The sequence below is a fragment of the Pseudochaenichthys georgianus genome, chromosome 17 (assembly GCF_902827115.2).
Source record: "Pseudochaenichthys georgianus chromosome 17, fPseGeo1.2, whole genome shotgun sequence".
In the NCBI taxonomy this organism is placed as follows: domain Eukaryota; kingdom Metazoa; phylum Chordata; class Actinopteri; order Perciformes; family Channichthyidae; genus Pseudochaenichthys; species Pseudochaenichthys georgianus.
The window spans coordinates 9,669,140-9,741,228 of NC_047519.1; positions in this window are offsets into that span (position 1 = coordinate 9,669,140).

A 72,089-nucleotide genomic window follows, 5' to 3' on the forward strand; every position below is an offset into this window, starting at 1 on the left:
TGATCTCCAGTTATAACGTCGGGCTCCGCCGCTGGCCGAAGCTAACGGAGCCGCAAAGGGCTAGCTACGGCTCCGGTTAGCATCGGCGGCCACCACTGGGATAATTGGGTCCCCTTTTAACATTTGCCCGGCGTCATGGGCGGGCACGGCCCCATGGGGCCCGCCCATGACGCCGGGTCTGCAGCCAGACAGGATTTGGGCCCGCTGTTTTAATCAGGGCTGAATACAACATTTTAATTGTTTTATTATTATGTTTATGGTTGTTATTTGTAGGGCTTTTTCCTAATATTTATTTTTGTTTTAAACTATGTTGAAAGATTAGTTTAATATCATTTTTTATTTTGCTATGAAATTCTGAATGAAAGGCTGCGCGCAAGACTGGTTTTTCGCTGGGTTGAGTCGTGTGGGTTTTTGAGTGAGATGCGGCACAGCAGCCTGTCAGTTTACTCTTGCTAGGTTAGTTTGGTAATTATCATTTATCTCTCTCTCTCTCTCTCTCTCTCTTCTCTCTCTCTCTCTCTCTCTTCTCTTTCTCTTCTCTCTCTCTCTCTCTCCTCTGGCTGGGTGTATAATTCCCAGTCCGGCCCTGTTTGTGACCGTTAGAATAAATAGAATGGTTTGAATAATAGATGAGAGTAAAATCGTCACTTTACAGCCCCGCCCACTTTTGGGGAAACCAACGCTGTCATTGAACGGCGATCAAGCCTGAAGCCATCAAGATCTTCTGTTACTGTCCTTTCTTTCTTAGAGGAAGTACAGAAACACGTAACTCTGGATTTGTTTTAATGTTTGAGGTGCAATAAACAACACAGCAGCTTTTTGGCATGTTAAAAACTATTATTTTCTGCCTCACTCATGAGAGTAACAGCTGGCGAAATTACAGCCTCGCCTACTGATTTCAAATGTGTATTTAATGATATTTATAAATGGACTATTATCATTATTATAAGCAAGACAATAAATGGCAAAGATATGTAGAAAATAAACGTATTTAAGATACGTTCATAAGAAACGTAACGTGGGAGAAAATATGCATTCTAGAAGATATGTAGAAAATAAACGTATTTGAGATACGTTCATAACGAACGTAAAGTAGGAGAAAATACGTTTCTTGCTAAACGTAATTGAGAATGCAGTTTAGTTATGTGGGAACGTAATGTTTAGGAGACAGGGTTGCATTAGCAATAAGCATAGGAAAATGATAAATGTCGACATTTAAGATTGTGCTTTTACTCTTTATTTAATCAGATCTATTTCACATTGAAAATGTGATAAATACACAAGCCACATTGAAAGTTACATCTTGCATTTTTTGACTTAAGTACACTAGAACATAAATTAAAGATGTGCAACAACTGTATCTAATTAAAATGATATAACGTATGTACAGGGTTGGGGGGGCTACTTGCCAAAAACAAAAAGTATCAAGATATAAAAGTAATGTAACCTGATACATTATTTTTCTTTTGGATTACCTCAATATCAAATGCAATGCAAATAAACACAGGAGAGAAGAAATATTAATATGATTTTTTTACTTAAATGTATAATATAATACCATAAAGCAGATTCAGGCAGTAGGTGTATAAATTCACAATTCAAGTATTAGCCTACAGAACAGTACCGCCTCCAGAGAAGAGATACCATTGATTATTTTACAACAAACACTATATGCTCTTTTTAGGTTTTGAATAAGATTGTAATCCTCAGTTTCCCTATTATTAAAAAAAGCTAAACTAATCTGATTACATCTTTTCCTATGTAACTAAGGATTACACTTTCCTTTTTTCTATACGATCTTGATTCGTGTTAGATGTAATCCATTACTACCTAAGCCAATACAAGTCATAACTTTTGGAAAATTGTCTCAAGTTATAAGTTATGCCTTCAATCTCTTTCACGTGGAGAAGACATCACATTGGCCGAGGCGTTGCAACTTCCCTCAAGCGTCCTACATGAAAGAAAGATCACATGTTAAAAATGTGTGCACAAACTATTCAGTATGACCCGTCTTAGTTTAAAGCCCAAGTGTAAGAGTGAACAGAGGCGGAGTCTGCCTGTTCTCATTCATAACACTCCGTTCGATGTCTCACTATGGGATGCGCCTCATCGCGGAGCAAACAGAAGCATCAATCTCATTACGCCAATCCTGATTGGCTGGTGATCTTGACGTCAACGGAAATCACCCCCTATAAGTAGCCTGCGCCACGACGCATGCGTCATTCAAACACCTCTTCTCGCTTCAGAGCACATCTCTAATGGTAGCCGGGCTACAGTCCACAGACTGAACCAAAAGCTAATTTCGGTCGACGGGCGTTAGCCGGCTACCCTATTCTGCCTCGCAGAAGAGTATAGTACTAACACACCAGTTAGTATTATAATCAACCTCGCCATTCTTCCTCAGAAATTAAGGTAAGGTTTTGATTGTTCAAGCTAGCAACACACCTGATGCTAGCTTGTTTTTTCCCTCACTGCCGACACCACGGTAGCGAGGACGGATTTTTTACTTTTCTTTTCCACGAAGGAGAACCACACCATCCTTTTTCTACGGATTAAAGACAGGTTGGGAACAACTTTTTCTCTCGACGTACCTGTTACGAGCAGGTCCTCTTCACGCCACGCAGTGTATAAGATGGACGCCTCTCTCCCTCACACCAGAGGAGTCAGGAACTCGGAGGCGCGGCTCTGCGGCTGCGGGTTGAAAGTGTCAGGCATAGACTCACACCAGATCTGTTCGTCCTGCCTCGGGCTGGAACACGCCCAGGAGGCCATTGACAACCCCGGCTCGTGCGGGCATTGTGCCCGCTTCACTATGAAGAGCCTCCGCCGAAGGTTAGCACAACAAGCTAGCCTGTCGGGACAGGACCCCCTCATGTCCACTGGTTTGCCGGCTGGCAATCAAGACACGGGGGCGTCCGCCGCAGAGATGGAGTCCCCTCTGGGGCTCATCGACAGCGGCAGCCGCAGAACCGGAATCCCGCGCCATATCAGGCCGAGACCCGGTGGCGGCAAGAGACGCGGGAACGGGGCCCTCACCATGGTTTCACCCGCGGAGGATGTCCTGGAATTTGATTATATGGAGGACGAAGAGGATGCCTCTGAGTTCCTCCTGTCTGATTCGGATGAGCAGGAAGATGACATCTTCATGCCATCGGCTCAGGCTGCAAAGCCGGGAGCGATGGCTGCTCTCCCGGGCGATAGCACACCAGCTTCGCCCTGTCTAAGCATGGACCTGCAGGCCGTGTGTCAGCGCGCTGCGTCCAGGCTAGACATCCCGTGGCCCGAAATGGCCAAGGAGACCTCCAGGTCCCGTTACGAGGGGAAACATTTTCCCCAAACAACGAGGACGAAGAGGCAACTCCTTCCGGTCTTCCCGGAGATGTTGGATGAGGTGTCGGTCTCGTGGAGAGACCGGCCCTTTAGCAACAAGGCCCCAATCCAGGGTGCCTCCTCCCTTGACTGTGACGGTATGGAGAGGCTCGGCCTGCTCCGCATACCGCCTATGGAACCGCTGGTAGCAGCCCACCTCCTACCGAGGATGGGCCCGTCACCAAGCAGGAACCTCATGCTGCCAGCAAAAACGGACCGATTCCAGTCGACCATGACTGAACGGTCCTACAGAGCCGCAGCATTGTCCGCCAGGGCTCTGAACGTTTCCTCGATGCTAACCGCGTACCAAGCGGAGCTCTGTGAGGATCTGTCGAGCAATCCTGGACCGGCCACTCTGGACGAGATAGCCGCGGTCACAGACATTTGTCTCTGTGTCCAACGCTGCGCCGTCCAGGCCACGGGCAAGGTGATGGGGATCATGGTGGTACAGGAAAGAGATAGATGGCTCAACCTCACCAACCTCCCAGACCGGGAAAAGGAAGATGTGCTTGACATGCCCATCGTTCCCGAGGGGATTTTCGGCTCCGCTCTCGCTTCCATGCAGAGGAAGTGCGAGTCGAAAAAGAAGGAAGATGATAAACAGTCCGTTAACTATAAATCCCCTTCTGAGAGCAGCTACGGCCTCTCTCAAAAGGCGGATAATAAACGGGTCTGTGAAGGCACCACCGCCACGCGCAGTGCCGGTTGGGGCTTTAAGGGCACTACCGTCACGCGCATGCGCAGTGCCGGCTGGGGCCGTGAAGGCTCCACCGTCACGCGCATGCACAGTGCCGGCTAGAGCTGTAAAGGACAGCCCGCCAATTCTTCCCCTTTTGAGAGCAGCTACGGCATCTCTCAAGAGGCGGATTATTGACGGGTCCGTGAAGCCACCGCCACGCGCATGCGCAGTGCCGGCTGGGGCTTTAAGGGCACCACCGCCACGCACATGCGCAGTGCCGGCTGGGGTCGTGAAGGCTCCACCGTCACGCGCATGCGCAGTGCCGGCTAGAGCTGTAAGGGCACCACCGGCACGCGCAGGCACAGTGCCGACTGGAGCTGTGAAGGCACCACCGTCACACGCATGCGCAGTGCCGGCTGGAGCTGTAAGGGCACCTCCGTCACACGCTGTTACTGGCCCTGGCATCCGCCAAGCGGGTCAGCGATATTCATGCACTGTCTGTACATCCTTTATGCACTCAGTTCGCCCCAGGGCAAACGAGAGTGTTGTTGAAACCCAACCCTGCCTTTACACCAAAGGTGGTTGGTTCGTGTACCCCAATTGACATTGAGGCATTTCCTCCGCAGCTGGTTTCCTCCGGAAAGCAGCAGCAGGATCTGTTGTGTCCAGTCCGGGCTTTACACACATATATGGACAGATCAAAAGAGCTTCGTCTTAATGACCAACTCTTCGTGTCCTGGGCTAATCCTCACAAGGGTAAACCTGTTACTAAGCAACGGCTCTCCCACTGGATCGTGGCGGCAATTGCTTTGGCCTGTACGAGTCAGAATCTGCAAGCACCTTCGGGTCTGCGGGCTCACTCGACTCGGGGCCTGGCTACATCCTGGGCTTTGTTCAAGGGTGTTTCCATCCAAGACATCTGTGCAGCGGCAAGCTGGTCTTTGCCGCTCACTTTTGTCCGCTTTTACAGGCTAGACGTCTCCGCTCCAAGCGTGGCCCGAGCAGTGCTGGGCACCTTGTTGAGTCGGGACTCCACCTGTTAAATTGTGGTTGATCGGTGATCTTCGAGATAAGCTCGTCTGGCAATACGGGAGCTACAATATCCCATAGTGAGACATCGAATGGAGTGTTATGAATGAGAACTATAGGTTACTTACGTAACCCCAGTGGTCAGAGTAACATGAAGTGAGATGTCTCACCAGACGGCCCTTCTTGCTATGGTGAAGGGAGAAGAGGTGCTTATTTTGAATGACGCATGCGTCGTGGCACAGGCTACTTATAGGGGGTGATTTCCCCTGATGTTGAGGCGCATCCCATAGTGAGACATCTCACTTCATGTTACTCTGAGCTCTGGGGTTACGTAAGTAACCTATAGTTTTCCAATTTGTTTTATTTGTTGGCTGCTGCCACCCAAACCAACATACTCACAAGCATTGACTGTTGGAATGTCATTATGCTCCACATGTGGAACAACAAAGGCTTCTTCAGGCGTGCCTTGTATCATAATGATATTGCTCTGATCAGCAGCAAGACTGTTTTCACCACTACCATGGTCTACATCTGCAACCTCCTCCTCATTGCTATTAACAGTCGAACTAGGACTGTCACTTACCTCGTCATTGTTACTCACCCTGCTTTTCCTTCTAGGCTGTTGTTCTTTGCCATTGGTGAAATAGAAAATGGTGGGCACTGAAGTGTTTTTCAGGCATCTCCTTCCCTAATAAAAATAATAAACAAAAACACATAAAATAACTTTTTGAGGTCTGTAGATATTCAACTTTATTTTGAATAATGTTGTTTTCAATTTAAGAGTGCATTATAAAAGACAATAGAGGGCCAACATGTTAACTATTAACTAATCCATTCAACAATTACGTGTTTCCAAGATTCAGATTCAAAGGATTTATGTAATATGCACATAGGCTACAGTGTAGGAATGGCAATGCAAATCTTCTGTCCCGAGCTCCTCCAACAATGCAACATAGTTATATAAGACATAAAACAATAAAAGAAATTCTAAATTAAATTAAGAATAATAAATTAGTGCAAGCAGAAATCTATATACACGTACATATAATAAGACATATGCAAGAACAGAATGTAAAGATAAATATAGTAAGATGAAATTAAATCCTTTTTTTTTTTTACAGTGATAGCTGTTAAGATAAATAAGTTATAAGATGACAACAGATGAATGAATGTTGCGATTAAAATAATGTAAAAAAAGGCAATATAATTCATCTGTTTTTAACATAGAGTATGTGGGGAAAATGGCAATCTATGATAAAGAGTCTTTGCATAAATTGAAGAGAAATGTGATGGTTTGCAAAAAAATTCTATTTCTATGTTTCTATACTTAACTGGCAAAATCTTAATTTGGCCTTTAATCTAAAAACATTACTCATCACTGATGTGCAAGCTGTGCCATAACAATTATTTAGCATTGTATGATGTATAACATGTATTTAATTAGTAACAACAATTTACACTCACAAATGGAACCATGTTTTTTTTTATTTTAAAGGATCTGTACCCATGAGTCCGTGCTGATGTGATGACTCTCAAAGTGTTCACTGCACAGGCGAGATGAAACGTTGGGGGTCCATTTATTCCTCTGGATGTTCAGCACCCACTGGTCCAGCCTGTCTGGATCACCTAAAGGAAACCTTTATTCAAAAATACATGAAAACCGACCCAAAGACAACAGGAGGGTTAATGCCATATTCACTTAATAACGCATGAACAACTTTTACAAATATTTCTATATAGTCTGTGTTGGTAAATGTAATCTAGGTTGCACATTTCCTGCTGAAATACATGCATGGGCCTACCAAGTTACTGCGTGCCACTATATAAACGTTACATTCATAATCAAACGAGACAATATGCAAGATAAATAGCTATTTGTTGTAATTCTTAATGCTTGTCATTCACACGTTAAGAAAATAAAATAAGTACCGATACATAGCACAACAATTGTGGCGATGTTCAGCTTAATAAGCCTTGTTCAACATCATTTATTTAGCTAATACTATAGAAGGCTGCAGGCGAACTAAGTCCGCGTTTCGCTGCATTCCTTGATCTCCAGTTATAACGTCGGGCTCCGCCGCTGGCCGAAGCTAACGGAGCCGCAAAGGGCTAGCTACGGCTCCGGTTAGCATCGGCGGCCACCACTGGGATAATTGGGTCCCCTTTTAACATTTGCCCGGCGTCATGGGCGGGCACGGCCCCATGGGGCCCGCCCATGACGCCGGGTCTGCAGCCAGACAGGATTTGGGCCCGCTGTTTTAATCAGGGCTGAATACAACATTTTAATTGTTTTATTATTATGTTTATGGTTGTTATTTGTAGGGCTTTTTCCTAATATTTATTTTTGTTTTAAACTATGTTGAAAGATTAGTTTAATATCATTTTTTATTTTGCTATGAAATTCTGAATGAAAGGCTGCGCGCAAGACTGGTTTTTCGCTGGGTTGAGTCGTGTGGGTTTTTGAGTGAGATGCGGCACAGCAGCCTGTCAGTTTACTCTTGCTAGGTTAGTTTGGTAATTATCATTTATCTCTCTCTCTCTCTCTCTCTCTCTCTCTCTCTCTCTCTCTCTCTCTCTCTCTCTCTCTCTCTCTCTCTCTCTCTCTCTCCTGGCTGGGTGTATAATTCCCAGTCCGGCCCTGTTTGTGACCAAAAAACTGAGACTAACATGCACTAATAAGTAGGGCTGCTCGATTATGGCAAAAATCATAATCTCGATTATTTGGGTCAATAATTGATATCACGATTAATAAAAACGATTATCCATTTACTTTGAAATCATCCATTTATTGAAAAAAAAACAACGTTTGAACAGTATGTTTTTAACAGTTGATTACCCTGAACGTTAAGTATAATTCAACTGAAAAAACAATTTTAAAAAAAATCATTTTATTTCGATTATGTTGTTTTCATAATCGTTGCAAGCCAAAATCGTAATTGCGATTGAAATACGATTAATTGAGCAGCCCTACTAACAAGCAAGCACAGCAGAACCCGGCTTCCAAATCAAAGTGCACTAAAGCCATGACACACAGAGCGAGAGTGACTTCATACTTTAATCTCGAGGAAATTGCTCTACTATTTTAAACTACATCCTCCCCCTGTGAACTTTACAATTTGTTCCAGGTAGAAGTGCACATCCTACACAAATACTACATGAAAATGATCACTTACAGTATGTGTACTATTTTTATTACACACGATGACTGACTGACTGACTATCATGATTACCCTGCAAATTGTATGCAAAGCATGGTAAAACGAAAGATCTCTTGTCCATTTATCACTTTCATAAAATGTGATTCCAAATTGACTCTTGTCTCTCTAACGGTGTTATCCTCCATTAGCTAGATGTTACACTCATAGCAGGCACTCACTGGTGATTCTTAATTAAACATGATTGGCGCAGACTTAAAGCCGTGAGAGCTCTCCTGGGTAAAGAACTAACATGCAGTGTTGGGGGATTACGATTAGCTTTAAGCTCTGCTTCCTTTCTGCTGCCCTTGTACGTCCTCAGCAGTCTGAGACGCCCCAGTGAGTTGAAGGAACATATTTCTATCACCGATGTGGCTGTAAAAGCTCTCAAGAGTTTTCATCTCACTCCAGCGTGGGAAACTGACATTTTAAGCTGCGTCGCAATTAGCCAGCTCACACTCGGGCTGGGCCTCCAAGAGGACCATTAGCATATGCCAATTTTGCTACAGAAGGCTTGGTGAATTATATGTAGGTTTTATTACTGCTATGGCAGATGCTTAATGACCCTCAACAATGATAAAATATGTTATAATGACCAAACCCCGAAAAATGGAGGCAGGGGTTCTGCAAGATGGGTGGAATGAGACAAATAATTTAGCAGCCCTCTGTCTGTATAGCTCTCAGAAACATTTTAATTACATAATGAAGACAAATTCACATAGTCCACAAGGGCCTTCATGTCACATATTTTACTGCGACCTAAAAGTCCTACAAGCATCCTGGCTGACAGTTGGAATGTGTGACGGGGTTCAATTGTCCGTCCGAAACATGGCTTAGTCGGTTGTTTAAGCTCCAAAAACACTTTATTTATATCAGCAACAAAAAAAGAAAAGCGTACCAGCACAAGTTAGACAACAAAATAAAATCCACAAACAGGCCGTCCCTCACTCATTCAGAGTAAACGTTTTCTGGCTGTTGCCTTCTCTGTTGGAAAGTAGTACTTTTTTTTTTTTTTTAATATTAAGAGCTGTTCCCATGTTTCTTAAAATATTCAATGTTTCTAAATGAAATGATCCATTAGGTATGCTGAAGACACAGAACAATATTAATGTAATATAACAAAGTATACATGCAAGCATTGCAGCTTATGGCTTGCATTTTACAGTATGTGAGCGATGAGCAGACAAAGCCTTTTTATGTTTATGTTGTATTTCAATATATATCAGTAGCACTGCACTCAGGACTTGAATTCATTCATTATCGCAACGTAATTAGGATAAGTTTAGTAATATTCTTGGTCTGGCCTGCTGAAAAATACCTATTTGTTCAAGCTAATGGCCCTGTAAGAGTACTTTGCTCCAAGTAGCTCCCTCTTACAGAAAAGACCATCAGAATCTCTTTGGAAGGTAGACAAATCACTTCAATGGTTTTCATCTCCATTTATGAAATTACCCTTTTAATTTAAGTGCTCTGACGAATCTGCTGAAAACTGACGACGCTAAAGCTGTATTTTTCTTTTTCTTTTTTCCACTGTATAACTGTAATTATCTTATAATGTCCAGAATAGTACTTGGACTTGTGCTTTGAATAGTAGTTTACAAGAGTTCATATACAGTTGATGGGCAGTACTTTTAGCATATTGTACATTTAAATGCCACACACTGCAGAGAAAATAAAAACATTAAATACATGTCATGTTCTTATAACAGCTTTGGTCTCCATCATTTTCTTTTTCAATTAAGTTTTTGAGTATTTCAACCATTACTTGATAAATTGCCATGACATTTTGAACATACATTCGTGGTTAAAACAATAGAGCCTGAGTGATTTTTCGCGCCCAACGTTTTTTCTTATGATATTTTCTGCAGAAATGATCATAACAAAAAACGTTGCACGCGAAAAATCACGGTTGAGGAGGTTGAATTGACCAGCAGTAATAGTAGTCTTCTACTTATTAATGATATTTTCTATATATCAACCATTTAAAAAACAACCATGTTTTATAGACTGCTTACACTAAAATGCTAACTCAAAACAAAACTTTGTTGATTTGTTTAGTGAACTTTTTGGCATTGCAGTTAACTCTCCCCCAACAGATGGGGGTGCTGCAGCCCCCTCAGCACCCCCCCCCTTCCCGCATCCCTGTGTATTATTAGTGTTTAATATTACTGCTACAACAATCACACATTGAGTTCATTGTTATGGAATGTTAAAATCAGACCGTTGTTTTTTTAAATAGTCTGAGGTGCTGTTTACACGAGAACGCAAACGGTTGTATCCACTACTTTTCTCTTTCGTATAGCCCGATCGTTCACACGAGGCCGTAACGGAAACGCGAAAACGGACCCCGCAAACGATAACGGGTCCCAAGGTAACGGAACGCTCTGGGGGGCCAAACGGCTCCGTGTGTACGCCTCTATACGATCATTTCCTGATAACAATGAAGCCATAGCCCCACCTCTCCCCACCTCAGTAGCTACTGTCAGTAGCTAATGACAGTAGCTACTGACCATGCTACAGATGTTAGTCTACAGCTCCTCTACCACAACCATCAGCAACAAGTGGAAATGGAGAATGATATGAACTGCATGTTGCTAAATCCACCGCGGGGCATAAACAGAAGGGCAACCATGCTCGGGGGTCTTCTTTACTGCTTTTGGTTTATTTTGTGGCAGAAGTACAGTGCCACTTACAGGCCCGGCATATGTACTACAGCGTCTCCAGTGCTTTCTAGCGGTCTCGTGTGAACGGAAGACTTTTTTGATATCGTATTCGGTTCGTTTGCGTTTGTAAGCGTTTGCCTGTAAATGGGGTCTCAATGAAACGGCAGCTCTCAGGTGATCAGCTATGTGTGTGACTCTCTTTTTTTACACACCTAGCCCATCAGCCACAGCTCTCCCCCCCTGATCTCTCTTCTCCAGCAGTAAAGTTTAACTGTAGGTTTGGGTTTCATATGTATGCAGTGATCTGTCTCTAATAATAATTGTGGAGGAAACTTCTATGCAGCAATGCAGTGGGAGTCACCGATTCATGAAGGAGACACAGGACGAGCAGGAGTTCTGATGTCAAACACTGAGATTTAATATAAGCATCGGCCGGAGAAATTCACATCACAAGTCACACAGTCAACTATTCCACTTACAACTATTCCATTATGTTAAAGACACCCAACTATTTTATGTCAAAGAAACATGAAATTGTTATGTTCATTTGAATAGTTCCTTTAATATTAGGTATATTCATTTACCCTATGTTTAACCAACATGACTTTATGTTCATTTTAGGCTTTTAATATGCTCAGTATATTTAACTTGTACCTGTTAAAGCAACATGATTTCTTTATGTAAGCTTCACTGTCAAAAGTCTGTTGGACTTACATAATAAAAAACATGGACATCGGTTATACATATTAAATCATGTGTACCCAAAACTATTCCATTATGTTAAAGACACACAACTATGTTATGTCAAAGACACATTCAATTGTTATGTTCATTTGAATAGTTCCTTTAATATTAGGTATATTCATTTACCCTATGTTTAACCAACATGACTTTTTAATGTTCATTTTAGGCTTTTCATATACTCAGTATATTTCATGTGTACCTGTTAAAGCCACATTAATGTTTTGTTGAAACTACATGCAATAGTTTTCTGTTTAATCTAACTAGCCTGCTCAAGGGGTACATAAGATTATTTATTTCATGTGAATAGGCATTTTGTACATTCTTCTACAGGATCCATCCTAATCTCTTATCTACAGCATTTATCATAACATTTTAAAACAAATAGTCAATAAAGACAAACACATTTCTTTGAACAACATTCATGTATGTTTCTCAAAAAATAAAACAATATCAACATCCAACGACACTGTCACAGTCTTAAGGAGAACCCAAATGCAGCACTCGAGAAACCAAGGAGAATTGGTAATATCCTTTATTGGAGATTCCACTGGATCGGAGGAATACCAACCGGGCAGTATAACGCACCGGAGGACAGCGGGCAGAAGGTGAGTCAGGGACAGGCAGAGGGTCAGGGAGTAAGCGAGGCGGTCAGCGTGGATAAAGGCAGGGTCGGATAACAGGCCAGGCAGGATAGTCGAGGGACAGGCAGGATCAGGAAACAGGCAGAGCAGGCAGGTCGGGGACAGGCAGGGTCGGAACCGGGTAGGCAATCTAGTGTTGAACGCGGGAGAGACAAGCATGAGGCAAAGTACAATCTGGCAAAGAGTGTGTATAAGGTGCGAGTTTAAATACTGGCAGAAGCTAATGGGTGCAGAAGAGAAAGAGAGTGAGTTAACGAGTGGGTGTGGAAAACAGGTGAGACAGGTGAATGGAAAACTACTGGTGAATGATGGAGCAGACTATGACAGAACCCCCCCCCCCTTAATGGACGGCTCCTGACGTCCCTAAATGCTAATCTACAGATGAAGGTGGGAGGTGGGATTAGTACTCATCTGAAAAAGTTCTTTCCGCCTCCCTCTCCTGCCCGCTGTGGGAATCTGCATCTTCATCAGAAGCCTGCCCCTCGCTGTCCTCCTCTGACGAGCTGACGGTAAGAGGAGAGACTCTCCCTGTGTCTCTGCCCGTCAACGTGACGGTCTTAGACGGTTGCTCGGGATTACGCCGATGGAACTCCCTGATGAGCCGGGGGTCCAACACATGACGAGCTGGAACCCAACACCTCTCCTCAGGGCCGTAACCCTTCCAGTCCACCAGGTACTGGACTCCTCTTCCTCTGCGACGGGAACGAAGAAGTCGTCGGAGAGTGTACGTAGGCCCGCCGTCAATCATCCGGGGGGGTGGTGGGGGAGGGATCGCAGGAACCAAGGCACTCTCTCGGACAGGTTTGATCCTGGAAACGTGGAAGGTGGGATGGATCCGCAGAGTCCGAGGCAGTCTTAGCCTTACTGCTGCGGGATTGATTATTCTGACAATCTCAAACGGTCCAATGAATTTAGGTGCAAGTTTCTTTGAATCCACCCGTAAAGGAATATCCCGGGAGGAAAGCCATACCTTTTGGCCCACCCGGTAGACAGGTGCTTCAGAACGTCGGCGGTTGGCAGAGGAGGCGTACCGGTTGGCCGAACAGACGAGAGTTCTCCGGGCTTGATTCCAGGTCTGTCGACAACGACGGATGAAAGCCTGGACGGACGGACAGGTAACCTCCCTCTCCAGGGCCGGAAACAGAGGGGGTTGAAGCCCGTAAGCACACTGAAATGGGGACAGCTTGGTGGCCGAACTGACCAGAGTGTTGTGGGCGTACTCGACCCAGAGCAGCTGTTTAGCCCAGGCCGCTGGGTTCTTGGAGACTATACATCGTAAGGTTGTCTCCATCTCCTGGTTCTTTCTTTCTGTCTGACCGTTGGACTGCGGATGGAAACCGGATGACAGACTGACCGTGGCCCCAAGGAGCGTGCAGAATTCCCTCCAGAACACCGAGGTAAATTGAGGACCACGATCGGAAACCACATCAGTTGGCAGCCCATGGAGCCGGAACACATGGAGCAGGACCAGCTCTGCCGTCTCTTTAGCTGAGGGGAGCTTGGGTATCGGCACAAAATGAGCCATCTTACTGAATCGGTCTACCACCGTCAAGATGGCAGTGTGTCCGTTGGACGGTGGCAGACCAGTAACAAAGTCCAAAGAAATGTGAGACCAGGGGCGATGAGGGATAGGCAGAGGTCGTAGGAGACCAGCAGGAGCTTGGTGAGAAGACTTGTTCTGATTGCAAACGGGGCAGGCATTAACAAATTCCCTGGTGTCCTCCTTAAGTGTTGCCCACCAGAACCTTTGCTGGACTACCTCCCATGTGCGTTGGATCCCAGGATGGCAGGTGAGTCTGGAGTTATGAGCCAACTGGAGAACATCAGACCTCAACGTCTGCAGAACGAACAGGCGGTTCGGAGGACAGGCACTGGGTCCCGGCTGGTCCTGCTGGGCAGCCTTGACCCTCTCCTCCACCTCCCAGATGAGGGCGGCGACGAGCTGAGAAGTCGGAAGGATGGTGTCCAAGCCCCTGGGAATGTTACCTCCCTCTCCAAACTGACGAGAAAGAGCGTCAGCCTTAATGTTCCGAGAACCAGGGCGGTAGGAGAGGGAGAAATTGAACCTAGTGAAGAAAAGGGCCCATCTAGCCTGTCGGGAATTCAGTCTGCGGGCCGACCGGATGTACTCCAAATTCTTGTGGTCGGTCCACACCAGGAAAGGTTGACTGGTCCCCTCGAGCCAGTGACGCCACTCCTCCAGAGCCAACTTCACTGCTAGCAGCTCCCGGTTTCCCACATCATAATTCCTTTCCGCTGGAGTCAAACGCTTTGAAAAGAAAGCACAGGGATGGAGTTTTTGGCTGTCCATTGCTCGCTGAGACAGGATGGCTCCCACCCCCATATCAGAAGCATCCACCTCCAAAACAAACTGTCTTACAGGATCGGGTACTCGGAGGATGGGGCCGGAGGTGAACCTCGCCTTAAGGTTCTGGAATGCCTCCTCAGCCGAGGAGGACCACTGGAACATGACCTTAGAGGAGGTCAGGGCTGTGAGAGGAGCGGCCAAGGTACTGTATCCACGAATGAACCTCCGGTAGAAGTTGGCGAACCCGAGGAACTGTTGTAGCCGCTTCCGGGAATCTGGAACCGGCCAGGAAGTGACTGCATCAACCTTGGAAGGACCCATCTCGATGCTCCCTTGTCCCACGATGTATCCCAGAAAAGAGACAGAGGATGTATGAAACTCGCACTTCTCCGTTTTAATAAACAGCGAGTTCTCGAGTAATCTCCTGAGAACGGCCTGGACGTGGTGCACGTGTTCTTTCAGTGTCTTGGAAAAGATCAGGATGTCATCCAAGTAAACAAACACGTGTCGGTCCAACATGTCTCGGAGCACATCATTTACCAACGCCTGGAATACTGCAGGGGCGTTGGTAAGCCCAAAAGGCATGACTAGGTACTCGTAGTGCCCCGAGGTGGTGTTGAAGGCGGTCTTCCACTCATCCCCCTCGCGAATACGTACCAAGTGGTACGCGTTACGCAAGTCCAGCTTCGTGAATATGGTTGCTCCCTGCAACAACTCAAATGCAGAAGAGATAAGAGGCAGTGGGTATCGATTCTTGATTGTAATGTTATTAAGACCCCGAAAGTCGATACAGGGCCTTAGGGTCTTGTCTTTCTTCTCTACAAAGAAGAACCCTGCGCCAGCAGGTGATGAGGACGGGCGAATAATCCCAGCCGCCAGAGCGTCATTGATATAAGTCTCCATGGAAACTCTTTCCGGAGCAGACAGGGAGTACAATCGACCCCTGGGAGGGCTGGTGCCGGGATGCAGGTCGATGGCACAGTCGTAGGGCCGGTGTGGTGGTAGGGAAGTAGCCCTCGACTTGCTGAATACTTCCTTGAAGTCCAGATATTCCGGTGGAACTCCTGTAACATCCAGAACTTGGCTGGGGTTCCCCGAGCGTTGAGGCGCGGCAGCCTGTTTCAGACAGATCTGATGACAAGAGGGGCTCCATCCCAAAATGGCTCCCGTCTCCCAGTCAATGTTAGGGTTGTGGCAGCGGAGCCATGGGTAACCCAGGATAAGCGGGATATGTGGAGACCGGAGAACATGAAACTGAATAGTCTCGTGATGGTTCCCAGACAGGAGCATGTGAACGGGTACAGTCTGATGAGTCACTGTCCCCAGCAGGTGACCGTCTAAGGCGTTGGCTGGAACTGGGCGAGATAAGGGAACCCGGTCTATACCCAACTGCAGCATAAGCTCTTCATCCATAATACTCGCGTCCGAGTCAATAAAAACTGCAAGAGCCTGAGAGCTATCCGGCAATAGCAACCTGGCGTGGCTCAATGGTCTCTGAGTGGGAACAAATCCAGGGGTTTGGCTCACCAGTATGTTCCCCATTACTGCTGAGCCTTGCCTTTTACCGGGCAGTGAGAAACGAAATGGCCGGCCCGGCCGCAGTAGAGACACAGGTTACGACGTCTGCGATGCTCACGTTCCTCCAAAGTGAGGTTGGTGCGACCCACCTGCATGGGCTCATCCCCCCCTGGTTGCGGCTCTGGAGTGAGGTGAGGAGTCGCAGCCAAACTCGGACGTCGGGGCGCCCAGGCATGTTGAACTTCCGCCGATCGTCGCTCCCGTCTCCGTGTCTGGATGCGCCGATCCATGCGGGAAGTCAGTTCAATCAACCCATCCAGTGAATTGGGCAAATCAAACGACACAAGCTCATCTTTGATGTAATCCGCCAACCCACGCAGATAGGCGTCACACTGGGCTGCAGAATTCCAGTTGCTGAGGCGGCTCCGGGTGCGAAACTCAATGGCATAATCCACTATAGATCCATTACCCTGGCTCAGGTTCAATAGTCCTCCTGCAGCGTCTGGACCCACAGACACGGGTCCAAACACCTTGCGCAGCTCCGCAGAAAAAGCGGGGAACAAAGAGCAGGCGGGTGTTTGTTGTTCCCATTCCGCTGTGCCCCACAGTCGGGCTTTCCCAGTCAAATGATTGACCGTGAACGCCACACGAGCAGCTTCAGAAGCGAAAGTGTGTGGCTGCAGTGCAAACAGGATAGAACAGTTCGTAAGAAACGGGCTGCAGCCCTCCGGTTCCCCGGCGTAGCGCTCCGGAGTTCCCACCCGAGGCTCCGGGGTAAATCCCATCAGAGGTGATGCAGAAGTGGGTGTCGACGGCATAGGAAGAGGCACTGGAGTGGCCACTCCTGCCACTAGCTGCTGCACAGTAGCCGTTAGCTGCTGTAGCTGCGAAGCTAAATAGGTTAGCGTCTGGTCATGTGAAGATGTAGCATGATGAGCCTCGGTGGCCAGGGCGGCTATCGAGGCTTCCTGCCTCTGGAGAGCGTCCTCAACTCTCTCGAAACGGTCTCTTGGTGAAGAGGAGTGCGCTGGGTCCATGTTCTGGCCAGATTGTTCTGTCACAGTCTTAAGGAGAACCCAAATGCAGCACTCGAGAAACCAAGGAGAATTGGAGTTGGAGATTCCACTGGATCGGAGGAATACCAACCGGGCAGTATAACGCACCGGAGGACAGCGGGCAGAAGGTGAGTCAGGGACAGGCAGAGGGTCAGGGAGTAAGCGAGGCGGTCAGCGTGGATACAGGCAGGGTCGGATAACAGGCCAGGCAGGATAGTCGAGGGACAGGCAGGATCAGGAAACAGGCAGAGCAGGCAGGTCGGGGACAGGCAGGGTCGGAACCGGGTAGGCAATCTAGTGTTGAACGCGGGAGAGACAAGCATGAGGCAAAGTACAATCTGGCAAAGAGTGTGTGTAAGGTGCGAGTTTAAATACTGGCAGAAGCTAATGGGTGCAGAAGAGAAAGAGAGTGAGTTAACGAGTGGGTGTGGAAAACAGGTGAGACAGGTGAATGGAAAACTACTGGTGAATGATGGAGCAGACTATGACAGACACATCCAGATGAGCTTTTGGTTTTTCCATCATGCAAGGCAAGGCAAGTTTATTTATATAGCACCTTTCAACACAAGGCAATTCAAGGTGCTTTACAAAAATGAAAGACATTCAGACAACGAAATCCTGACTGGAACACATCCAAACAGTTATTTAAATGCAAGAAATTACTCAACTGTTGAAAAACTACTTTTTCAATGATTTTACCTAGAAATGGCAGGTTTGATATTGGCCTGTAATGCAGCCTAAACTTTAAGGAAGCTTAAAGTGGACCTATCATGCTATATTTGAATAATATAGTGTAGGACCATACCTAAGGCATATTTATACTTCTTTTTTTTCAAAATACCAAACAGATCATGCATTTTAGCCATTCCTCATTTCGCTCAAATATTTGTTGCATGATAGGTCCCCTTTAAAGGAAAGAATTCTCCCGACTAAAATAAAGGTTTATTGTGCCAAATGGCAAAAAAAGCTTATTTTTGTAACTCATTAATAAAAAATGCCAAAGCCTAGTCGAAAAAGAAAAAAAAATGTCAGGCTTCTTACCTAACTCCTACCAGAAAAACAGGAGGAAAAGGGGTTCAAACAAAAAGGGTTTCTCACTCCAACAAAACAAAGCGTGTCCTCAAGACAGGTTACATTAGCTTAGCTTTACAATAATGAAAAAAAATGTACAACACAGAATAACAGATCAGATCTTCTACCACAGACACAGAGTTTGGAGTAGGAGAGGTCGATGAGAGGGCAGATGGACTGCATGGCTGCAGCTGAAATACTGCTGTATCTTCAGGTGGACCAATCAGCAATGGTCCATGGCAACAGCTCACTCAAATAGTTTGTTTTTTAACGATTGGGCTTTCTTGGAGAGCATGTTGCCTTCTAGCTCCATACACATTTTCTGGAGCACTTCGAACGTGTACTTCAGTTTAGGGGGCTAGTTTAGGTTCATCACATACATGAGTCCGAACAGCATGGTAGCAGCTAATGCAATGTTGTCCACATCGGTTAGTACCTGTTGGCCTTCCAGGACAATCCCAATATCCTCTGCTCTCATGGTGGAATTGGGTTTGACAACATAAAGTCCCACTGTAATCCCCTCAATGGACCGCAGAAGGACTTCTTCATCTTCTGCCTGCAGAGTGCACAGTCACAAAAGGAACAGAGTGAAATCTAACATATCAATAAATATATATACACATTACTAAATCCCTGTGTTTAACAAGTACATTTGGTCAGATTTCAGTACTTTTAAGCCTCCTTGTTATCTGATATACTCCTGTCTGACCTGATACAAAAATGTTCACTTCCTGTATCCGTTTTAAATTAAAAGCCCTCTAGCTTTTCAGTGTAGTCTGGCTATTAAACAAAAAACAGGGATGTTCACATACTTTTAAAGCCCAACAAAAACATCAAAAGGTCAGATATTACTTCTACTGACCACAAACTCTCTCAGCAGATCTTCTGGGTCCTCATTGAGGTGCACACACAGCCCCTTCAGAAGACATTCCCGCCCTAAATCGACATCATCAACCTAAGTGAAGGGGAATAACAAAATAAAGAATCTGTTTTGCTCAATGAAATGTGTACACTATTGACTCGATGTATAACATTTAAAATAAAATTCATTCTTACTTGAGTCATGTTTGACATGATACCGTTCAGACGCGGGCCCATCGGTCCTCCTCTCTTCTCAAAGATCTTCTGAAGTTTGTCAGAAAACACATCCAGCTGAGAGAGAAATCTCGATTGGAGGGGCAGGGTTGTTATGCGCTTAAACTCCGCATTTATCTAAGAAAACAAAATGTCACAGTCATAAAAATCATTTCATGTCTACCCTAGCCTTGCTGCTATAGGCTCAAACTGTCTGTGGACACCTTATATCTTTATTTTCTTTCTCTGTACCTGTATACTCGTGTCCCAAATATGTACTGTACTAATCTAGCTTCCCCGGAGATGTTTGTGTCTGTCACCTGGCAGGTTACCATGGTATCAGGTTGTTAGGTATTCATATATTGTACAAACTTAAAAATCCCCTGAGACATAGGTTGAACTTGTGATATTGGGGGCTTTATAAATAAACTTTGATTGATTGATTGACATACCTAATTTATATCAAAGAGAGCTGGCCATCTTGCATGAAAGTCTTGTACCTTGGGTGCATCACGTACCACTTCATATCTCCTGTATGCAAACGTCATTTCCATTTTCCTCTTAACCACCTCCCTGTTGTTCCTCTTCTTAACATCTGATAGAAGCTCCACTCTCAGACTCTCAAGGCTCACGTCAGATTCTCCAATAGGATAAAGGGGCAGTAGTTTACTTCTGAACGCTTTGGTTGTTTTATTCCAAAAGCAGGACTTGATTTGCCCTCTGGTCTTTGCTTAACAGAATTAACCATCACCTCAGGACACCCAAGCTTTCTCAACTGAGTGCGGTAGATGGCCAGTGTATTCTTTAAGCTAGCTTTCCAACCAGCATATCCAGTAAGGGAGCCTTTCTCAGTCAGGCAGGGATGTTTTGAGATGAGGGCCATTCCAACCATGTTAAACTGCCCATCACTGACATAAACTTTGTACCGGACTATTTCTTGCACCAGTCCTTGAAGAATGTTCGACCTCAGTTTGAAATCTGGAAGAAGTGAGGTACCATTTTTGATATAGGTTGCATTACCCCGCTCAAGTTTCAACTCTGCATCATAGCAAAAGTGAGGAACAGGGAAGAGGCTGGGCCAAACTGACCTTGATCCAGGGGATTCTGTTGAGGAGAGTACTTCAGTGTCAACACACTCACTAGTCAAGGATGAGGATTCTCTAGCATCATAAGCAGTAGCTGAAGTGGAAAGGCTACTTTTCATCCTTCCACTTCTTGCTCTGTGAAGAGGATAACAAAAGGGGACATTTTAAACAGGTTGTTGCAAATTGTTAAATGATTCCCTGTTTCTGATCAGACATTTCGTATGAAAATAAATACTGGTTTTACTTTAAACTTGAATACTTTATTCAATTCTCCGATTAACTCCTCCACTAAAACGTTTAAGTTCAACAAGCAAACTTGGGTTGTGTCTTAACATTAGGAGGGAAGATGTAACCAACATTTGTGTGATATGCAGTACAGTAAAGTGGAACATATGTGCTAAAATAAAATCCACACTCAATATGGCACAACCAAAACAACCAGAGAGTGAAGAGAAAAGAGGCAGGAAAGCAGCGGAGGCCAACACAAATGGAATTCAGCATTCACAGTGTCGAGATCTACTAACCTTTTATGACGATATGCCTTTTTAAAGTCACCATGCGACTTGATCCAACCATATAATCAGCTAGAGGATAGGGGTCAGTGAGTTCACCGAGTGCCACAACTTTGATCTCTCTTGACGGTGACAAACTTAGTTCAAAGGCTCTGTAGTGTGCACTGTACCACCCACTCCTCATTTCTAACAAACATATGAATGATTTCAGCAAACTCTGGCATTCCACTAACTGATCCATGTGCCACTATCATACCTTTGCTGTAGGCTCTGCCACCACTTGATGCATTATTGGCAAGATGCACTTCAGACGTGTTTTGACCTAACAGCTTGAACCACTTCCTCTTTAAGTACATCAACTGCTACTGTGGATACACTTGATACATCAAGGCTACATTGACCATAGGATGGTGAGTTTAGTTGGAAAGCAATCATAAATTGATGTTTTGAAGCCAAAGTGAGAGGTATATTCTTAAAGCAACTTGTATGCTTTACAATCGTCTTGAAGAAACTAGGTTTGGCTTCAAATCGCATTGTCCAGAGTGTGACTCGAGGGTCATCATCTGAGGGTGGGGTCGAGATAGTGGTGCTTGGGTAGAAGTCTGACACCAGGAAATAGCTCTTGGTACCTCTGTCTATGCTCAACTATTTTGCTTTCGAGGTACGATATTGAGTCATCTTTATGCACGGGAGCAACAACTAGCTCAACAATATCTTTTAATTCCATCAATATGTGCCATGCTGGCTCATTTTCTGGCACTAGGTGTCCAATTGAAAATGGGAGAAACCTCAGTAGACTCCGATTTTCATGGGCATTACCTCCAATAGTTGTACGACCCGAAAGACTCTGTGGTACAACATGTGGTTTATTTCTTTTGTCTGACCATTTATAGGGAAAAGCCAATATAGCTTTATGCAGGCCCTCTAGTGTAAATAACTTATTTGATGTCATCAATGAGAAGCATAGGCCAGCTCGACCGGGACAATACCCTCAAATAAATCATGAGCCATGTCCGGGGGAAAACGAGTGACAACATGAACATGAGACAGATGTTTGGTTAGAACACACTCTCTTTTAACTCCAAAGCAATGCGCATTATTCTCAAGAGCAGTTTTTAAATGAGCTGCATAAACCTCTTTAGTTCTCAAGCTAAAAGCACCAGATGCAACACAGTCAGATCTAGTATCACAACTTTTTGCAGTGCAAAACCGACAGAAGAAGTCATCTGAAAAACTTTCAGTGAAGCCTGCAATACTGTGCGCCCTCAAGTTATCTGCAATAACACTCTGCACTGTACCTCTAAGAGACTTGCCTAACAAAGGGACATACACACCATGGTCCTCCAGAGTTGTAAGATCTTGCAGAAAAGGTTCTAATACTTTGTGAAAACCATATGTTTTTACATCAACACTTTTGCAAAGTAATGCAAGAAAAATGGATGATAAAGATGAGTGAGAGCCAGGTGGAAGGTTACCTAATACCCAGTAAACACCAAAAAGCGTATGTTTCTTTCGAGAGGTGCCTAAGGGATTGCAAGTTTCAAAATCATCCACATACAGACGCAGTGATATACGTAATTCCTCAGCATTCAAAAAGCTGTTCTCTTTCAAATGCAAACCATTTTCGGGGGACCTGAATTCAAACGATGGGTCAATTTCTATGTCCTGATGTCCACAATGACTTTCAATAATCTGTTCAAGAATGACTTTGCAATTCAATATTTGCTGCAAGCATTTTAACAATGGGACATACTGAAAAGTGTGTTTGTTTTTACGATCAAGTATGTAGGGGATTGGTTCCACAACATTGCATTTCTTTTTGTAAAATTGTTTACGTTGATACGAAGTGCTAAGTGGGCCACCTTTTTCAATTGCTTTATGAACTGGGTTAGATGATTTCAGTCACTACAGAGTCATCCACTTGGACGTTATGACGCTCAAGGATCCCACTTACTAAACCTCTGGAAAGTGGGACTGATGCTGAGCTTAGTAAGTAGTAGAGTTCTTGCAGAAATGCATCAATTGCTGTACCTTGCACATGCAGTAAATACTCCAACTTCAACAACGCTGCTGCAAGCTGCTGCTCAACAATTCTTCGGAGTGCGTTGTCCTGGCTTTTATGATCTAAGGATGTCACAGAAATGTCCTCTTCCTCATCCTGACAATGATCAAAAGAATCATGTAATGAGGATGATGATGACGACGACGACGACGACGACGACGACGACGACGACGACGACGACGACGACGACGACGATGATGATGATGTAGTTGTTTTCACAATACCAGGTGCAAAATCAGTTAAGGTGTGAGGTGTGTGTCGACGACTCTTATGGGACATAAATGTCCATAAATACTAGTTTGAAAACTACAGCCAAAAAACATGCAAGGGACATTTTCACTTTTTCTCAGATGTGTGTTGATATGAACAAAGTACTCCCTTTCATTAGATACATTATTGCACTTACATATGTGACAACTGAAAGTAGATAACTCTTTTTGGGTCTGACTAACTTGTGTGGAATGCACTTTACTCTGGTGTACAATTAAAGCATTCCATGTCTTAAATGTGCATGGGCATTTCAAATATGTACATGGATAGCGAATGGTGCGTCCAAAATGTGGATGCTCAAGTTTATAATGTGTAAGTAGTGCAGACCTACTTGCTACAGCAACTGGACACCCCTTACACTTCCACATTCACTGTAGAGAGAAAGATAAGGCAAGGCAAGTTACTATATATTATATTTAAATGTGCAAACTCATCTGTCAGTTTATTAGGTTAATCTACAGTAGCTAAATCAAATGCAGTCGAATACACAAGTCCTGCAATAAATCCTTCCTGCGTGGAGGTGATCTTACTTTTTGTTAAAACTCTGTGAGAGGTTTTTTCACAAAAGCTCTTTCTGGAGGATGGAATCTGTGGTGCTGTTGAATGGTGTTGTGATATAGTGAGAATTACTTTGTATATCAAGTACACCCATGAAGAACAACCAGGTTAGACTACATTACATTTCATTTAGTTGATGTTGTTTTCTAAAGCGACTTAAAATAAGTATTATTGTAATGTAAGACTACATATAAGAAACACCCTTATAGCCATTTCAACAAACAAAACATGATCCCTTTTGTGAAGGAGGCTTTATCGCAGAATGTTTGGCTTTTGCCTCTCGCTTTCTGAATAACTGTTGCCTAACAAATCAGAACATGTGTATATCCCTGTAATGTTTGCAGTATGTAAATGTTATGAATACATATTCAGAAATTGTCAGACTAATACCAGTTTTCAATTAGTCAAGTAAATCACACAAAACATTTGAATACTCACCATTTACTACAGAGCATTTTGAACAATGTTCAAAGAAAGGCTGAGGTCGATCTTCTCCACACTAATTACCTATCACAGAAAAACATATTTGCAATTATTTCATTATTCACACACAAATAAGTACAACTTTGTACAGAGCCATACACATCAGCGTTGCGAGCTCATTTCCATTGGTTTCATCAATGGAGACGTGCACTGGCTTCCAATGTCTTTTTTTCAGGCCACGGCCTTCAACTGAGGGACCGCAGCAACGCGCACGGCTCGTGCATGACGAGGAACAACTAATCACAAGTGTCGCTTTCCGGGAAACACCCCCACACACAACATTGTGTCTCAGTTTTGATCCACTGTATTTACGGTATTTACATGAACACAGAGCGGATCAAAGCAGAGTCCTTTTGCAAAAAAATGGTTTACATCATTTTTTTTTTACACCAAAACATTTTATACACAATTTTTTTGGGAAAACACTGCGGTCCCACAGACAATATTGTAATATATCTTTAACAATCAACACCTTAAATGGGTAAAGATGGTCGCTTAACGTAAGGTAGGCCTACAACCTGCCTCAGCGCCCTTAAAAGTCGGCACAAGAGTAGCCTAGACATGCAGAGCCTGAGCTCGGTTTAATGTGCATAACTTTGGACAAGGTTCAAGCAACTGCCGGACTTACGCTCTACAAATACTCACACTAAAAACACGCTGTCAATCAATATAAACTCACCTTATGATGTTCATGGCTTTATCCTAGCTAACACCAGTGAATGACAATGTTTACAAATGTACAGCTGTATTTACGTTGCTCGTTGTAACGGCAAATGTGAACGATCTGCTTTTTGCAAACAATGCGTCTTGTGATAACCTATAACGATGATGAACAATTGATGACATTTAATAACTTTTAATAACTTTTACCTTGTAGAGATCTTCTCGAGAGAGAACCAGCTTACTCCTCCGATACGGGAAGAAAATATGGTAGAACCCCTCCCCCCATAAAATAAATAAAAAAGATTCACATTGTTAAAATAAAGACATTTTGCGATGTTTTTCCTGCTTTACATCTTGTCCCTTAAAGTGCCATATTGTTCAGGTTCCATTTTGATTTGTGAATAACATATTTGTAAATAATAATTAGAAGCTGAGTAATCAGCTGCAGAGCAAGCTGCTGAGTATGTGCTCAGTGGGCGGAGTTACAGAAACATAACTTTTTTCTTATTTCTTAACATGATTGAGACTTATAGAACGTACACCCCTCACGATTAAAAGAGTTCTACATGATTGATTGATGTTTCGATGAGAAACATGAATACATTCGGTCTCATATATTAACTGCATATTTGCAAATTGAACAACCCCACCTTCCCCTTTTTTTCAGTGTGGGGGGCACTGAATAACTTTATCTGACTCTATGGCTCCTATGACCGAGAGTTGACCGGTCATAAAACTGGTAAGGTCAGCCACAGCTGACCGTTCCCACTCCTTATGCCAGATAACAGACTTCGGCTTGGTCGTAAAACGTCAACAGGCCGAAAGGTCAAATATCTTAGGAGTAAGGAGAATTATTCTTTGACACTTAGGAGTAAAGACAAAATTAATCCCTCACAATAATAATAATAATAATAATAATAATACGTATTGGGATCATTTGTATTAATGTGGACCAGAGGGAGAGGGTGACAAGCATAAGTTTCACTTTCCTTTTTTATTTCAATTCCAACTTTGGTCATGAAGAATATGTTTCTCTGTTGTCCACGTTCACAAAGCATAAAACAACACCATCAGAGTGCGGTGCCGAGTCTCTAGATGAGTTTACAATAGTTGTTGTTCTCATTATCAATGTAGTCCGCTGTATAGAAAACTGTAGATTCCCCACAGCAGCAGACGCACATTCATGACGTCCGCTGGCGCATCATAAATACGTCGATAGTGTAAGTGCAGTCGGATTCTCAAAGCACCGCAGTCTCTTCTCCTAAATCCTTTTGAATTATCCTATCCACTATTCCTTAACCCTGAAACGGTCTGTGGGCAATTGGTGTGACAAAGCTCTCCCATCCCCCCTCAGTTAACAAGAGGTAGTGAGACTCTTTGCTTCAAATAATGGGCGAGCGATCGGAGTGTGACAACTCTCCCCCCTCTTCTCCATTGCCGTGTGACGGGGTCCAAGTAAATGTCCTGCATTCAAAATGGTCAATTGCCCAAGTGAAAAGTATTATCATCTGAAAGTCAAATGAATGAATAAGTATTTTTACAGCTTATATTTAGAAATACTCCTATATATTCAATGTGGCATCTTCTATAATGGGGTTAATGTATGCTATTACTTAATAATACAATACATTATATAATATATGATAATTTAATTTATATTTAAATTGTATTCATTTCTTATTTAATAGTTTCTCATTATTTTTATTTTTATCGCTGATCTTATTTTTGATTTTATTAATCTGTGTGAATCTGTGCTATCCTGTTTTTCACTCTCACCCTGTTGCTGATTGAACAACTGAATTTCCCCACGGGATTAATAAAGGTCCATCTTATCTTATCTTATCTTAATGTATAAGTTGATTTACTTCGATCTACTGTACTGTGTAAAAACACCACAACAACATTACAACAAATATATTGCATATTAAAGGGGACCTATCATGCAAAATGCACTTTTTGATGTCTTTTATACATAAATATGTGTCCCCGGTGCGTCGGAGAACTCACGCAGCGTCAGAAAATAAAACCCTCTCTCTTTTCCTCCGTACCAAAATCTTTTAAAAACAGGGGTACAACGAGCGGATACAGATTTGCTGCCGATCTGACGTCCAATCGGCAGCGGACCCACAGAAAATTGCTATCAGAAACAATGCCTGACGTGTTTTGGATGTAATCTCGTCTTTGTTTACATTAGCAAGCCTCGCTAACACTCAGAGCTAACCTGTACTGTAGGGCACATGTGTTTAAAAAGCAGGAAATAAAAAGGAACTCACCTTGTGATAAACCCACAAGAGAAAAATAATTTGAGCTGTTTCAGAAATAATCCTTGTGTTATCACAGCAGAATTTAACTTTATCTCTGGTAGAATTCTGATCAGACATTGGCTCCGCCTCCTCTTTTTTTTTGTTCAAGCTAAGGTCCCAAAATCCGCATTTGTCTAACAGGGCTGCAAAAGAGGGGTATGAGCAGTATGAGGCATGGCTACAATGGGTGATCCGTTTGGTATTTTAAGCAAAAAACTTCACTGACATGTTTTGTATAGGTATGGCCCTACAATATATTTTTCTAATATAGCATGATAGGTCCACTTTAAAGCAAACTATTGTAAAGGTAAAAGTATGAGCATAAAAAAGAAAGAAGTGTAAACATTTACATTATTATTATGATTATTTAATATATAAAGACTATATATTATTGAATTACAATTAAGATAATAAGATTAGATGTACTTTATTTGAGCTAAAATATTGATGTTTTCTAAATCTGACTTTAATGCCCTACCTCACAGTGACATGTCAGATTATTCTTCCACCTCACCCTACCGGCCAGCCACTGCCCCCTCATCAGCTCACCTGGATTCCCAGCTGCAAGCCAGAATATAAACCTGTCATGCCCAGTTAGTCATTGCCAAATTGTTCTTCGCCTCGAATGCAAGTCATTCCAGCACTTCGTTCCAGACTAATTTCCTGTTGTCGACCCTGCTTTCCTCTTCCAACTCCTGTTGAACCTGCCAGCGTTCTGTCCCCTACCTTGAGATCTGCTTCCGCGTCCTTAGCTCCTATCACATGGTTACTTTGTCTTTTCCATCAGGCGGAGTTGACCTACCTTCTGGCTTCCAGTCCTTCTGACTCATTTGCCTCAGTATTTACCTGCAGGGTGGTTGCCGGATATGCCACTATTGGACTCCTTTGTTTTCTTTTGTAACATAATGACATCACTATATAACACTTACACTTCATAGGCTGAGAGGAGGGACATTTCCGACACATTTTTAAGCGGTTAACCAATCACAAGAGAGCCGGCCAGCTAACCAATCAGAGCACACAGGGCGCTAGTTTCAGACAGAGGGTGAAAAGAGGTGCTGCAGCACAGGCAGTGAGAAACATCAAGAGCTTTCTGAACATTAAAGCATGTAAACATGTCCCAGTAGTAGAGGCACAAAATACTAATATGAACCTGAAATGACCATAATATGTCTTGTTTAATTAAATGTAAGCCAAGTTTAGTATGTATGCAACTTTCCGTGTGTACAACAGGTGCATCATTTCAAGAATAACCTTTACTACAGATTGAATGAATAAAACCACAATATATAAAGGTTCACAAAGGACTAGCCAAAAGGCTCATTTGACTTTCTTTTACAGTATAAACCAAATATATGTACAGTCTATCGTGTTTTAATTCTGAAGCATTATGGTTGTTGTCATTGTTAAGTATCGCTTTGTGATGGTGCCCTTTACTGCATGTATTATTACTACCGCAGAGGTTTTGAAGATATAGCCTACTCTGCTTTCCCTGCCTCAAATCGCCAGTCGTCAGTAATTGGTTTGCCAAGATAATGTGATTCCCAAAGATTTATAACAATCAAACAGTGGAGCAGCCCAGGAGATTGAGCCATTTCACAGACCAGGGAATAGACATCCCTATTGCCTTAACTACAGCCCCTATTTCCACCTCTTATTGCAAGAGAGAATACTGATTTAAGCTATCATCTTCAGACAGGTGCTCTTATGGCCACCATCCATCCCCATTAGACTCCAATCACACCCACTGATCCCAGTAGACAAAGAAGGGCTTTAAGAAGGCTACACTTATAGTGAAGCTACACTTATAGTGAAGATGCCGTTAAAATGCATTCATAAAGGAACATTGCTCATGGTGGGGCACTGTACCATCCTATTGTCTTTTTTGTTCATCTGCGAGAAGAGAAACGCCTGCAAACACTGTTAAAATAATTGGATTTATTTAAAGCTAAACACTGGCATACATGATACAAATATGCTTACCCATGCAAATCTGCACCCAGTGGATACCACATGAAACCATTCATAATGTTTTTTTCCCTATTGTCTGCAATAACATGCAAGACAACGTGGCCCTTTGGGGGAGCTGCAAGGCAAACGCAATACAAAGTATCTGGGGCTTTCTGCACGGTGAGGAGTGTGATCAGGAAAACAAATGCTCCATTCTCCTTCCTGCTTCTGTTCATCTCACATATCTAGCAGAAGATGCTATGTGTATAATAATAATGCACAACTTCCATTCACAGTGTTTAAGACATATTCAGTAGCTTGCAGGCATCTTACACACTCACACAATCGCATTATATATGACACAAAGCGTGCAAAGTGCGTCTGAAGACTCGATTTTAATGCTTCATTTGTGCCAACAGTCTTTTTATTACAGTATGTGTAGGTCAAAGGAACGACTTTTAAGTCAATGTTAAGCTCATCCAAAATATTTGAGCTTTGTTTTTCTTCTTCATGAGTTCATTTGTATTCTATTCTGAACTTTAGAAGGCTGAATGAGAACTAATGAGAACTGTGGAGGATTGTCAGATAGCTGACATGTGACTCTGCTGCCATCTGCTGCACGCATATTTATCAAACTGTTGAAAGTGACGTTTGGGACTTTTAATCCACTTTACAAACTCAATTCATCACATTTTACTCAATTTAAAAGTACTCTTATTTGCAAAGATACATTCCAAGAGCAGTATTTTAGGCTTTTTCAGAATAAGTCCCTTTAAATCCAATAACTGTTTACATATGGCTTCTATCCCTTGTTTAGTGCTTTATTTTCAAAGTCATTCAACTAAAGAGACTCGTCAAATGTCCCTCTGTTAGCTGTGATGGTATTTTTAAAGTGATGTAATTAGAATTTAGTTGATTTTGGTTATAATTCGAAGACAATTTGAATATTTGATACGATGTGACGTTTCATAAAATCAGTGGTTCAAACCGCAAGTATACTTCACCAAAAATCTGTATCTGTTTTCCATTCCCATTGCCCATTAAATGATTTCTAATTTATATGTTAATTTTTTTATTAAAAAAGAAAATGAACATTGTACATACAAATAATTCACTTTATTTGCTAAAACCTAGTTAGAAAATACTTAACAGAACAAGATAAGATCACATACACATTGATATTGATATACTTTATTAATCCCTGTGGGGAAATTGTTTCTCTGCATTTGACCCATCCTATGTTAGGAGCAGTGTGCTGCCATTTTGAACACTGTTAACATAGCATGCAAACAACCTAGATAAAAACATAGAACAGACCTCAGAAAAGAGGGGTTAAGGTTTTATGTTCCTTATTCTTTGTATTTAGCTAATCACTGTGGAATGTTAGAGCATTCTACCATATGACAATTGATAAATAAAGCCCCATTAGAGAATAGAACAAAAAAGTCTAATCTAAAAACAAAATTCCAACATGAAGCAATATGCTCTTATAAAGCTTTTTATGTGACATGTGGGTTTGTCAGCAGTCTCCAGGGTGGACACAAGAGCGAGCAGTGGGACCACATACCCTTTGTCATCGCTGCTGTGAATATCTCTAACACACAAGGACCACTTCCTGTGTGAGAACTACAAAGTCTGGATTAGATAAATCCCTTAAAAGATACCCCATAGAAAATGAGGTAGGTCCCGGAGTGGCACGTGTGTGACTTTTACTCACCTCAAAACCTTGAAGATGTTTTTGAATTAAAAGATGGTCTCGTGTTTGGCAGCCCTTTGAGCAAAAGATAGCAAAAGGACAACCACTTTTTATTTGTTAGATGTGTCAACTGCCAAAGACGGAGATGTTTTTTGGACCTTGATGGCATTTGGGGAGATTAGGCAAACCTGCCTTATCTCCCTCAGTGGTGAAAGGACAGTCATCTTTGTTGCATCTTCACGTTGTAATTAATGTTGATATGGCACGTGCATTTTAGACTTTCAGTTCACAGAGTTCTGCAGGGATAACCTATTTGTCTAGGTCAACCTGGTGTCAGGGTGCGTAGAAAAGGTAGGACTCAAAAGCAGAATTTTAACAAAAAGCGAGCTTTATTAAATAATAAAAGCTGTGTCAAAAGGCAGTATCCAAAATATCCCAAAACAAATGAGCAGCACAAGGAACATGGACCGTGGAATAACATGGAGGGAAAACAATGGACCAACATGGAACACAGGGGAAGACTAGACTAAATACACAGAAGGGTAATCACAGGACAAGACACAGCTGGGCAGGGGAGGGAGAAACACAAGGGCAACAGGTGAACACAATGAGACAATCAGACACACCAGGGAAACTAACGACAGGGAGGAGGACCAGACAAAACACAAGGAAGAAGACAAAACACCGAATGAACAGACTTACAAAACCCATAACCAGACAGACAAGACTAAAACTGTGACATAAACCTAGGAGCAGAGACCAAGGAGGGGGTCTCGGGCGGAAGGCCCGGGGGCAAGGCAGAGTCCAAGGTGGGGAACTCGGGCGGACGGCCCGGGGGCAAGGCAGAGACCATGGAGGGGTGAAGGCCACAGCGGGCAACTCAGGGGGCCGAGCATGAGGGCAAAGGCAGCGGCAGGAAGAGTCTGGAGGCCTGGCCCGAGGGCGAAGACCACGGCACTCAGGGGGCCGGGCTCGAGGGCGAAGACCGCGGCTCTCAGGGGGCCGGGCTCGAGGATGAAGACCAGACAGCTCCGGAGGCCGGGCAGAACCCGGTGTCGGCCGAACAGGAACCGGAGCTAGTGGGACAGGCTTCGGCAGGATCCCCCACGGAAGAGGACCAGGAGTTGGCAGGACCCCCGATGGGACAGGACATAGGGTTGGCAGGACCGCCGGCTGGAGAGTAGTCGGCGGGACCTCTGACGGCACAGGACATAGGGTTGGCAGGACCCCCGGCAGAAGAGTAGTCGGCGGGGCCACCAACGGGACAGGACATAGGGTTGGCAGGACCCCCGGCAGGAGAGTAGTCGGCGGGACCCCCGACGGGACAGGACATAGGGTTGGCAGGACCCCCGGCAGGAGAGTAGTCGGCGGGACCTCCAACGGCACAGGACACAGGGTTGGCAGGACCCCCGGCAGAAGAGTAGTCGGCGGGACCTCCAATGGCACAGGACATAGGGTTGGCAGGACCCCCGGCAGAAGAATCGTCGGAGGGGCCTCCAACGGCACGAGACATAGGGTTGGCAGGACCCCCGGCAGAATAGTAGTCGGCGGGACCCCAACGGGACAGGACATGGAGTTGGCAGGACCCCCAGCGGAACCGCCAACAGCACTTTAGTAGGGACTTGAGTAGGGACTTGAGAGAGGGCTTGAGAGGGAACTCGAGAGGGAACTTGAACGGAGACTCGAGAGGGAACTTGAGAGGGGACTCGAGAGGTAACTCGAGAGGGGACTTGAGAGGGGACTCGAGAAGGAACTTGAGAGGAGACTTGAGAGGGGACTTGAGAGGGAACTTGAGAGGGAACTCAAGAGGGGATTAGAGAGGAAACTTGAGAGGGGACTTGAGAGAGGACTCGAGAAGAGACTTGAGATGGGACCTGAGAGGGAACTCGAGAGGAGACTTGAGAGGGAACTCGAGAGGAGACTTGAGAGGGAACTTGAGAGGGGACTCGAGAAGAGACTCGAGAGGAGACTTGAGAGGGGACTCGAGAGGGGACTAGAGAGGGGACTTGTGTCGGTCGGTAAGCCGACAGGACACGGGGAGCTGGTGTCGGCTGGAGAGCCAACAGGAGACGAGGTTGCTGGAGTCGGCCGGTATGCCGACAGGCCTCGGGGAGCTGGCGTTGGCCGGTACGCCGACAGGACTCGGGGAGCTGGCGTCGGCCGGTAAGCCAGTACTGGAGCCGAAACTGGAGTAGGGACCATGGCTACTGGGGCCGGCACTGAAGCCGGAACCATGGCTGCTGGGGGCCGGAACTGGGGCCGGAACCATGGCTGCTGGGCCCGGTACTGGGGCCCGAACCATGTTTGCTGGGACTGGGGCTGGAACCATGGCTGCTGGGGCCAGAACTTGGGCCGGAACCATGGCTCTTGGGGCTCTGGCTGCTAGCCTGGCCTTGCGACTACTTCTTTTAGGAGCCGTGTTCTGCCCTCACTATCGTTATGAATACAGATTTGCAGAAATATAACTCCTCGACAAGTGGCAAGCGTTTATCTTCTTTAATAAGATGTTTACATCCACAAGTCAACAGAGTAAAACTGAAAGAAACACAATATACATTGAAAGTAGACACTTAGCTGTGATGCAGAAATATATAATACAACGGTTAATTACGTCACAAACATCACAAAATATGCATATCAAATGTTTACATGCAAAAGTGCTGTGTAATACACACTACAAAACATGTGCTAAGCATACATCAAACATCAATGAATAGCAATCTACTTAAACATTGAAACCTCAAAATAATCGTTGATATCCTCTTAAGAATACGTACAAAAGCCACAAATACTTACAAGCAATGCTTTCAACAACATAGCAAAGAAGGATGGATGCAGATTCAAACAATGATATTTCTCCTCTCTGTCCCTTTCAACCACGACTCACATGTGGGTATCACTTCCTATGTTTTAATGTAAGTCTTTCCCATTGGCTGGTACTAACAAAAGAAGAAGAAACAAAAAGCAACAGCACCACCTGCTGGCTGGAGTAAGACAGCGTCTTAGACAGCACACTCCCCGCTTGACATCTATGAGATGTCACCAATTACATTTTCTTTTTGATTGTTCTTATCATTAGTGTTTGGAAGGAGGAGGACAGTGTCCGTTATGGAAAACCTTGCATGTTCCTCCAGAGGCAACCTTGACTTAAATCTTCCTGACCTTTCCGTCGTGGCTGGGGAAGGTTTTGACCACCATGCCCATTGGCCATTGGTTCCGATGGACCTGACTGTCCTTCAGCAGCACGAGGTCCCTTCTTGCAGGTTAGGTCTCTCCGATTGCCATTTCCTGCGGCCTTGTAGGGTAGAGAGGTATTGGTTTTTCCAACGATGCCAGAAAGCGTTTGCGAGATGGTTGCACCTGCTTCCACTGTCGTTTGTAGAGATCACTGTCTTTGAAGTCACCAGGAGGTATTGATGGAATGCCAACATTCTGGGTTAGCAGGGTAGCTGGTGTTAAGATGATAGGAAAGCTTGGGTCGTGGACACTGGGATGAGAGGTCTTGTGTTCACAATGGCTGTCACCTCTGGTTGCGGCGCAAGCTTAGCCTTGCCGAACAGAAATCCAAGTTTACTTTTGCCTTCTGCATCTGTTACTTTAATGTAGGCTACAGCTGCTATGGCTTGTGTAGAGGCGTCGCAGAAAATGCAAAGCTCCCTGTGTGTTGACCTGCTCAGGGGGATGGCAGTGTATGTCCTTGGAATGCGGATGTTTTCCAGATCTTTTGATAGAGTCTTTCCACTCACACCAGTCTTTAAGCTTCTTTTCAGGAAGGGGTTCGTCCCACTCGCAGGCCTCCGTTGTAAGATCTCTTAGCAGGGCTCTACCTTTAATGCTGACTGGAGCTGCAAAACCAAGCGGGTCGTAGAGGCTATATATGGTCGATAACACCGCTCTGCGAGTGTAAGGTTTCTCTGCCCTGGACACCTGGAAGGTGAACTCGTCAGTGGTAACGTCCCAGCTTATTCCTAGACTTCGTAACATGGGTGGAAAGTCTGCTCCAAGATCGAGGTCTTTTAAGCCTTTTTCAAGGTCCTCTTTTGGAAAGGCTTTCATCACTTTGATGCTGTTAGAAGCTATCTTGTGCAGCTTTAAGTTGGATGCAGCTAGCGTTTCTTGGGCCGCCTTGAGAGCTGCAACGGCCTCATTTCCCGAAGATAGAAGATAGAAGTGACGCTCAACTAGGTGTTTAGATTGAAAGTCACTTCCTTCTTGGTCTTTGGATGCCTTTCTGAGCGCGTAGTTTGCCATGGCAGGTGATGGACTGTTCCCAAAGACGTGCACTCTCATGCGGTACTCCACTATGGGTTGCTCCAAGTCGTTGTTCCGGTGCCAAAGGAAGCATAAGAAGTTCCTGTGATCTTCTCGTACCAAGAAGCAATAGAACATCTGCTTGATGTCAGTAGTTACTGCCACTCGCTCTTCGCGGAACCGCATAAGGACACCCAGCAGGCTGTTGTTGAGATTGGGGCCTGTGAGAAGGACATCATTTAAAGACACTCCATGGTGTTGAGTGCTCGAGTCCAATACCACCTGATTTGTTCTGGCTTATGAGGGTGATAAACCCCAAAGAAGGGAAGATACCAGCATTCCTCATGTTCTTTGAGTGGGTGTGCTGGTTCTGCATGACCTACTGACAAATATGTTTCCATAAAGTCCACAAAGTGTTGTCTTGTTTCAGGTCGCTTCTACAGCGTGCGACGAACTGAGGAGAGGCGTTGACTTGCTTGCTGTTTGTTGTCGGGAGACGTGGTCTTGGAGAGCGGAAGGGCAACGGAGCCACCCAGCTGCTTGAGTCGTCTTGGTAGACTTCCTTCTCCATTATCTGCAGGAAGGTTCTTTCTTCTATGGAGTAGGCAGGTTTCTCGTCTGCGCTAGTAGACTGAAAGACTGTATCTCCCATAGTGTCTGCCTTAGAGTTCATCCTGTCGCGGTCTTGGCAATCACATGCTGTTTTGACATGGAAGGAAGTAGCTTGGTCTTCCATTTTCCAAGATGTTTGTCTTGAGAACATTTACATGTCCGGGGTTGTGAGCCTCGCCAAGACAGACATCACCAACAATAACCCACCCCAGAGCTAACTTGTCTGCGAATGGAGCATTTAGGGGCCCGTTGCGCTGCTCGAGCACCTTGTGGGTCTGAATAACATCTCTTCCAAGTAGCAACAGAATATCAGCCTTGGATCGAGTGCTGGGATCTCTGTATCAGGGTTTCCGCTAGGATTTTTTCTCGCCGGTCAAATGTCCGGGCAGAATTTATTTTACCGGACTAATTTGAAACTTACCGGTCATATTTCAATAATAATAAGAGTTGTGTAGCAGAGTTTCCGTTAGCAGGTAATTACCGGACTATGAGCAGATATGCTTCAGTTTAAAACTCAGTTCACGGCTCATTTTTATATTGCTTCAGTTTATAATCGTAACAGATCGAAACATTCAGATTCATTTTTCAATAAATGATTCCACAAACAACAACAACATAATTATTACATTCAAACAAACTACTTGTAGTAGATAACGTACATTATTCAGAAGTTTACATCAACTTTGAATAATAACACGGGAGAACGGATCCTCTCCCTCCCTCTCTCTCTCCTGACAACACGTCAGTTTCTCATGCAACTCGCTAAACAGAGGGCGGGGCTTCAGGTGATCCTGCAGAGCTGCGTGTCTCGGTCAGACTCAGCAGGCTGATCTGATCTCTCTCTCGCTCCGGCTACACTTCACTCGCGTTTATGTCCATATCGATCAGATCCAGCTCTCCTGATCGGCCTTCATAGAGAGCACCGATCAAACTATTAAGAGTGAATATCGGCCGATAATGACCGGCGGCCGATCGATCGGAGCCTCCCTAATTATTACCAGACATTTTGACCATCAGGTTTTGAATTTACCGTTTTTTATAAATTTACCAGCTAAAAAACCGGTAATTACCGGCTAACGGAAACCCTGCTCTGTAGCAACGTCCTTGAGATGTGGATGATAGTGTGCGGCTTCAGGAGTTGGTATTTCGTTTCGATTGTCAGGAAGCATGTCACATTCGATAAGCGTGGGCAAAGCCAGACTGGATTGGCCATCTGCTGATTCCACCTTTGAAACACCTGCACACATCTTAAGGAGTGTATGGAGAAGAGTGTGTGTCGATCCCAAAGATATCGAAGAAGGAAGATCTAGCCAGAGACCTGTTGCTCTGATCGTCCAGGATAGCATAAGCTCTGAGTCGCTTGTCATAGTGGATCCATTACATTACATTGCATTTAGCTGACGCTTTTATCCAAAGCGACTTACAATAATTGTTCGACCAACAAAATATAAACTTGAAGAAAACAGAATCATAAAGTACATCAGGTTTCATAGAGCTAAAACATTTCAAGTGCTACTCAACTGGCTTAGGTAAGCAGAAGGACAGAATTACGTCTAAACTGACGCCGTTTTGCATTTCTAGGTTGTAGAGATACGAGCATGGTTTTTATATACTATCACGTTTAATCGTGTTTTTATGCCGTTTGCCAATACTTGATAAGTCGCTCGTAAAACACAGGAGGTATGGCAGCTAAGAACACCATATGTGGTCAATTGTACAGCTGATATAACACAACACATTAGTTGTATTTTCTTTAACTGGTGGATATAGAGTGCTGCGGGGGGGGGGGGGGGGGTGGTTGAGACGCACAGGCTGCAGTGGAGACGCTGCGCACAGCTGATCGACATCTGGAACACAAACCACCAAATACAAAAACATAATTCAGATCCAGTCGTAATGACTCCACACCGGGGGGATTCCCCATTCACTTCTTATAGTTTCTCATCAAGTGGGTGTCTCCTGTCCCCGGTACAAACACACTGCCTGAGGAAGGATATGTGTATTGTTTTTTGTCATTAACCTTTTTCGGACCACTTATTTATTTATTTTGGTGACGATCCGACCATCCACCAAACAATATGATTTATCTCCACCTCCCCAAAATAACCAAAATCTGAAACGGTGTGAGATGTCTTTTTTAGCTGTTCTGTCATCATTTCCTGCGATCTTCTTCATAAAGTCAGAATGAATGAATGAATGGGCGTTTCTCTGACTATTTATAGGCAAATATGGGCGTTACGTGAAGCCCGCAAAGCTGCACCGCATAAAAAGTCTAATCTAAAAACAAAATTCCAACATGAAGCAATATGCTCTTATAAAGCTTTTATGTGACATGTGGGTTTGTCAGCAGTCTCCAGGGTGGACACAAGAGCGAGCAGTGGGACCACATACCCTTTGTCATCGCTGCTGTGAATATCTCTAACACACAAGGACCACTTCCTGTGTGAGAACTACAAAGTCTGGATTAGATAAATCCCTTAAAGATACCCCATAGAAAATGAGGTAGGTCCCGGAGTGGCACGTGTGTGACTTTTACTCACCTCAAAACCTTGAAGATGTTTTTGAATTAAAAGATGGTCTCGTGTTTGGCAGCCCTTTGAGCAAAAGATAGCAAAAGGACAACCACTTTTTATTTGTTAGATGTGTCAACTGCCAAAGACGGAGATGTTTTTTTGGACCTTGATGGCATTTGGGAGATTAGGCAAACCTGCCTTATCTCCCTCAGTGGTGAAAGGACAGTCATCTTTGTTGCATCTTCACGTTGTAATTAATGTTGATATGGCACGTGCATTTTAGACTTTCAGTTCACAGAGTTCTGCAGGGATAACCTATTTGTCTAGGTCAACCTGGTGTCAGGGTGCGGAGAACAGGTAGGACCCGAAGGCAGAATTTGAGCAAAAAGCGAGCTTTATTAACAATAAAAGCTGTGTCAAAAGGCAGTATCCAAAATATCCCAAAACAAATGAGCAGCACAAGGAACATGGACCGTGGAATAACATGGAGGGAAAACAATGGACCAACATGGAAGACAGGGAAGACTAGACTAAATACACAGAAGGGTAATCACAGGACAAGACACAGCTGGGCGGGGGAGGGAGAAACACAAGGGCAACAGGTGAACACAATGAGACAATCAGACACACCGGGGGAACTAACGACAGGGAGGAGGACCAGACGAACACAAGGAAGAAGACAAAACACCGAATGAACAGACTTACAAAACCCATAACCAGACAGACAAGACTAAAACTGTGACATAAACTAGGAGCAGAGACCAAGGAGGTCTGGGCGGAAGGCCGGGGCAAGAGAGCCCGGTGGGCAAGGGCGGACGGCACCCGGGGGCAAAGCCAAGGTGGGGAACTCGGGCGGACGGCCCGGGGGCAAGGCAGAGACCATGGAGGGGTGAAGGCCACAGCGGGCAACTCAGGGGGCCGAGCATGAGGGCAAAGGCAGCGGCAGGAAGAGTCTGGAGGCCTGGCCCGAGGGCGAAGACCACGGCACTCAGGGGGCCGGGCTCGAGGGCGAAGACCGCGGCTCTCAGGGGGCCGGGCTCGAGGATGAAGACCAGACAGCTCCGGAGGCCGGGCAGAACCCGGTGTCGGCCGAACAGGAACCGGAGCTAGTGGGACAGGCTTCGGCAGGATCCCCCACGGAAGAGGACCAGGAGTTGGCAGGACCCCCGATGGGACAGGACATAGGGTTGGCAGGACCGCCGGCTGGAGAGTAGTCGGCGGGACCTCTGACGGCACAGGACATAGGGTTGGCAGGACCCCCGGCAGAAGAGTAGTCGGCGGGGCCACCAACGGGACAGGACATAGGGTTGGCAGGACCCCCGGCAGGAGAGTAGTCGGCGGGACCCCCGACGGGACAGGACATAGGGTTGGCAGGACCCCCGGCAGGAGAGTAGTCGGCGGGACCTCCAACGGCACAGGACACAGGGTTGGCAGGACCCCCGGCAGAAGAGTAGTCGGCGGGACCTCCAATGGCACAGGACATAGGGTTGGCAGGACCCCCGGCAGAAGAATCGTCGGAGGGGCCTCCAACGGCACGAGACATAGGGTTGGCAGGACCCCCGGCAGAATAGTAGTCGGCGGGACCCCAACGGGACAGGACATGGAGTTGGCAGGACCCCCAGCGGAACCGCCAACAGCACTTTAGTAGGGACTTGAGTAGGGACTTGAGAGAGGGCTTGAGAGGGAACTCGAGAGGGAACTTGAACGGAGACTCGAGAGGGAACTTGAGAGGGGACTCGAGAGGTAACTCGAGAGGGGACTTGAGAGGGGACTCGAGAAGGAACTTGAGAGGAGACTTGAGAGGGGACTTGAGAGGGAACTTGAGAGGGAACTCAAGAGGGGATTAGAGAGGAAACTTGAGAGGGGACTTGAGAGAGGACTCGAGAAGAGACTTGAGATGGGACCTGAGAGGGAACTCGAGAGGAGACTTGAGAGGGAACTCGAGAGGAGACTTGAGAGGGAACTTGAGAGGGGACTCGAGAAGAGACTCGAGAGGAGACTTGAGAGGGGACTCGAGAGGGGACTAGAGAGGGGACTTGTGTCGGTCGGTAAGCCGACAGGACACGGGGAGCTGGTGTCGGCTGGAGAGCCAACAGGAGACGAGGTGCTGGAGTCGGCCGGTATGCCGACAGGCCTCGGGGAGCTGGCGTTGGCCGGTACGCCGACAGGACTCGGGGAGCTGGCGTCGGCCGGTAAGCCAGTACTGGAGCCGAAACTGGAGTAGGGACCATGGCTACTGGGGCCGGCACTGAAGCCGGAACCATGGCTGCTGGGGCCGGAACTGGGGCCGGAACCATGGCTGCTGGGCCCGGTACTGGGGCCCGAACCATGTTTGCTGGGACTGGGGCTGGAACCATGGCTGCTGGGGCCAGAACTTGGGCCGGAACCATGGCTCTTGGGGCTCTGGCTGCTAGCCTGGCCTTGCGACTACTTCTTTTAGGAGCCGTGTTCTGCCCTCACTATCGTTATGAATACAGATTTGCAGAAATATAACTCCTCGACAAGTGGCAAGCGTTTATCTTCTTTAATAAGATGTTTACATCCACAAGTCAACAGAGTAAAACTGAAAGAAACACAATATACATTGAAAGTAGACACTTAGCTGTGATGCAGAAATATATAATACAACGGTTTAATTACGTCACAAACATCACAAAATATGCATATCAAATGTTTACATGCAAAAGTGCTGTGTAATACACACTACAAAACATGTGCTAAGCATACATCAAACATCAATGAATAGCAATCTACTTAAACATTGAAACCTCAAAATAATCGTTGATATCCTCTTAAGAATACGTACAAAAGCCACAAATACTTACAAGCAATGCTTTCAACAACATAGCAAAGAAGGATGGATGCAGATTCAAACAATGATATTTCTCCTCTCTGTCCCTTTCAACCACGACTCACATGTGGGTATCACTTCCTATGTTTTTAATGTAAGTCTTTCCCATTGGCTGGTACTAACAAAAGAAGAAGAAACAAAAAGCAACAGCACCACCTGCTGGCTGGAGTAAGACAGCGTCTTAGACAGCACACTCCCCGCTTGACATCTATGAGATGTCACAATTACATTTTCTTTTGATTGTTCTTATCATTAGTGTTTGGAAGGAGGAGGACAGTGTCCGTTATGGAAAACCTTGCATGTTCCTCCAGAGGCAACCTTGACTTAAATCTTCCTGACCTTTCCGTCGTGGCTGGGGAAGGTTTTGACCACCATGCCCATTGGCCATTGATTCCGATGGACCTGACTGTCCTTCAGCAGCACGAGGTCCCCTTCTTGCAGGTTAGGTCTCTCCGATTGCCATTTCCTGCGGCCTTGTAGGGTAGAGAGGTATTGGTTTTTCCAACGATGCCAGAAAGCGTTTGCGAGATGTTGCACCTGCTTCCACTGTCGTTTGTAGAGATCACTGTCTTTGAAGTCACCAGGAGGTATTGATGGAATGCCAACATTCTGGGTTAGCAGGGTAGCTGGTGTTAAGATGATAGGAAAGCTTGGGTCGTGGACACTGGGATGAGAGGTCTTGTGTTCACAATGGCTGTCACCTCTGGTTGCGGCGCAAGCTTAGCCTTGCCGAACAGAAATCCAAGTTTACTTTTGCCTTCTGCATCTGTTACTTTAATGTAGGCTACAGCTGCTATGGCTTGTGTAGAGGCGTCGCAGAAAATGCAAAGCTCCCTGTGTGTTGACCTGCTCAGGGGGATGGCAGTGTATGTCCTTGGAATGCGGATGTTTTCCAGATCTTTGATAGAGTCTTTCCACTCACACCAGTCTTTAAGCTTCTTTTCAGGAAGGGGTTCGTCCCACTCGCAGGCCTCCGTTGTAAGATCTCTTAGCAGGGCTCTACCTTTAATGCTGACTGGAGCTGCAAAACCAAGCGGGTCGTAGAGGCTATATATGGTCGATAACACCCCTCTGCGAGTGTAAGGTTTCTCTGCCCTGGACACCTGGAAGGTGAACTCGTCAGTGGTAACGTCCCAGCTTATTCCTAGACTTCGTAACATGGGTGGAAAGTCTGCTCCAAGATCGAGGTCTTTTAAGCCTTTTTCAAGGTCCTCTTTTGGAAAGGCTTTCATCACTTTGATGCTGTTAGAAGCTATCTTGTGCAGCTTTAAGTTGGATGCAGCTAGCGTTTCTTGGGCCGCCTTGAGAGCTGCAACGGCCTCATTTCCCGAAGATAGAAGATAGAAGTGACGCTCAACTAGGTGTTTAGATTGAAAGTCACTTCCTTCTTGGTCTTTGGATGCCTTTCTGAGCGCGTAGTTTGCCATGGCAGGTGATGGACTGTTCCCAAAGACGTGCACTCTCATGCGGTACTCCACTATGGGTTGCTCCAAGTCGTTGTTCCGGTGCCAAAGGAAGCATAAGAAGTTCCTGTGATCTTCTCGTACCAAGAAGCAATAGAACATCTGCTTGATGTCAGTAGTTACTGCCACTCGCTCTTCGCGGAACCGCATAAGGACACCCAGCAGGCTGTTGTTGAGATTGGGGCCTGTGAGAAGGACATCATTTAAAGACACTCCATGGTGTTGAGTGCTCGAGTCCAATACCACCCTGATTTGTTCTGGCTTATGAGGGTGATAAACCCCAAAGAAGGGAAGATACCAGCATTCCTCATGTTCTTTGAGTGGGTGTGCTGGTTCTGCATGACCACTGACAAATATGTTTTCCATAAAGTCCACAAAGTGTTGTCTTGTTTCAGGTCGCTTCTACAGCGTGCGACGAACTGAGGAGAGGCGTTGACTTGCTTGCTGTTTGTTGTCGGGAGACGTGGTCTTGGAGAGCGGAAGGGCAACGGAGCCACCCAGCTGCTTGAGTCGTCTTGGTAGACTTCCTTCTCCATTATCTGCAGGAAGGTTCTTTCTTCTATGGAGTAGGCAGGTTTCTCGTCTGCGCTAGTAGACTGAAAGACTGTATCTCCCATAGTGTCTGCCTTAGAGTTCATCCTGTCGCGGTCTTGGCAATCACATGCTGTTTTGACATGGAAGGAAGTAGCTTGGTCTTCCATTTTCCAAGATGTTTGTCTTGAGAACATTTACATGTCCGGGGTTGTGAGCCTCGCCAAGACAGACATCACCAACAATAACCCACCCCAGAGCTAACTTGTCTGCGAATGGAGCATTTAGGGGCCCGTTGCGCTGCTCGAGCACCTTGTGGGTCTGAATAACATCTCTTCCAAGTAGCAACAGAATATCAGCCTTGGGAATCGAGTGCTGGGATCTCTGTAGCAGGGTTTCCGCTAGGATTTTTTCTCGCCGGTCAAATGTCCGGGCAGAATTTATTTTACCGGACTAATTTGAAACTTACCGGTCATATTTCAATAATAATAATAGTTGTGTAGCAGAGTTTCCGTTAGCAGGTAATTACCGGACTATGAGCAGATATGCTTCAGTTTAAAACTCAGTTCACGGGCTCATTTTTATATTGCTTCAGTTTATAATCGTAACAGATCGAAACATTCAGATTCATTTTTCAATAAATGATTCCACAAACAAACAACATAATTATTACATTCAAACAAACTACTTGTAGTAGATAACGTACATTATTCAGAAGTTTACAATAACTTTGAATAATAACACGGGAGAAACGGATCCTCTCCCTCCCTCTCTCTCTCCTGACAACACGTCAGTTTCTCATGCAACTCGCTAAACAGAGGGCGGGGCTTCAGGTGATCCTGCAGAGCTGCGTGTCTCGGTCAGACTCAGCAGCTGATCTGATCTCTCTCTCGCTCCGGCTACACTTCACTCGCGTTTATGTCCATATCGATCAGATCCAGCTCTCCTGATCGGCCTTCATAGAGAGCACCGATCAAACTATTAAGAGTGAATATCGGCCGATAATGACCGGCGGCCGATCGATCGGAGCCTCCCTAATTATTACCAGACATTTTGACCATCAGGTTTTGAATTTACCGGTTTTTTATAAATTTTACCAGCTAAAAACCGGTAATTACCGGCTAACGGAAACCCTGCTCTGTAGCAACGTCCTTGAGATGTGGATGATAGTGTGCGGCTTCAGGAGTTGGTATTTCGTTTCGATTGTCAGGAAGCATGTCACATTCGATAAGCGTGGGCAAAGCCAGACTGGATTGGCCATCTGCTGATTCCACCTTTGAAACACCTGCACACATCTTAAGAGTGTATGGAGAAGAGTGTGTGTCGATCCCAAAGATATCGAAGAAGGAAGATCTAGCCAGAGACCTGTTGCTCTGATCGTCCAGGATAGCATAAGCTCTGAGTCGCTTGTCATAGTGATCCATTACATTACATTGCATTTAGCTGACGCTTTTATCCAAAGCGACTTACAATAAGTGCGTTCGACCAACAAAATACAAACTTGAAGAAAACAGAATCATAAAGTACATCAGGTTTCATAGAGCTAAAACATTTCAAGTGCTACTCAACTGGCTTTAGGTAAGCAGAAGGACAGAATTACATCTAAACTGACGCCGTTTTGCATTTCTAGGTTGTAGATACGAGCATGGTTTTATATACTATCACGTTTAATCGTGTTTTATGCCGTTTGCCAATACTTGATAAGTCGCTCGTAAAACACAGGAGGTATGGCAGCTAAGAACACCATATGTGGTCAATTGTACAGCTGATATAACACAACACATTAGTTGTATTTTCTTTAACTGGTGGATATAGAGTTGCTGCGGGGGGGGGGGGGGGGGGTTGAGACGCACAGGCTGCAGTGGAGACGCTGCGCACAGCTGATCGACATCTGGAACACAAACCACCAAATACAAAAACATAATTCAGATCCAGTCGTAATGACTCCACACCGGGGGGATTCCCCATTCACTTCTTATAGTTTCTCATCAAGTGGGTGTCTCCTGTCCCCGGTACAAACACACTGCCTGAGGAAGGATATGTGTATTGTTTTTGTCATTAACCTTTTTCGGACCACTTATTTATTTATTTTGGTGACGATCCGACCATCCACCAAACAATATGATTTATCTCCACCTCCCCAAAATAACCAAAATCTGAAACGGTGTGAGATGTCTTTTTTAGCTGTTCTGTCATCATTTCCTGCGATCTTCTTCATAAAGTCAGAATGAATGAATGAATGGGCGTTTCTCTGACTATTTATAGGCAAATATGGGCGTTACGTGAAGCCCGCAAAAGCTGCACCGCATTTCGAGTCGGTTCTGATTTATAAAGGGAAACCGGCGTAGGAAGTGCTGTACGCACTTTCCTCGCCGGTGCGCAATGTTTGGTGAATCGAAAAATGTCGGATTTTTTTTCTTCCTATATCTTGGATTTCTACTACGTAAGCAACCTTCCCACGTGAATCCTACGCACGGCGTTATAAATGAGGCCCCTGGTGTTTGAGCAAAGGGTTGCAGGTTTAAGTCCTGATCGGACCAAATACGGACTGTGGACTGGTACCTGGAGAGGTGCCAGTTCACCTCCTGGGCCACTGCTGAAGTGCCCTTGAGCAAGCACTGAACCACCAACTGGCTGCCCTTCACTCTCCCTCTCCTATCCTGCATGTGGTTCTGTGTGCCTAAGTATATCAACCAATGTGTGTAATGTGGGAGATAAGGTAATTTCCCCGTTGGGGATTAATAAAGTATATATTTTTCTGAACAATAAGGGCAAAAATGCAGACTCATCTCCGGGATAGGACTCCTGAATTTCCAGTATGTTATTTGCCCGCAGACCTCTTCATTAGAACATATGTTGGTGGATGAAAATAAACCAGTGGTTATAGCTGGCATGCAGCCAATTTGCTCTTTGCTCGTAGGGGAAACCAGAGTTTTGGGTTCACTGATGATAAAAGCCGGATGGCGATTTTCTCAACTCTTTATCTTAATCTTTTGGATAAGAAATACTACCAATCATGTGACAAATGTGTTTCTACAAGTGATTAGCGACATTTATCCTTAAAGGGAGTGTGACATTCCCACACATGACTCTGTGGCTTGTAGTCAGACTTCAGGGAATCCACCGAGCATGGAATGTTGCAACATGGGATATTGTTGATCATCGCTGTCATTCACTCTCAGCTAAATGAGTAAAGAGCTTAAACACTGTCCCTTTTCAAAAACTCTCAAGACCAATAATATGACATTTATATCTACTAAAATCACCATGATGTGTGAAAAAATGGAATCTGTTTTTTTTTGTAACCCTCTATGGCATGACTTTTTATTTTGGGAGGAAAAAAATGTTTCACCATGTGTTTTAGGAGCTTAGGGGTCCCTGATATTATATCAATTATAAAATGTGACCCCCCTCACCCCTCAACCAGGGGTTGGTTTGTTGCCTCAGGGCAACACTGTGCTACGAGGGTATTGGAACACCAGGGATTTCTACAATCAGAAGAAATACAAAAAACAACTCTATCTGTGTGTGTGTGTGTGTGTGTGTGTGTGTGTGTGTGTGTGTGTGTGTGTGTGTGTGTGTGTGTGTGTGTGTGTGTGTGTGTGTGTGTGTGTGTGTGTGTGTGTGTGTGTGTGTGTGTGTGTGTGCGTGCGTGCGTGCGTGCGTGTGTGTGTGTGTGTGTGTGTGTGTGTGTGTGTGTGTGTGTGTGTGTGTGTGTGTGTGTGTGTGTGTGTGTGTGTGCCTAACCCTATGTTGACCTTCACTGTCAGACGGAATAGCCCTAACAGCCTGATCGTGTCCCTTCTGCCCATAACATGTTTTGGTGTCCATTTCCTGTAAATATCAGTAGATGGTAAAAACATTGATTAGGTTTATCATTTTACAGCTGAGCACACTTAGTGGTCTAAGTGCACAGTGTTGCCCTGAGGCAACGAACAAAAAAACATAGTGTTAGCTCATTAATAAATACATAATAAGTCTTTAAACAATCAAATATACTTCTTTACGTATTCATGCACATGCATGTATTTTTTATTTTAAGTTGTGTACATTTCTAATATGTTAAAAAGTGAAATGTATCTTACCAAGTGGTGACCCTGAGTCCCCTGCAGCTTTGCTTGCAGAAAGGACTGCTCCACCCCCAGACAAAATGCCACACCCATATAATTCCCTCATTGTATTGGACACCAGCATGTCAGGTGACATTGTGTATATTTAAAAAATATATAATATTTAGAGGGCCAATGTGAGGTCGAAAAAAGTGGTTTGTTGCCTGAGGGCAACAGTATGCTGTAGAGGGTTAACATATTGGAAGACAGAGATGTCCATTTACTGTATAACACAAGCGCACAATCACAATTACACTGACATAATAATATTAAACTCACATTTGTGAGTTGCACTGTCTCTGGGAAAATAGCCACAACTAAAATGAGTATTAAATAATGCTGCTAATTGATTGTGATTTTATTGAAAGATCTAAAATGGTCAGAAAAAGCTATAAATAAAACGGAATTACATAAAAATATACTTACTTATTTATTTATTTGTGTATCATTCTGGTTCTGTTCAAGCCTTATAACCTAAACTATATTAAATAATAAGATTATTTATTCAAACTCAACCATTAACAGGCCACATTTTAGAGATTCTCCGTAGTCAGGTTGAGTCTTAACGCCTGAAAATATAATAAAACATTTAAAAAAAAACGTCATACAATTATGCAATATAACAGGTTCAATAGCTTAGTCAAAATGTTTATATCTTCAGTTATTTTTCAATTTTTTTAAGGATGCCACTGAAAATGAATTAAATATTTGAGAAGATTTTGAACATAATATCTGACAGGATATTTTGTTATATTATTGTTCAAGTTCAACAAAATTGGGTATTGATTTTAAAAATTATACCATTAGTTGTAGCTGCAACCTAAATGACTGGTTACACTAGCAAATATGTCACTATGTAACTTACATAGGTACATACATCATTCAAGCAGAAACTTCTGAGCTTTATTAGTCATTCTATGTTATGCAAAGTAATTTGCATTATTGTAGTCTTTGATCCCCGATGATTGTTTTTATTACAAAACTGAAAGTTTTACCCGTGATTCAGTGCAGTTTTTAGGCAGCCGGCTGTGGTGAGTATTTTAAAGGTAACAGAGCAGCGGTTGCTATGTGGGCGGACGCTTCACGCTGGCATTCAACGGGCTTTAACCGCTTTAAACCATTTAAAGCAATTGTTCCCACACCTCGAATAGAAGATGGCATACTCTTAAGCTGTCATTATGCTCACTTAGTAAGCTACATTTTCCACCTCCACTCTTAGTGTGACACAGTTTGTCTTTGCTTGAAATATTTTTAAGGGCTTTTCTGTGAACACAGCCATGACAGGATTACATGTTAAATCTTCCAACACAAGTGGGAGGATGTCAGAGAATCATATGCATTTAGCATTTCTTAATTACTCAAATAAGTCAATTCAGGTACAATGGAACACAAGCAATGCTTTTTCACTCCTTTAAGAGCTTCAGAAAAGCATGCAGGGCACCAGGAAGGTGAAAATGTGTAGTTGTGCTCTATTTTGGTTGTAGAGCACTTACGGTCCCCAAAAGCACCGTCTGTTTGTACGAAACGAGGGGTTATGTATGGTAACCCTTGTGATATAAGCACAGGCGGAGCCCTCTACTGGACTCTATGGGTACTACCCCTTGATCATATCATGCACGCATTCATCCACTGAGACTTCTATAAACGTAGCTGGCCCCAGGGCGGGCCTACCTGAATGTGTGCGCATCTCACCGTATAAAAGGAGGGCTCGCCTCCTGACTGTCATCCTACACTTCTCTTCAGCGAGCGGCATAGGACCGACAGGTGGGGGGAGCGGTAGGCCCACGCCGCCAGGGTTATCACCGCCGGGAAGTCCAGACGCGCAGACCTGTGTGCTGGACCCTCCTGGCCGCCGGACCAGAAGGTACCAGACAACGAGGCGTCCTCGTCATCTTCCTCCTCCGTGAACGTGGCCACCCGGCCCCTCGGGATGGCGAACACGAATGGCACCTCGTCATCCTGTTCACCCATCTCTACCACCTCGAGGTCCTGATCCTCCACCTCCTCCGGCGGGCCGAACTTCACCCGGAAATTATCCCCACGATGTCGGCAGCTTAGCCGAGGGATCATCCTCGCAAATGCAGATGCAAATTTCCCCTCTGTGGGACTAATAAAGGTATAAAGGTATTCTGATCCGGCAGGCGTTGCAGGCCGGCGACTGGCTTAGGCCGTCCTCGGCGTGGTCCGGCTCCAGGCACTGGAAGCACAGGCGGAACGGATTAGCCCCCGCAATTAGGCCAGGGCATGTCGGACAGGTCCGGTGTTCGAGGAGTGGTGAGTCCATGCTTTTCTTCTTTATTTTCTTGTCTTACTGCTCAGGTTGTTCAGTCCTGCTCGCTGAAGAGAAAAGGATGACAGTCAGGAGGCGAGGCCTCCTTTTATACGGTGAGATGCACGCACATTCAGGTAGGCCCACCCCATAGAGTCCAGTAGAGGGTGGAGCCTGTGAGAGATATAACAGTACCTTATTACATTTCTTGTGACTTGTTGTATGTAAGTCGCTTTTATCCAAAGTGGCTTACATACTCAATACTGAGGGCAATCCCCACAGGAGCAATTTGGGGTGAAGTGTCTTGCCCAGGGACACAATGACATGCTGACTGCAGTGGGATTTGAACCTGTGCCCCCCTGATCTGAACACCAACGCACTAACCCGCTACGCCACACGCCTCCGTTATGGCTTCATGAGCCTGGAATGTAACAGGTACAGTAAGTCATTGTTGGTATTGATTAGACATTTAAAAGAATTACAGATGTCCTGTAGACTATTAAAAAGAAACTTGCAGTGGATTCATCAACTAAAAATAGTTGATGAAGCTGCATATTCTCTCTGAAATAAACCTTTAAAATACCTATTATTCACGGTAATATTTTACTAATTAATCAGGATTAAGTAGTAATTCATAATGGCAGGATACAATTGGTAGCCAACAGTATAAATAAATTGGCCAACGGAAGCACTTTTGCTATTATGTCAAAGAACACATACATACCTGCCAACCCTACCGATTTGGGCGGTAGTCTACCGCTTTTGACATGTTTCTACCGCCTACCGACTTAGCTGGCTTTACCTACCGATTTTCAATCTTCCCAAACTATAACAAATAAAAAAGACACTACATAGACACTGGACTCGACTTTTGGTGGACACCGTTTGCAGCGTGTCTGTGATCCCATCATATAAACAGTCCTCTGTGTTTCTGAAAGTGAAACAACGTGCAGAGGAACGGGCAGCGTTACCCCTGGGGCTGATGGGTAATAACTCCCAAATGAGTTTGGGGAACAGAGACGAGGCATTTGAGTCCTGCAGGATTTCCCCGTTAATATCAGTGTCTCGAAAACACATTTTGGCGACAGAAAGACATCCAGTGTTTGGTCTTTTCCTGAAGCATCCTTCACCTACAGTGTCTCAACTGAAAGAGAACCACAAACACGCAAAAAATATAATACCATTTTGGGATATTGGGATATTTATCTCCCATTCTTTCACTTTTTCTTGACATTTTCAACACCAAACATGTCGTTAATGTCTCTGTTTAGTGAACTACAGCAATCTGAAAGCCTGTACATTATCTATATCACACTTTATCAGTAGACAAATGCAGGAAATGACTTTTTTAATGCAGTATTTTCTGATTTATGTCGCAACATAAAGATATTTCGCTCTGTGCAAACCTTTGACTCTAATATGTCAACAACATGAAACAAGAATATGAACCTGTCTTTATCCAATGTTCACACAAGAGTTCTACATCCTGACACATCCTTCATCTACACTGTCTCAACTGAAAGAGGACCAGAAACACATTAAAAATATAATACAATTTGGAGACTTTGGGATATTTATCTCCCATTCTTTTACTTTTCGGGCATTTTACAGACCAAACATGTCGTTGATGTCACTGTTTACCAAACTACCACTTTTTGTGAAAAATGAATAAAATGATGTAATATATGTTAAATACATGGTTTATACCTGTCATTTCTGGGGTTCCATTTCTTCTGATTACCTCATTAGGGCGTGCACATTTGCCGTGCGCAAACCTACCTCTTTTGGATTTGGAAAGGTTGGCATGTATGCACATATTATACTATTTTTTAGGTTCTAGCCAATAGAAGCACAAGTGTTCGCTAAATTAGCGAAGTATCCACTTTGAGTAGCATCAGAGTTCTAGTTGTCTGACAAAAGCTGTAATAAATGGACTTTTTGTCAGCTGGCATTTTCTCGACCCAAACACTGATAAAATGCAATTGCATGTATCGAGAGATGTCGGGACCTTAATTTGATTTCATTTATTTATTTTCTCTATGTGTTTTGCAAAAAGCATGTGTATAACAATATATGGTTTGCAACTGAATGTCAAAATAAAAACAACATTTGAAATGCCTAAGTTCAGTAGGCCTAACCTTCCCTGTTTTGAAATATTTGTCTTGTCCATTTTGAAATTCCCAAAACATTTTCATCTATTTTTGTTACTCCAGGTTAGCTGTGAATCTTATAAGACTCCAGCTTGTTGTCCAACTCTGTGCTGCATGGCAATGAGAAGGATCGGACACTCCTTTGAGCTGTCTCTTCTACTAACAACGCTCACAGCTGAGCTTCGTGAAAGAAGAAGGAACAATCCTCGTACACGTTCATTCTCTCTGAGTTTCTCCTGGACTCCCTGCAGGGCCGGACCCAAGCTATTGTAGATGCGGTCTCTCTACAAACTGTATCTGCCACACAGCCAACCCCTCTGCTATTCATTTTCCATGCAAAGTGAGCCATTGCCTGCTCAATGCCTGCGGGGCTCACTTGTGGAGCTAAGCCAGTGCGTCACACAGAGAGCAGCATGCAGCATTATGGATCCCATCAGGACTGTGTGATTACCCAGAATTACAAATCAGTGCAGACAAACACTAGACACGTGCAGTTTATTATTGAATGTTTCAATATAAGGACCATCATCTGTAATATACCCAACGTTTAAATAAAGTACAGAAGGTATAAAGTGACAATTAATCCAGATTTACTACCAGCACAGGTTTTGTTCCTGTTACTTCTTTTGGTCAATGTATTGAACATTTTACTAGATCGAATGCTTCTCAACTATAAATGGGCCAAACGAAGTTGAATAACCTTCCAAATATCTCTATAGTACATACTAGATATTGTGGTTAAAGAGTTGAACTAACTGTTATGTGCAGAAAAGAAAGACAGATGAAACCCACGTTTCTGGCACTGATTCCTCTACTTCTAACAACATGCTTTCATGTCATGACATTTTAGACGATCATGTTTCCCAGAAGATGAACCCTAATGAACATGTTTGTCTTTTCTGCTAGCGCCAGTCTATGTTTGTGGAATTTAGTGAAATGTGTCAAAAAACTATTGGTTTTTTCACATACTTACCTCTTAGTGGCTTTGGTTATCCATTAACTGTTTGACTATCACCCATCATCAGCTCATAATTGTGGTTTTATAAACTAAATAAAAGCAAACAAACAAATATCCCATCATCCTCTACTGTAGGCTACACAATTTCCAGTGGTAAATAGCTAATGTTAACATGCTTACACACTGAATTGAGTTGGTAAAATTGTGTACATCTTCTACACATTATTATGTTAGCATTATCCTTGTTAACATGCTAAATGTTAGCATTCAGCTCAAAAGCACAAGTACAGCCTGTCAAAGCTGCTAGCATGGCTGTAGGCTTTAAGTTGTAATGGAGGTCCTTCAACATTACCAAACATAAAAATGCATTTAAACTTTTTTGAAGTTCTCTGTGACGCCCTGTTATTGTACATGCAAGCTAGTGCAGCATGCCCACAACACATCTGTTAATGCAATTACGTTATTTTATTTGCATTAATAAAGATTAAACAAAGATATTATTGATAAAGCACTCCATATGTATGCAAGTTGGGTATTTAAGCTTAATACAAGACCCAGTAGTAAAAATATCTGTGTAATTAGTGATTGTAGAGCCGAATGAAAGGGAGTCAGAGGCGGTGTGTATCAGTATGGAACTCCACACTTTGTTATCCATTAATCAATGGACAAGGTAAGTACATTTACTGCTACTGCATGTCAAGCTAGCATGAATGACAACAACCCGGTACCCTCACAAACGGGTCCGAGTTTGCAACACAACTAATCCAACGGTGAATTATGTTTATAAACGTGTCAACACATGATCAAATAATTAAAGGAAATGTGTATTTCAAAGCTAACCAGATCCTTTTATTTGCTCTTCTTTGTCGCGCAAATACTAGAAGCAGTTGTCAAAAGGTTTTTAAATCTGTGAAATAAAACGTTTTATAATCCATTTTGTTTGGATCATGGCCACGCAATAGTCATAAAAACCACATCCCAACTTGTAAATGAGACCATCCGTGGAGCACATGAATGCACTATTAACCCTCGACTGAAGCCTTTAACCGACATCCTGGTTCAGGACTACGATTTTCACTCCTTTATTGATCAGGTCCTATGTGTTAACTGACTTTACCAACCGTAGCATGCAGTGTTAGCATTATCCTACGATACAGCTAGTTGGCAAGTGTGAAAAATTGGGGGCTTCATTAGCACTCAGTATGTTCGACTGACACACATAGTGGACACTAAAAATACTTGGTTAAAAGGTTTGCTTGTTCATTTTCCACCTTTCACTTGCTCTTGGTTCTGTTCTATGATCCTCATTCACAGTTGTTTTCTGCGAAAAGCTCAGCCCAGATTTCCACACTCGAGTGTTGCCAAGCAGGCAACAGGTTGTCACGCTCCTCAGCAGTTCTTGCCCAGATACTTTCAACAGACGGCTCCCAGAATACACCTCACCCATCCTCCTAAAGACCCACTGTTTTAGAGCAGACAAACATTGGACTTACGTCAATGTAATGGAAAGCTAAAAACCCCGTATGCTGTTCAGGGTCGGCCCTAGACTTTTGGGGGCCCCCAAGCGAGCTTTGGCTTGGGGGCCCCCCTCACTCTAGCGCGTTCTCACTCCACACAACACGGAACCAACTTTTGTCTTATGATGTTAGCATAAGCACACATATTGTATAAATAAGCACGTAAACACTGTGGACCTAACCTGCTCTAGGGGGGTCTGGGGGCATGCTCCCCCGGGAAGATTTTTGTTTAAATATTGAAGTTAAAAGCATCAGTCTGGTGCACTTGAGAGCAAAATTAAGAGATCTATGGATACATCTCACAAACCCATATGAAACAGAACTGTAAACAGATTTTCTTTATGGATATTTTACAAATCACTTACAACTGTATTCTTGTTTGTCATATAGTATTACATAAACTGTTTTTCATTTATTCTCTCTGGCTGTCCATCTCATAATTTTCACCATAGAAACTAGCTGTCAATAGTTGCACAATTTAAATGCAGGTGTTTGTTATGGCAACGTCAGTGGCCAAACAGCCACATTTACTGCTGATAATACGTTCAACCAGGCTGTTGACACGTAAAGCAGTGGCAACTATGCCACCATTTCAGCTGACTTTTTCTCAGAAATACTGTCACATATCATCCATATATTTCAGTGCTAGATTGATGCTTAGCTAAGCTAACTATGAAACACTTTAACTGACAGGACTCCGGATCAACTGCACTGTAAGGTAGCTTCTAGCTTCATGTCGAACAGTAAGTCAACATTTCCCTGAGAGCTTTCTTTGAAATCACCAGGTAACGCTAAAAAACATTACATTTAGATTGTATGACAAAGTGTTTATTTAATATATCCGGATAGCTATAGCTACTTGCTAACGGTTTAGGTTACCCCCGCGAAGTAACGTCAACGTAGCTGTAATTTATGCTAGGGCTGTACCCGAATATTCGACTATTCGAATATTCGTTCGTTGGCCAACTATTCGGGTTTCAATTTCATTATTCGGATATTCGTTTTTTTATTTTTTTTCAAACAAAAAAATATTTTTTTAAAAAATAAAATATTTTTTCAAAAGAATTAATATATTTTTCTAAATGTATGCTATTAATAAAGGCGAATTGCCATATTCTTATACTATATTTATACGTTTGAATTGCACTGTTAAAATGCGGAAATATATACAATCTCAGCCTGTGCTCCTGACATTGCGTTCACTGTTCACAGTCACGAACGCAAACGGCACGCTTCACCCTCGTTTTCACCCATAAAAATGCCGAAGACTTCAGCTGTGTGGGACCATTTTAAATTGGACGACGGTAAAAAGAAGGCAGTGTGCCAAATATGTGATAAGAAACTGGCCTACCACGGTGGCACAACAACTCTGAAAAGTCACCTGGATGCTGTAAGTAGTAGCCTAGCTTAGCTTAGCTGTTGTGAAGTTGCCATGATGAAGCTGCTTTATCCGCCGTTTAAACAGTAACGTTAAACATGATAAAAACGTGCACTTACTTTGCTTGGAAATAGTTGCAAGCAAGCAAACGAATTGTTTTTTTATATTAGTTTTTTAATTTTATCAGAATAGTGAAAATAATAGGAGTAATGTGGGAACATCTGGGGCTAAGGCAATTATTGGCATAAAGTTGAGTAGCTCAGCCTAATAATACATTGTGTCCATAGGTGCATCCCCACGCATCCCAGCCATCAACATCCTCAACAATACAGCAGACCCTACAGTTCCAAAAAACGATAACGGAGAAAAGAAAGATAGAGATAACAGATGCCATAGTAGATTTCATCGCTATGGATATGAGACCCGTTTACATAGTCGAAGGCGAAGGCTTCAGAAAATTAATGAAGAAGATGGAGCCCGGCTACACTGTCCCCAAACGCTCCAGTATTTTAGATGCCATGTCTCTGAAGTACAGCGATCACCGACACCAAATTGTAACTCAGATTGAAAACTCAACTGCCGTAAGTTTTACAACGGACATTTGGACCACCTCGGTGCGTATGGAGGCGTATATGGCTGTCACCTGTCATTTCATAACTCGGGAGTGGAAACTCTGTAACTTTGTTTTGGAAACCAAAGTAATGGAAGTAAACCATACGAGAGTAAATATTGCAGAACAGCTTGGAGAAGTGGCGGACGCCTTTGCCATTCCGAATTATAAGCGAGTAGCCGTTGTCCACGACAATGCCAGCAACATGAAGCTGGCAGCACAATATGTGTTTTGTATCTTTGTTTGACTGTTCAGGTTGTAAAATGTTATAGACGGAATGTGGAACCAGATTTGGTCCCCGGGTTAAATGCAGAGGACACATTTAGTTTTAATGTTTGCGAGTACTGAGACAATAAATACATATAAATCGTAATAGTATGCTCTTTCTGCGCTTCTGCTTAACAGCGTGTTGTCAGGTGTCTCGGATTCGGAGCGTGTTATGAAACCTTTTGGGAAAAGAAAAAAAAATGTGAAAAAAAAAAAAATGTGAAAATTTTTTTTACTAAAAAATAAATACAAATCTCTCCGCACCGAATATTCGAATATTCGCTGCTGATTACTACCGAATATCCGGAGCCCGAAAAATGGTATTCGGGACAGCCCTAATTTATGCTTTGCTTACATGTTCGCATAACTTGGAGGTTTACTGACATTTACATACCTTGTTTACCTGGCTCAAGTGGTGGCTCTGGGGTTGTTGTGTGAGCCACAACTTGAGAATTGTCGTCTTTTTTAAGAAATATTGGTCTTATGTCCATCTTCAAAAACTCAGACTCCGACTGACAGTTTATATTAAACATTGTCACAGCTCACAGTATAGGTACCTGTCAGCCAATAAGACAGATGTTTATTTTCATTCAACTCTCTGGTCGGTCTGGTGTCTTGCCTCTGTTGCATTCGCTGAACACGGGAAATTACATTCCTGCCGTCCTCTCTAGTGTCATGATGAGGTTCAGGTAAAGCACGGTTAATGTATTATATTATTGACTCAATAATATAATACATTAATTTGAGAGTAGGCAATCTAGGCATATTAACACAATTAATTAAACATACTTATCACGGCGACGGTGTACAGAGATTTATTTATTTAAAAAAAAAAAAAAATGTGTTGCTAGGGGGCCTCTTAGTGGCTGCGGGGCCCTAAGCGGCCGCTTATGCCGCTTAATGGGTCGGGCCGGCTCTGATGCTGTTGGTTGACATGATTGATGTACGAAACTCTGTTTTATCCTTTCACGAAAAGCATTTCATTGCTTTATTCGTTCTTGTCCTTTGTTGCTTGTGAAGAACATTGTGGACAGACCTGTTGGGCTTGCATGACCTTAACTTAATAAATGATACAATAATAAATATGGGAAATACCAGTGCCCTGATCATACCAATATCTGTCTTGTTTACTGGAACCTTATTAACCTCCTGTTCCCACTCACCCCATTGTCTCACAAGGCGACCATATTAGAGATTAAGTTAAGACACATGATTGGTGTATGGCAGGGGTCTTCAACTAAAATTCAACGAGGTCCAGTTAGAGAAAATCTCCCCATGCAAAGGTCCGGAACATCAAAATGTCTAAGTTGCTTTATGAATTAGTGTGATATATATTGAAGTAGCTTTATCAACGTCTGCATGTAATCAACAACTGACTGATTGGTGTGTCCCGCACCGTCGACCGTGACACGCCTTATTTGGACTGCCAGACCCGATGCATGGCCGATTCAACATGTTGAATCGGCCATGCATCGGGTCTGGCAGTCGGACCAAATAATCACTCTGATTGGCTGTTCAGCTAGCAAATCAGTGCATGAGAAGCGAAGCGGAAGTGAGGGACGTAAACAAACGATTTAAGAAGGCACACACAGACTGCTATTCATTTTCATCTCATCATGGCGATCTGGAATGATGCAAACGAAGACCTGCTCATCACCTTGATCCAGGAGAGGCCAGCTCTGTATGATATTACGGAGAAAAGATACTCTTCTTCTTCTCTGTCTTCCGGTTGTTGCCTCTTTTGAATGACGAATACACACTACCGCCGCCTGCTGGTAAAGAGAGTTATTGCCACTCATGCACTGAAGTCGGTGCGGTGTGTTCCCGTGCGACACATGGCCAAAACGCAGGAGAACACGGCCAGGCAACAGCCGACTTCAGCGTCGGCTAGTCCTCTGGTGACTTCTTGGTGTGTCAGGGCCTTTAAAAGTGCTTACGTTTAGATACATAAAATAAAGTGTAGCAGCAGCTTGCGTTTCTCTTGGTTAACCGTTTCACATCATGACTTAACAGTTTCAGACGATTATAGAACATATCAGTCTTTACACATCATAACAATTGAACAGTTTCTCTTTCTTTCCCTCTTATATTGCAGTCCCTCACTCGCTTTTTTTTGGTTCAGTGTGAGAATTGAGCTCGAGCTTGTCCTCCCAGGATTTTAAATCTGGGCTGAAATGGTGTCAGGGCCATTCTCATACACACATGCAGGTTCTCATTGGTTAGCCTGGAACAATATTTTGTTTTAATAATGTTCATTGTGGAGAAAGCTGCCTCGCCTTGCGATGTGGAGCCAAACATGGTGAATATATATAGAGCTACTTTCCTCAGACCTGGGAAAGCTGTCTCAGAGACTGTTTTGAGCCAGAAAGTGACAGTCTGCTTGGAGATCAACCAGTTGCATCTGGAGAGGCCCAGCATTTGCCCACTTGAAGTGCTGTGTGACTTCCTTTGAGAACTCCCTGACATCTGTGATAAGAAATGGGTTCTGAATGAACATGGTGAGCTGCCGTCCAAAGCTGAAGCTGTCAAAACGTTTGCTGAAGTTTACAATCAGCTACAAAGCCAACAAAATAAGACAAATTTCTCTGTCCCTGAACCTGTTCCTGAACTGCTGGGAAGTGTGCACATGTCTCCCTGCAGATCTTCCTTGAACACTTCAAGTTTCCTCTGAAAGGAGCGGACAGCTGTCATCAATTCACAAATTGAATTGTCCTTTCCCTGTAGCTTCAAATTCAGTTCATTCAGATGCGAAGTGATGTCAACCACATTATCCATCTTTTTCTCATCTTCTAAAAAGAGAGAAAACTGTGTTGCCTTCTGACTTCCCATCTCTGCCAATAAGCTGCTACTTCCCTTCTGATGGACCAAAAGCGCTCCAACACCCTGCCTTTGCTGAGCCATCTCACATTGTTGTGCAGCAAAAGATCATCAGCGTTTGCATCAACTTCTCTGAGGAATCCCCTGAGCATGCGATGCTGATAGGAAGAGGACGCCCTGAGAACATGTATCATTGTGTTCATCACCTCAGCATGCTCATCTGACAGGGAGGAGCACAGGACAGATTGATGATGCAATGGTAAGAGATGAGTTCAGGATTATCCTCTTTCATTCTTGACACAGCTCCTTTCTCTCTCCCTATCATGGCAGGGGCTCCATCTGTTGAAAGCACTTGTGTTGGCTCTATTCCTCGCTTCGTTAACATCTCCTTAATGGCCAGGTAGATGTCCTCTCCTCTTGTACTGGTCTGAAGGGGAGTTACACCTAACATGTCTTCACAGAACACTTTCTTGTCTTTGTTGAAGAACCTTACATACATTAACAGCTGAGAATAGTCAGAAACATCAGTGGACTCATCTACAGCTAAGCTTACACAGGGTGCCTTATGAAGGGCTTCGTCCTGGGTATACTTCACTCCTCTTTGTGGCTGATGATGCTGACTAAGGTATTTGCTTAATTTGTTCACAAAGCTCTTCTTTTTGTTTTCCCTCAAGAAAGGTTTGAGCTACTGCGCTCATGCACTCCTTGACAACCTCTCCATCAGTAAATGTTTTTTTGTTTTGACCCAAAATCCAAGCCACTCTGAGATTAGCACGTTGTTTTGCAGTGAATTAATGGGTCAGGATCCTGGTGGACTGATCATATTGGGCTCTCAGACTGCTTATTTTTTGTGACCTCAGTTCTGAGTTGAGAGGGAATGTTTGGTCAAACACTTTGTGTTTGGTCTCATAGTGGCGTTTCACGTTGGCACTTTTAATGAGCGCCACGGTCTCTGAACAAATGAGACACTGGTTCTGTGCTCCCAGTGGGCAGGATGAACATGAACGAGTCCACTCAGGGTTCAAAGCTCTGTTCTCACTGTCCACTTTCCTCTTCTTGGAGAGCGCCATGTGTAATTATGTGTCTCTCCCTGTCTGCCGCTAACACACCTGTTCACTCTCCGCTTCTCTCATCGCTGCTCTTCACTCAGCCTCCTCTCCCTGTCTGCCGCCATCTTGTCTCACTGTATCGCTAACTCTTCTCTTGACTCCCTTTCCTCTTCTCTCACTGTATCGCTAACTCTTCTCTTGACTCACTTTCCTCTTCTCTCACTGTATCGCTAACTCTTCTCTTGACTCACTTTCCTCTTCTCTCACTGTATCGCTAACTCTTCTCTTCACTCGCTGTATCTCGCTCTCATCTCTTCTTCTGTGTTTCTCTCCCTGTATCGCTCACTCGTCTCTTTCGCCCCCTGTTGGCGTCGGTTAAAATAGAATTGCCCCATCAAAAATTATTATTATAATTATAATTAAATAATCATTATTATTATTATTATTATTATTAATGTATTGATTATAGGTCCGGGTCCGCATAGGTCGGCGGCTGGGTCCGGACCCGGACCGCGGTCCGCCTGTTGCCGACCCCTGGTGTATGGTCTCCCTCGCAGGCGTCGCCACGTACTGCGTCATCGGGTTTAAATCCTGCCACAGAAATATATATTCAAGATTCAAGTCTTTACCATCATGTATTCAGCAGCAACAGTGTAGATATGTCAATGCAAATCTGAAGTCACAGGCTCCTCCAACAGTTTAGTAAGCATTTCTGTTTATCCTCAGGAGAGGCGAGTCGCATTTTTTACAGGCTCTCACTACCTGTTAGCATCTAGCTATCCTGCTTACAAACATTTATCCACCCCTGCTTGTACAACATCTTGACGCATCATTTCACACTCAAGAATGCCATCAAAACACCCTGAGGATGATGTGCTACTTCAAATAGCTAATACAGAGATAACAGACCTTAAGGAGGACATCCGACGGCTTACTGACGAGCTGAAAGAAAAATACTCTCTCTTGTGTCCGGTCTCATGGAGGTGGCATTGGTGCAGTCTAAACAGCTTGCCTCGTTCAGTGCAACTATCCATGACACAGTTCTGTGGGATCCTTCCACCTGTCCACGGCCTTCCGACTGCTCAACACCTGGCCATCAGCAGTCGTGGTCTGAGGTGGTGCAGGTGCTTATTGAATGGGGGTACTTCACCGCCTCGCCTAAGCCTTCAGAACCGCTTCACGACCCTGACTGATGATCCGGCCCATACAACTAATGCTCCCGCAGCACTGACCCGTCCATATCGGCACCCTGACGACCAGTGTTGTGCTAGTTACTGAAAACCAGTAACTAGTTACCATTACTAGTTACTTCATTTCAAAAGTAACTCAGTTACTTTGCTGATTACTTACACCAAAAAGTAATGCGTTACTGTGCAAAGTAACGTTTTAGTTACTTAAAAAAAGGGCTCCCATTATATTAATTTTCATTTCATTTCAAACCTTTATTTAACCAGATTGGTCCCATTGAGATCATAGATCTCTTTTTCAAGGGAGACCTGCAATGCCCTTATAGCCTTCATTTCAGTACTGTTATTGCATTGGAGAATAATACAACCTGTTGATCAACTTGACATAAATTATATGCAATCTGGATAGCATCGATATTAGCTGGCTTTACATTTTTGTATATTCTTTCTCCAGGTAGTTGGAAAAAGTTGTCCGTTTCATATGCCGTGTGCCGCCCGGACATGCTATCATGCTAACTAGCTCCCTGAAAGCGGGTGACTCCACTGTAGCAGTAGCCTGCATGTGTTCTACAACATACCGTGCAATGGCTTTATCGACTTTTCCCTGGCTAGCAGTCCCTTGGTTAAAATCCAGCCGCTGTTGCTTAGGTGCAGGTGGAGTGGCGTCGGCTGAGTCTCTGTGGTCTTAGCTACTAGCTTCGTCCCAGCATGTTGTTTTTGCAGATGTTTTAAGAGATTTGAATGACTGGTTTGGGCAGTAGATAGGCTCTTTGACCCGCCAGGACACAACTTACATTTAACTAAAACGTTCTTTTCTTTGTGCTCGACAAAAGTGAAATAGTGAGAATATCTCCAGGTGGAGAAACTAGACTTGAGCTCCACCGCCGCCATGATAGTGTTGTTAGTAAACAACACAAACACGCCCACAGCCCGTCTCCGCATGTGACACAGGAAGTATTTAAGTACATTTACTCAAGTACTGTACTTAAGTACAGTTCTCATCTCTGTTCACCTGGCTGTTGACTAAATAAAAAAACTAACGCAGTAACGGAGTAACGCAGTAACGGAGTAACGCACCATGTAGTAACGGTAACTGAGTTACTGAATTTAAAAAGTAATGCGTTAGAGTACTAGTTACTGCCAAAAATAACGTTACTTTGTAACGCGTTAGTCCCAACACTGCTGACGACACTGCAACAACTTCTGCGCCGGTAGCCAACAGCGTGTGTGCTCTTTCCTAGGCCACTGTGGAGTCAACTCGTTGTCCCTCATCCCGTCTGGCGACCTCCTCTTCACGTCGTAAACTCCTCAAAGAGGCCGTGCTGAGACACTCTGAAAGTTTTCCGGGCCCTGAGCCGGCAAGGAAATCCCCTCCCAGCCCAGCTGTTACTGTCTCACCACAACGCTCTCCTGCTCGGTCACCACACCCTCAATCACCGGCACCTCCTCGTCCCCTTTTCGCCCAACCACATTAATAATCGGGGATTCCATAACCGATTCTTCAATGCAGCCACACGCTGCCTCCCTGGAGCCAGAGTCCCGGTCATCCTGGATAAACTCCCGTGGCTGCTGCACTTACTCCCGTCCTCTGTCAATCGACTAATTGTCCACGTTGGGTCAAATGATACAGCTCGACAGCAGTCGGAGCTGACAAAAAATGATTTTGAGAAACGTTTTAATCTTCTACGGAGCTGTGAAAAGTTGTTTTTTATCTCAGGTCCGATCCCAACGCTGGCAGGGCGTTGGGTGTTGGGCGTTGGAGCAGGGCGTTTCAGTAGGATCCTCAGCCTCCACACTTGGCTCCAATCCGCCTGCAGAGCGCACAATTTAGGTTCTATTTCATTCTTACTGACCGCCAGAGGCGGTGCTTAGCACTGAATATCTTCTGCATGCGCAGGTCGAATATGTATATCAACAAAGTCACGTGTGACCTCGTATGACCCTGGAAGGCATAAGTTCCGGTGTTGTCAACAAGTTCAGTCCTTTTTCATCTTCTCGCTGCACAGGTTACTACTTTATGAGTAGAAGCCAAGCTAGCTTATTGAAAATTTGATTCTAGCTCATTGCTACCTGTAGCCTTGTGATCGTCTCGATCGGAGCTGCGGGCTAGAAAAACACTTGCCCTCCAAAGGCTGCGAAGAGCTGTCCGCCCACCCAAGGGAGGGGACCGCGGTGTTCACCACTCAGACCCCAGGAGCTTCGGACCTGCACGTCAGCCGGTGAGATCGCTACCATTTCTTTCTGATTGTGCTATCTATTCACAAGCTAATGAGATAATTGTGTACAAGTTAGCCGAGGGCTCTCGCTAATTTGTTACTACACTAGTGAAGAGAGCGTCTCCGCCCCCCTCTCACTGCATACATTTGGTTCCTTCCCTGTTCTATCATCTAGTTAGCTGAGTGCTCTCGCTCAAGCTAACTGTTACGACGCTAGTGAAGAGTGTCTTCGCTCCCCTCTCACTGCTCACAATTGGTTCCTGTTCTATCCTCCAGTTAGCTGAGTGCTCTCGCTCAAGCTAACTGTTACAGTGCTAGTGAAGAGAGTGTCTTCACCCCCCTCTCACGGCGCACAATTGGTTCCTGTTCCATCCTCCACTTAGCTGAGTGCTCTTGCTCAAAGCTAACTTGCTACAGCGCTAGTGAAGAGAGTGTTTCCGCTCCCCTCTCACTGCACACAGTTGGTTCCTGCTCCATCCTCCAGTTAGCAGAGTGCTCTTGCTGAACCCCTCTCAGAGCCTAACCTTCATTGGGGTCGCTCTGGACACAGTCACTATGCGGGCCTGTCCATCTGCTCAGCGCCTGGACGACATCCTCCAGCTTCTTCCCCTCGTCAAAAGGGGCAGGTCTCTGGCATATATCCTGTTTCTCCGCCTCTTGGGCAAGCTGACAGCTGCCTCAACTGTCGTTCCCTTGGGCTTGTTGACACTGCTACCCCTGCAGAGATGGCTGAACAGCCTCCACTTAGACCCCAAGTTGCATAGGCACAGAAAAATCAGGGTGTCACAACAGTGCCTCTCCACTCTATCCCCATGGAGGGAGAGGTCGTTTATGTTGAGGGGCATGGCCATGGGCTCTGTCCCTCTCCGCAGAGAGACTGTTACGACGGATGCCAGCCTCTCGGGATGGGGTGCGGTGTGGCAAAACAGGACAGCAGTGGTCTGCTCAGCACTGCACAGAACAGATCAACGTGCTAGAGCTGCGAGCTGTGCACCTAGCACTCAGGTACTTCCTGCCATACCTGAGGAGGAGGCATGTGCTTGTCCGCTCGGACAACACTACAACGGTGTATCACATAAACCACCAGGGGGGCACCAGGGGGGCACCAAATCTGCACGCTTGCTAGAGGTGTCCCAGACTCTCCTGACCTGGGCAGCTCCTTGCCTGGCCAGCCTACGGTCAATGTATCTGCCCGGAGAGCAGAACCAAGTCGCAGACTTCCTCTCCCGTCACAAGCCTCCACCAGGGGAGTGGCGGCTTCATCCAGAGGTGGTGGCCAGCATCTGGGGTCTCTTCGGCAGGGCAGAGGTAGATCTCTTTGCCTCGAAGATGTCGACCCACTGCCCCCTATGGTTCTCCTTGATGGAGAAGACCAGCCCTTTGGGTCAGGACGCCTTGGCTCATTCATGGCCAGGGTGTCTTCTCTATGCCTATCCACCCCTTCCTCTGATCCTACCAACACTCCTCAGAGTGCTTCATCAGGGCCACAGGCTTCTTCTGGTGGCCCCCTTCTGGTCAGCCAGGACTTGGTTCTCCCTGCTGCACAGACTCTGTTGCGAGACACCTTGGCGTCTCCCCAACAGGAAGGGCCTCTTGTCTCAGCTGGAGGGTCGGATGTGGCACCCCGACACCTGCCGCCTCCAGCTGTGGGTCTGGCCACTGGAGGGCCCGACCCACAGCTGAGCGACTGCATAGAGCCTGTCAGGAGGACTATTCTCAATACTAGGGCACCATCTACTCGTAAGCAGTACGGAAACAGGTGGAAACTGTTCTCTGCGAAATGAGGACCCAATACATTGCTCTGTGCCTACTACCCTTGAGTTCCTGCAGTCCCTCCTGGACGACGGTCGGTGTCCTGCTACCGTCAGGGTGTATGTGGCTGCTATATCAGCTCAACACGCAAGGGTTGACAACAACACAGTGGGGAGCCATAGGCTGGTATCCCTCTTTTTAAGGGGAGCTCTGAGGCTTCGCCCCCCGAACATCTCGAGGGCTCCTACATGGGATCTGCCCTTGGTGCTGGATGCCCTATGCTCGCCTCCCTTTGAACCCTTGTTACAGGCAGAACTGAGGTGGCTCTCAGCTAAGACTGCTTTCCTTCTTGCCATCACCTCAGCAAAGCGTGTAAGCGAGCTTCAGGCCTTGTCCGTGAACAGCTCGTGTCTGAGGTGGAACTCAGATGGCTCAGGTGTCACCTTATGGCCGAACACAGCGTTCCTCCCTAAGGTGCTGGCACGCTCTCATTTTAATCGGCCTATCCAGCTGGCACGGTTTGACCCCCCATCAGGAGAGGGGGAAGAGAGGTCAAGACTCCTTTGCCCGGTGCAGGCCCTTAGAGCTTATGTTCAGACTACCGCAGGCATACGTCAGTCTGAACAGTTATTTCTGTGTTACGGTGGTCATAGAAGGGGCTCTCAAAACAGCGCTTGTCCCACTAGATCGTGGACATCATTGCCCAGGCATACAAGGCGAATGACCGTCCCTTGCCATCCAGAGTAAAGTACCACTCTTCCAGGAGTGTCTCCACGTCATGGGCGACCTTGAGAGGTGTGCCCCTGGAGGACATATGTGCTGCGGCTAGATGGGCATCTTCGAGCACATTCGCCAGATACTACAGGGTGAATGTTGCCGCCCCTCACCCGCTGGGTGTGGTCCTCCTGCAGAGTCCACCTAGGCCATCCCTATAGGGTAAGTATTCAGACTTCCTCGTGACTCTGTTGGTATAGGTCATCCAGTGCTAAGCACCGCCTCTGGCGGTCAGTAAGGATGATATAGAACGATAGTCACGTATGTAACTTTTTAGAACAACGGTTCTATGAATCCTCGATGACCGCCACAGTTCTTGGTCACTTGGAATCTCGTGTTTCCGCGAGAAGATTCCATAGGACTGAACTCATTGACAACACCAGAACTTATGCCTTCCGGGGTCATACGAGGTCACATGTGACTTTGTTGATATAAATATTCGACCTGCGCATACGTGAGACTAGGCTAGGCTAGGCACCGCCTCTGGCGATCATCCAGGATTCATAGAACCGTAGTTACATACGTAGCTATCGTTTTATTGACAATTTGTATCTATTCTGGGACCGACCCGCCCTCTTCGGCACTGATGTAATCCACCCCAGCAGGTTGGGTAGCCGCATGCTAGCGGCTAACATGCAGCACGCTGTTAAGACGTCTCCCTGACTATTTCCACTCCATTCCCAAACACCCCCCTTTCCAGCAGTGTTATGTCAGGCCACTGTTTCCACTACTAGAAACTTTTCTACCGGCAAGTTTTCTTCGCTGGTGCCCGCTGACGCCTGCCATCTCGCTCTCTGGCGCCACCCAACGACCAGAGGCTTCTATGCCAGTGCAATGACCCATCTCTGTTATAATCAACATACACAGAAGGTTGGTGACTCAGGTTGGAAACAGAAAGTCCAAAAGCATCTGTTTGAGCTTGTCGAATTTAACAGAAGTTCCGCATGCTCCACGGTCTATCACGGGCGGTCAGAGTGATAGTATATCTAACACACTTAAACTGGCTCTATTAAAGGTCGGGTAGGTAAGTTTGAGAAACCGGCTTGAGATACACTTTTTGTTATATTCCATGGAATGCTCTTAACATCCCGATAGCAATGAATATCTTAAGTGCTTTGACAAAAAATCCATAAAAAAATGTCATCTGTGGAAGCAGTAGTACTGTAAAAAGCACGACCAATCATTTTAGCCGGCCCGGCTAAAATAACTGGATGGCCTACCTGCCTGTCAGCCTTCCATCTGTACACAAACTTATCTCCTGCCCTCATTGGTCATGTGCGCGTTCGGGTGTTATGGAGGAGGGGCTCTGTAAGGAAGTGGCAGATTTTTTCCAGCTGTGTATTTTCAATTTGTAGCGCACTCGAGTTGGTTTCTCCAAAATGACCTACACCTTTAAATGTCAGCAGGTAAATAATTTTAAATCAATGATTTTATCACTAAGCATAATCTGGATTTTATGTTTTTAACTGAAACTTGGTTAGACCAAAACAACAGCACAACTGTTCTTATAGAATCAACCCCTCCCAACTTTAGTGTTATGAGTCAGGCAAGACTGCATAAGAAAGGGGGTGGAGTAGCTATTTTGTTTAATTACTTATTTCAATGCAAGCAGATTAAGTATGGAAACTTTCGTGTGGCAGAGTGGATTGTGCGTAGGTGTTCGGATCAGGGGGTCACAGGTTCAAACCCCACTGCAGTCAGCATGTCGTTGTGTCCCTGGGCAAGACACTTCACCCCAAATTGCTCCTGTGGGGATTGTCCACTGTGTTGAGTATGTAAGTCGCTTTGGATAACACCAACACTCAAAAAACCTGGAGCTGACCGAGATGACCTGAATAACTACAGGCCCATCTCTAACCTCTCCTTCATCTCAAAAACCCTTGAAAGAGTGGTTGCTGACCAACTTCAACAACACCTGGACAAAAACAACCTTCATGAACCCTTCCAATCGGGTTTCCGCTCAAAGCACAGCACCGAAACAGCGCTGGTAAAAATCACCAACGACCTCCTCCGTGCAGCTGACTCTGGACTGCTCACCATCCTAATCCTCCTTGACCTCACAGCTGCCTTTGACACCATCTCACACACACTGCTTATCAAACGTTTGGCAGACATTGGGATCACTGGTACTGCACTCTCATGGTTTTCATCCTACCTCACAGACAGAAAACAATATGTCCGTCTCAGCACCCACCGGTCAAGCTGCTCCACTGTCTCACATGGTGTTCCTCAGGGGTCAGTATTGGGTCCACTCCTGTTTATTATCTACCTACTCCCCCTTGGCACTATCCTCCGTCATCATAATGTCCATTTCCACTGTTACGCCGACGATACCCAGGTCTACATTTCCAGCAAACCCAACACTGCCCTCCCCCCAACCTCTCTCACCAACTGCCTCCAGGACATCAGGAGCTGGATGAGCAGGAACTTCCTAAAACTCAACGGCAGCAAAACCGAAGCCCTGCTGGTTGGCACCAAAACCACCCTCTCCAAAACCTCATCCTCCCCTGCCTCCAACCTCATCATTGATGGCTACTCCATCCCCTTCTCTGGCCAAGTTAAGAGCCTTGCTGTCATCCTGGACAGCTCCCTCTCATTTTCACCTCACATAAATAACATCACCCGGACTGTCTTCTTCCACATACGCAACATCTCCAGACTCCGCCCATCCCTTTCTCAATCAAACACTGAAGTCCTGGTCAATGCATTTGTCACGTCCCGCATCGACTACTGTAACGTCATCCTCTCAGGCATACCCTCCAAGCTCATCAATAAACTACAAATCATACAGAACTCCGCAGCCCGGATCATCACCGGCACCAAGGCCTCCGAACACATCAACCCCATCCTCATCCAACTCCACTGGCTCCCTGTTCAATCCCGTATCAACTTCAAAAACCTACTTAATAGCGTTAATAACGCGTTAACGCAAAAAAAAAATTAACGCCACTAATTATTTTAACGCGATTAACGCATGTGTATTTTTTTCCTCGGCCGCCCCGGAGTTTCAGAGCGCATCGAGTTTAAAATACCGTCTACAAGCTGATGCTGACAGCTCCGCTCCTGCTGCCCGCTTGCAGCAGACCACACTTCCACGCTCACCGGCAGGCACCGACTGGCCATCGGGAGGACCGGGAGGGTGTGTGTTTGTGTGGCCCGAGCGAGCGAGAGAAAGACCTTACGTGCATTGTTGGTGTTAGCATCTGGTGCTAGCATCTGGTGCTAGCTAGCTGCGCTAACGCATATAAGGAGCTGTTTAAATGAAAACAGAGGAGCGACATTTCGCCACAACTGCGCCGAGCACTTGACTTGATGCAGGAAGCCAGACAGTGGGACATTGTACGAGAAGTCAGCACACTCAGCTAGTGTTAATGCGCGCAACATGATCGCAGCGTCCAGCTCCCGTTCGAGCATATGCCTTGAGTTGCACATAGCTCCAACGATCCATCACACACACACACACACACACACACACACACACACACACACACACACACACACACACACACACACACACACACACACACACACACACACACACACACACACACACACACACACACACACACACACACACACACACACACACACACACACTGTATTGTATGAGAGGTTCCAGGTTGAATTGAGGCAAATATTTGTAATGTTCAGAGGTTGTTGTGTTTAATATTCATGAGAATATTTCTCATTGTTCAAATGATAATAAACATTTGCATAAAGCATATTTGTCCACTCATATGTTGATAAGAGTATTAAAAACTTGAAAAATATTCCTCTAAGGAACATTTAGAACAGATCAAAAATGTGCGATTAATTTGCGATTAATCGCGATTAACTATGGGACAATCATGCGATTAATCGCGATTAAATATTTTAATCGACTGACAGCCCTAATTATTATTATTATTAGAAAAGTGTCTAACAAGTAACATGTAATGTCATGTAATGTAACTCAAACCCCACAGTGTCAGTAGCTTCAGAATTTCTATCCACCAGGGCCTGCAATGAATTTGCCTACTTCTTCACTGACACAATCATGAAAATTAGACAAGCAGTCAGTTCCTCTGTATCAGGTACAAAAGTCAATCCAGACATCATGACACAATTCCGTCGGATAAATTATAATGACCTGGAAGACATTATTCAACATCTGAAATCCTCCTCCTGTAGCCTCGATATTATTCCGACAGGATTTTTCAAAACTGTTTTTCATTGCTTGGCCTCAGATATACTACACAAAGTAAACAAGCCTCTTCACTCAGGTGTATTTCCACAGGCCCTGAAAACTGCAGTAATTAAACCGCTCCTAAAAAAGCATAACTTAGACGCAACCGTAATGAATAATTACAGGCCAATATCAAACCTTCTTTTTTTAAGCAATATGATTGAAAAAGTTGTTTTTCAACAGTTGAGTAATTTCATGTTTTTAAATGACGGTTTTGATGTGTTTCAGTCAGGCTTTCGACCAAACCACATCACTGAGACTGCACTTGTAAAGGTCTTAAATGACATCCATTTAAATACAGACAGTGGCAGAATATCAGTGTTAGTATTATTAGATCTCAGCGCTGCGTTTGATACTGTTGACCACAACATATTACTCCGTCTAGAAAACTGGGTGGGAGTTTCAGCAACAGCTCTAAATTGGTTTAGTACCTACTTAAAGGACAGAAAAAACATTGTCTCAATAGGCAACTACACATCATCTTTGACAAATATGTCATGCAGGGTTCCTCAAGGCTCCATCTTAGGACCTTTGCTTTTTAATATCTATATGCTACCACTGGCTCAAATTATTAAAAACAACGATCTAAGCTATCATATCTATGCAGACGACACCCAGATTTATTTTAATATTACACCAGGAGACTATTCGCCGATTAGAACACTGAGCAAGTGCATTGAGCACATCAATGACTGGATGACTCAGAACTTTCTCCAACTGAACAAACAAAAATCTGAGATCATTGTTTTTGGAGCAAAGAAGGACCGATTAAAAGTAATCGCAGAGCTTCAGTCGACAGACTACAAAACAACTAGTACATTTAGAAATCTAGGTTTACTGATGGACTCAGACCTGAATTTTAACACATTGTCACATTGCAACAGTCATTGAGTCTGAATACTATCACCTGAAGAACATATCTAGGATTAAAAAACCAATGTCACAACAGGACTTAGAAAAGCTTGTCCATGCTCGACTACTGCAATAGTGTATTCACAGGGCTGACAAAAAAATCCATCAGAAAGCTGCAGCTGATTCAGAACGCCGCTGTACGTACGTGTCCTCACTAACATTAAAAGAGTGGATCACATCAGTCCGGTTCTGAAATCTTTACATTGGCTTCCAGTCAGCCAAATAATTGATTTTAAAGTACTATTGCTAGTTTTTTAATCATTACATGGTTTAGGATCAAAGTATATTGTTGATCTCCTGCATAATTACGAGCCATCAAGGTGCCTCAGGTCTTCTGGGACGGGTCTGCTATCAGTTCTGAGAGTAAAAACAAAACATGGAGAGGCAGCGTTTAGCTATTATGCCCCGACAATCTGGAACAAACTACCCAAATCATGCACGTCTGCAGAAACTCTTACTATTTTTAAATCGAGACTGAAAACATATATCTTTGCCACTGCTTTTAATTGAGCTGCTCATATTCGTAGGCCATTTAAACATGTATTGTATACCTGTTGTGTTTATTTTATTATCTTTGCTTTTTAATGCCTGTTGTAAAATGCCATTATATAATGTGTTTTTACTGTATTTATTCCTAAAAAGTAATTTAATTTGCTTTGTAAAGCACTTTGAATTGTCGCGTGCTGAAAAGTGCTATATAAATAAACTTGCCTTGCCTATGGTGTCCCTGATTATTTCCCATAAAAATGAA